The sequence below is a fragment of the Leptodactylus fuscus genome, chromosome 11 (genome assembly GCF_031893055.1).
Source record: "Leptodactylus fuscus isolate aLepFus1 chromosome 11, aLepFus1.hap2, whole genome shotgun sequence".
Taxonomy (NCBI): Eukaryota; Metazoa; Chordata; class Amphibia; order Anura; family Leptodactylidae; genus Leptodactylus; species Leptodactylus fuscus.
In genome coordinates this window covers 8,181,888-8,253,976 of record NC_134275.1, presented here as the reverse complement: position 1 = coordinate 8,253,976, position 72,089 = coordinate 8,181,888, and the positions used below count along the sequence as shown (strand labels likewise).

The 72,089-nt window shown below is 46.4% G+C and overlaps 1 protein-coding gene across 1 annotated transcript; it reads right to left on the bottom strand.

The window, feature by feature from the left end:
- Nucleotides 1–36,690: 36,690 nt before the first annotated feature.
- LOC142185127 (ubiquitin carboxyl-terminal hydrolase 12-like) lies at nt 36,691–66,683 on the bottom strand. The gene is made up of 9 exons (XM_075260382.1): nt 66,444–66,683; nt 57,004–57,084; nt 55,106–55,319; nt 47,764–47,990; nt 43,347–43,423; nt 42,984–43,067; nt 41,589–41,786; nt 39,309–39,387; nt 36,691–37,718 (listed from the first exon to the last, which is right to left on the bottom strand). Exons 1-9 carry the CDS (start codon nt 66,489–66,491, stop codon nt 37,617–37,619), a joined length of 1,110 nt encoding a protein of 369 aa, XP_075116483.1. The 5' UTR covers nt 66,492–66,683; the 3' UTR covers nt 36,691–37,616.
- Nucleotides 66,684–72,089: the final 5,406 nt, after the last annotated feature.

Genomic DNA, 72,089 nt, shown 5'->3' with positions numbered 1-72,089 from the left:
AGGGCAGCGTTGCATTGTCTTCCCCAATCTGGGTCTGTCTGCAAAAGCTGCAGGTCATAAAATGCACCTAAATATTCCATTTACACATAAAGGATACATTTATTCTATACATTTTATATTCTAAATATTGTGCAAACAATGCAATGCAACATACTTTCTGCACCTACAAGATACAATGTTGCATTATTTGTGTTTATATTATTTTTATAGCTATAGTGCTTTGGAAACGATAGAGTTAAAAATGTACAGTTGTGCAGACCGCCACATCAATTACGCAGGAAGGACTCCGCATCGAGAGGTCCGCTTAACTCTTCCCTTCCCAGAGCGCACAGGAGAGAAGCCTCAGCCTGTCTGCAAATTAATGCATTTGTAGGAACAGAAAATGGCAGCCGGTGTCAGTCAGGGATTGGGGCTCGGCCCATGTGCCTCACGCCTCACCCCCTTTCGGTGACGTTCTTTCCAGATGTTAATGATGTCATCGGTGCAGGAAAGCTCGAGCCGCTCATTAACCCCCAACCCTCCACATTCACACATCGCAGACATCTATTGTCTATAGGCAGCTTGTCAACGACAGGGTTAAAGCAACAACCTTTCCTGCGTCATTAAACAATCTTTTGTCCTTTATTTTGCTGCAGAGTACTATTTTTTTTTTTTTTATCTTGCAGTCAATACATTTCCTCTTTGACAACAGTTTCCATAGAAATAATAGGAATGAGGAATCCCTGACCCTCAGGTCTGTCTATGTAATGCCAGTATTAGATATCAAATACCAAAAGACATGCAGAGTTTACAATAATGTGGCTTCATCCAACCAGGGTCATTGAACTTGTAATACGTTTTACATAACATCAGCCATATGATTGCATTTCACAATAAAATAGTCATTAAAAGATGGGGGGAATCCTAGAAAACGGAGACTTTTGAGTGCTAGGATATAACGTAAGGGGTTGATCTACCCACATGTATCTATAGGGGGATAAGCAGATGGGATGGATGATAGCCTACGCGTCCTCCAGCAGTTTACTGGTTAATTCTATCTGTCGTCAGGGACGCTGCGGACAACACAGGGTCCTCCGTACTAGCTAATGAGGTCTATGTATCAAGCCGGCTCTGATCTATCTTGACGCAATGCACCAGTTTTGGTTCACGGTTTACAAGCTCCTTACATGTGGAGCACTTGTTAAAGGGTCAGAGATTTTGTACAATGAAAATGAGATTGTACTTATGTTCTGAAATCCAGATTCTATCAGACATCATATTACTCTCCATATCTAATAGGATAATGCAGAGAAAGGAGCTGATATTAGGATGTCATATTAATCTGCCTGTGATCAGACAACTCTCCGATATCATAGATCCTAATAGATTCCGCCTCCAATAAGATCTGTATATAATATACAGGAATGAGCTGATGTGAGAATGTAATATTAATATTCTCCCAGTGCTCAGATACAATACATGATAGATTAGATCTGATTCCATATCTAATAGGATCCGTATATATGAGCATATAATATTAATAATCTCCCTCTGCTCAGACTACAATACAATTCACAGACTACATTAGACTTCACATCCAATATGATCCATATATACTATATACAAATGTGTTGCTATAATCCTGTAATATTAATAATCTACATCCTATTACATATATTGCCATACCAGATCACAATAGTCATGCATGGACTTGGGCTTGGTTCACACCAGAGCTTCAACTACATTTGGGATTTCCATCCCCGAACCTGCTTAATACTGCAGAGAGAAAAGTCCTGCAATCAAAATCTGGCAGACCCAGTTATAGTCTATGGGGTCATTGGGTTTCCATGTGCAATCTACCATACAAAGGAAGTGTGGCGTGGGCTCCATGCCCCGGCGCTGGCTGCAGTATACAGCACATTCCCATTGCAGCTGTTTCACCACTTAGATGCCGCAGGCTACTGCAATGACATTTAGGCAATTATATCCCCATCCCAACTTTCATCCCATCTTCCTAGCAATGGACAAGCTCCTCCCATCGAGTTTGAAAGCGGCGTATCATCAACCCCTGACGTTAATAGGAAAGCCCCTCCTACAGGATAGCATTAGGGGAGGCTTCTGGGCGCCGCCATCTTGGGTGAATCCAGAACTTTTCTCGTCCTGGGTGTAGCTAGCACCACCCACCAGTAGTTATTAAGAGTAACCCCTGGAAAGTTCCAGAGAGAGATAGAACCATAGAAGTTTGCAGATTGTATACTCTAAGAAGATGCTAACTATTGTACTGCTGTGCAACATGTCACGGCCCTCCCCCCAGTAAAGGGCATCAACCAAGACCCTAAAACCTGGTTGAGGGGAGAAGATGAAGTTGAGAAGATAGACGCTGCTTAGTGTTGAAGCCCAAGCCATAAACATTCAGCCTCCACCATTCCTGAGCAATCACTGCTGTGAGCTTTGGTGCCTGATATACTATTTAGACTCTGCACTGTCAGGAGGGCGGGGTCAGGAAGGAGCAGACAAAGGGGTGTGATGCTGAGCTCTGACATTGGCTGCCTCTGATTGGAGCTCTGAATCACGCCCCCTGCCTGACACCGCCCACATGACAGTACAGAGCTTATATAGCACATCAGGCACCAAAACTGCGCTTATTACTTGGGAATGGTGGCGGCTGGAGAGAATATTCTAACTGTGTTGGAATTATTGGAGATCTATTGCCGCCAGGGACTGGTGTAGATTTCAGCTATAATTCACAATAGTTTGCTGTAAATATACTCGACCTATAGTAAATCTGTTGAGCCGAGACGTTTCCTCCCTGGCCAGCCTTGATCCTTGACCTGGTCCCACATAATGGACAAAATGGCAATATCTTCGGAACAAATTGTGGCTAAAATGCTCCACTTGTACACCAGTTATATGAAGTGGACAGATGAATAAGCCCGCGATATTGTGTTTTATGTGACAGTATTTGTTACAATGTAGTGTTGTCTTAATATAAGAGGCTTCTATGTGAAACCTGATGAGCCAGAATGAACCTTTGAGAGTAAAGGGCAAGTAATCTCCAGTCCTATCAGACAATGCACGGGCTCATCATCTTTCCCATTAATTTATGCAAATATCCAGAACTTCTCCGTCAGTCGCTGTTACATTGTATCAGTTCTTCACTCTCCTTTACTGTGCGGTTCCTGAGTGGTCCATGATGTCATCTAAGAGTCGGGTGACATCACTGACACTTATAAAGTGGCGCCATCACTTTTTAATAACACTACTCTCTCTCATCAGACCAGGACTTGTACCTTTATTTTGCAGAGATGAATCTATAGATCAATGTTCTTTTATTGCAGTGAGATGACAGAACACTTCTCTGCCGCCTCCAGAAAGGTTTCCAGGTCCGAGTAATGGCTTTAGAAGAATACAAACACTAGCCACGGCCAAGACACGTCTTCTGCATCTCCGGACACGGTGTCATGACTGGGGTATATGGCGTGCGGCTTATCTGGGTTATTCTTCAGCCCTTCTATGTTGTTTAGACTTGGGATATTAACATTTCTATAGCAGAAGACATTATTATTAACAAGTCTAATGTATCTCTGCAATTCTTCCTTTACAATTAAATAATTCTGCCGTTAGTCTCCGCCCTGACAAAGGGGGAATTAATGGATTATAGGGTCTATTAAAAGATGTTATTATGATGAAGAGATTGAATAATATCCCGGCATAATAAGGAGCTGCACTAGTCTAATATCTCCAATGGGAATCTATAACTGTCAGAAAACAAAACATCATCCAAGAACCAAATTGAATCTGATTCCAGAGGTGAAACGTGCGACCCCGCCAAAACCTGACACCGGAATCCCAACCTACCCTGTGTCGTATATAGCGCCGATGCCTTGATATGGCTCCTTTATATTGCAAGTCGCCTACAATATATTATATAGGCAGCTCCTATGTAGTAGTGGTGGAAATGTGAAAATCTAATCAGCATATAAGGGGAAGGAGAAATGTAAAGGTCTCTGCTGTTACCCTATAGGGACCCATCATAATGGAAAACCTTTTGGGATAGTTACATAGTTGATGAGGTTGGATGGAGACGTCAGTCCATCAAGTCCAACCTAGAACCCTACAATCCCCTACAGTGTTGATCCAGGGGAAGGCAAAAAAAAACCCACGAGGCTCCTGCCAATTGCTCCAGTTCAGGGGACATCATGGTGGTAGTATATTGAGACAATACAAGATGGAAACATGTGATAACTCTATACAGACAGGAGCCCTTCTTAAAAGTAAAGGAGCCTGGTGCTTATAGATACATAAGCAATAGCCAAGACATTCATAGGTTTTATTGCATTGACTCTCCCTTATATATCCCATAAGCATGCAGGTATAGTTTCCGTATATCCGGGTGCATTTCATTTAAAGTATTCGGTATATTGTAAATTCACAATTATCTTTGCAGTTGATGTTGCCGGAGGTTTTCAGACGGCGATTACAGAATTTAGCAGCTACTTAGAGCTGTAAATTGGATATTACAGGTAACAACAATACAGATTCCAGCGAGAGGTGGGAAGAGAACCTCAGCGGGCACAAAGCAAATTAACATATCCAGGGCTGACATCAAGGAGAACCTGAACCCAATGCTGTCATCCTGAGCATTTGGTGCTTTATCGAAATCCGTTCAGCTATTCCAAAGATATAAGCCTTGCTAGTGTAGATTAGCCAAGTGAGCAGTGACTGCAGGATATATAGACCCTGCCCCCGAGAAAGCTCAAGTCTATGTGTGATGTATATTGCCCTTGCTATTTGGGTCTGCATCTCTTTAATTCTGCAAACATAAAACTGGTTATTATTTAGTGACACAAGAAGACAAGGATAGGGACACGTATTCCAGGACCCCATCACTAAACCTTCATTACCCATTCTTCTTCATTGTCCATGCCTTGAATCCATGTGGCCGTGTCTTAAGACATTCTCACTAGTTTGGCTTTAGAGACTTCAGAGCCCTGAACAGTAACTTGTTCTCTACCACAAACATAATAATATTTCTAACCAGTGTCATTGGGTAACAGATTTCCTTTCCATTCCTTTCCATTCTCGCACTTTCAGGAATTGATATAAGTTTGGATTATTGAGCGAAGCTAAAATTAGGGAGAATTCTGAGTAATCCAGATAAACAGTAATGCGGCAGCTCCTGTAGATACGGCGGTGACTCACCCGGGGAAGAGGGCGAAGAAGCTCTATCCAATTTCATATTTTCAAAGAACTTCCAAACTTATTCCAGGGACTAAAAATACACAAAGTAAGCGAGATCAGCAAATACTGCCAGAGAATGACTGAACTGTGCTTAACATATTGATAATAAATAACATCTCTCTCCTATCTATCTATCTATCTATCTATCTATCTATCTATCTATCTATCTATCTCCTATCTATTTATCTATCTATCTATCTACAGTATCTATGGCTTCAGAAATCTGTTTTTCATACATCTAGAGATGAATTATCAGGATATCCTTTAATAGTCACTAAATGGAAGCTGTTTTCTTAAGGTTACAGATACAGTAGAGCTGCAGTCCGGTCACAGACACTGTGGAAAGTGGAGCCCCGCTATTCACATATATCAGACAAGCACAGCACGGACATTGCACAAGTACATCAAACACATCCCGCAGGGTGCAAAAAGAGCCTCACACTGTAAAAACTTCAACCAAAGACATTCCTCACCTACATATTTTGGCATTCACTTTCCGCAGCCTGACATTTGCAGATACAAGACCCCACCCCATCTAAGATGTCCCACCCTCTAATAACGGTGACCTCTGCCCCTTCATGAAAATCAGCCTCAAATTCCTCCATGTGAACCTAACCCAATGAGCCCTGACGTAGCCATCATGCTTGTTTCCTAGATACAATCCTCTACTTACTTTCTTGGAGCTGCTGTGACGGCTGCGTCATCGGACCCTCCATCAGTCCATGTATAGATATTAATAGATGCGAATAATAAAGTGTAAGCAACGTCTAGTTCTTAGATTTTTAATGTCATAAAATGAAGATTGAAGATAAAAGCAATGTTTGGCAGATTTAGGGAAATGAATGCGTCTCCACATAAAAAGGAAATGAGAACATTCCATCTGTAAGAGGAAACTATTCCTGTGTCTTATAGTCAGAGCGGTAATCTCGGCTCCATCTCATAAGGAATTACAATATGTGTGTAGTCAGACTGGCTCTAGAAAGGGCAAACACCTTATACCTATACAGAAATCTTATATCCTACGACCATCTTATACCTATACCATACGTCCCAACCGTCCCAATTTTCGCGGGACAGTCACGATTCCGGTGACATGTCCCGCGGTCCCGGTTGGAGGGAGGTATGTCCCGATTTCAACTCAGATCTGCGTCGAACACTTACGTGGCTGAAGCAAGGAGCTGACACAGGTCAATTCCTTGTTTCGCCGCTGAACACCGCCTACTGGCTTGTAGACGCGATGTGATGACGTCACATCGTGTCTACAACTGTGCGCCAGTGAAAGAGAGAGGCACGCAGAGAGCAGCGGGGGAACGAGGAGAAGGTAAGTGTAATGTGGAACGTGAAACTGGGGGCAGATGAAGGAGAGGACGGCATGACACTGGGGGAAGAGATGGAGGGACATGAATCTGGGGGCAGAGATGGGGGGACATGCAGCTGGGGGCAGAGATGTGGGGACATGAATCTGGGGGCAGAGATGTGGAGACATGAGTCTGGGGGCAGAGATGGAGGGACATGAATCTGGGGGCAGAGATGTGGGGACATGAATCTGGGGGCAGAGATGTGGGGACATGAATCTGGGGGCAGAGATGGAGGGACATGAATCTGGGGGCAGAGATGGAGGGGACATGAATCTGGGGGCAGAGATGGAGGGGACATGAATCTGGGGGCCGAGATGGAGAGGACATGAATCTGGGGGCAGAGATGGAGGGGACATGAATCTGGGGGCAGAGATGTGGGGACATGAATATGGGGGCAGAGATGGAGGGGACATGAATCTGGGGGCAGAGATGGGGGGCATTAATCTGGGGGCAGTGATGGGGGGACATGAATTTGGGGGCAGAGATCGAGGGGACATCAATCTGGGGGCAGAGATGGAGAGGACATGAATCTGGGGCAGAGATGTGGGGACATGAATCTGGGGGCAGATGAAGGGGGGGACATGAAACTGGGGGAGAGATGGAGGGGACATGAATCTGGGGGCGGAGATGGAGGGAACATGAATCTGGGGGCAGAGATGGAGGGGACATGAATCTGGGGGCAGAGATGGAGGGGACATGAATCTGGGGGCAGAGATGGAGAGGACATGAATCTGGGGGCAGAGATGGAGGGACATGAATCTGGGGGCAGAGATGTGGGGACATGAATCTGGGGGCAGAGATGGAGGGGACATGAAACTGGGGGCAGAGATGGGGGACATGAATCTGGGGCAGAGATGGAAGGGACATGAATCTTGGGCAGAGATGGAAGGGACATCAATCTGGGGGCAGAGATAGAGGGGACATGAATCTGGGGACAGAGATCGAGGGGGAACATATAATTTACGGGTGACTGTAGGAGGATTATACTGTGTGCGGGTACATGAAAAATTAATGAGAATGGGCGGAGTCAACACAAAAGTGGGCAGGGCTAAATTTGCCGCGGCACGCTACATGCGCCACACATTTTGTCCCTCTTTTGGTTCTTCAAAAGTTGGGAGGTATACTTATACCATGACACAGAAATCTTATAAACTACGACCATCTTATACCTAGGAAGAATATGCAAATCTTTCTCCCAAGATGTAAACAGGGAGACAGTGCCTCTGTTATGCTGCCCTCTATAGCAAGCAACCCTGAACAACATGCCTGACTTCCCAGAAGCCTTAGCTGCATGATGCGAGGTTATAACCAAATCAGTTTCTCAGCTACGGACGGCACTGTTTCTGTCTCTTTGGATGTCATCAGCACAGCCTAGAGAGAACTGATTTGGTTTAAGTGAGAGGCTGAGAGAACAGATTGTGGGGATAACATCTATCCTTAGGGAGAGACCACCTTCTCAGGTGTGTGGAGACTTATACAGCCATAGTTGCTCCACTGCAAGGGAACATGGGAAGAATATGCAAATCTGTCTCCCAAGATGTAAATAGGGAGACAGTGCCTCTGTTATGCTGCCCTCTATAGCAAGACAGATTTGCATATTCTTCCCATGTTCCCTTGCAGTGGAGCAACTATGGCTGTATAAGTCTCCACACACCTGAGAAGGTGGTCTCTCCCTAAGGATAGACGTTATCCCCACAATCTTATCTTATACCTAGACGGTCACAGAAATCTTATATCCTGGGGACCACACGGTGGCTCAGTGGTTAGCACTGCAGCCTTGCAGCGCTGGAGTCCTGGTGTTCAAATCCCACCAAGGGCAAAAAAAACACATCTGCAAGGAGTTTGTATGTTCTCCCCATGTTTGCATGGATTTCCATCCCATAGTCCAAAAAAAGACATACTGATAGGGAAAAAATGTACATTGTGAGCTCTATATGGGGCTCACAATCTACATAAAAGAAAAAAAAAAAAGAAATCTTATATCCTATGACCACCTTATACTTAGACCATGGCACAGAAATCTTATATATCCTACAACCACCATACAAATATACAGCATATCTATTGTATATACCATAAGCATGTTTGTTCCTGTAATAACCAATCCAACTATGATCCTGCTGCCCCAGTCTGCACTGACTGGTTGTGTAGTGTCGCCATGTCATGCCAGAGAGAACCACCAGAGGCTCCGAAATCCTGGACCCATACTTTACTGTTCATGACTGAGGATACTCATGGCAGGGATAATCCGATACAATGTTACAATGTTTCAATAAGTAACTTTAGGCACCAGGAACATACACACAGGAGTTGATGGATATCACTCTTGTTCTTATGGACTGGGCTTCCAGTTATTGGGATGCGGTAGATGGTTTGGTGCAGTATTTCGGGTGTAAGGGAGCTGAGTCCCTATAAGAAAATATAGGATGAGCAGATTCTCCTCTACTGTCTGTGTGCTTTGTATGGCAGACGTCATACCAGCTAGTCTCCACCTACCAGCTCAGAGAAAACTGCAGAGGGGAAAACTGCCAAAACTGCTATATAGGTCATATAGCCAATACTATCTTATTTCTCATGTACAGTCCTATGAAAAGTTTGGGCACCCCTATTAATCTTAATCATTTTTAGTTCTAAATATTTTGGTGTTTATAACAGCAATTTCAGTTTGATATATCTAATAACTGATGGACACAGTAATATTTCAGGATTGAAATGAGGTTTATTGTACTAACAGAAAATGTGCAATATGCATTAAACCAAAATTTGACCGGTGCAAATGTATGGGCACCTCAACAGAAAAGTGACATTAATATTTAGTAGATCCTCCTTTTGCAGAGATAACAGCCTCTAGTCGCTTCCTGTAGCTTTTAATCAGTTCCTGGATCCTGGATAAAGGTATTTTGGACAAACAATTCAAGTTCAGTTAAGTTAGATGGTCGCCGAGCATGGACAGCCCGCTTCAAATCATCCCACAGATGTTCAATGATATTCAGGTCTGGGGACTGGGATGGCCATTCCAGAACATTGTAATTGTTCCTCTGCATGAATGCCTGAGGATTTGGAGCGGTGTTTTGGATCATTGTCTTGCTGAAATATCCATCCCCGGCGTAACTTCAACTTCGTCACTGATTCTTGAACATTATTCTCAAGAATCTGCTGATACTGAGTGGAATCCATGCGACTCTCAACTTTACCAAGATTCCCGATGCCGGCATTGGCCACACAGCCCCAAAGCATGATGGAACCTCCACCAAATTTTACAGTGGGTAGCATGTGTTTTTCTTGGAATCCTGTTTCTTTTTGGACGCCATGCATAACGCCTTTTTTTTATAACCAAACAACTCAATTTTTGTTTCCAAAATGAAGCTGCCTTGTCCAAATGTGCTTTTTCATACCTCAGGCAACTCTATTTGTGGCGTACGTGCAGAAACGGCTTCTTTCTCATCACTCTCCCATACAGCTTCTCCTTGTGCAAAGTGCGCTGTATAGTTGACCGATGCACAGTGACACCATCTGCAGCAAGATGATGCTGCAGCTCTTTGGAGGTGGTCTGTGGATTGTCCTTGACTGTTCTCACCATTCTTCTTCTCTGCCTTTCTGATATTTTTCTTGGCCTGCCACTTCTGGGCTTAACAAGAACTGTCCCTGTGGTCTTCCATTTCCTTACTATGTTCCTCACAGTGGAAACTGACAGGTTAAATCTCTGAGACAACTTTTTGTATCCTTCCCCTGAACAACTATGTTGAACAATCTTTGTTTTCAGATCATTTGAGAGTTGTTTTGAGTAGCCCATGATGCCACTCTTCAGAGGAGATTCAAATAGGAGATCAACTTGCAATTGGCCACCTTAAATACCTTTTCTTATGATTGGATACATCTGGCTATGAAGTTCAAAGCTCACTGAGGTTACAAAACCAATTTTGTGCTTCAGTAAGTCAGTAAAAAGTAGTTAGGGGAATTCAAATCAATAAAATGATAAGGGTGCCCATACTTTTGCACCGGTCAAATTTTGGTTTAATGCATATTGCACATTTTCTGTTAGTACAATAAACCTCATTTCAATCCTGAAATATTACTGTGTCCATCAGTTATTAGATATATCAAACTGAAATGGCTGTTGCAAACACCAAAATATTTAGAACTAAAAATGATTAAGATTAATAGGGGTGCCCAAACTTTTTCATAGGACTGTATATGTAATTAGATAAGCTTTAACTTGCATCCATCTGATAGTGCTTAGCAGTCTAAGAAAAGTCCAACCTATACAACCCACAAAACACAGCGCATAGAACGTGATATAACTAAATAGAAATCGTGACGAACCTCAGGTGTCCGCCTCATAACAGTGGAGCTACAAGTGTGTCCTCTATAATACCAGGGCTCGGCGTACGAGATAACACTCCCATTGTGAATGGTTTCTTTTTATAATTCACTATTGATTCAGCCATTGAATTGCTCCATTTTTACAGAGATTTGGGCCAAATTGTTCAGCATATTTGGCAAACCGATTACTTAGCAATTATGAATTGAGGGCTCGGCGCTCGGCAGGATACCGCTGACTCTTTCCAACCACTTCAGCAATGTATTTTGGATTGAGTCACGTCAGTCACAGTTTTTACAAAGAGTCTCCCAACGTAACCCTTGTTGTCCTAGTACTTGGGTGTCTGCTCTCCATCGCTACGCCAATGGATATGTAAGGGGGCGCTCGGACATTGACCTTTATCTTGTTGACAGCTAAGAAAAGGAAGTAACCTTGACGAGAACGTCTCACTTTATTATATTGATACAAATTTGCCACATACATAGATTGGAACCCTGATTAAAACATTGGCTACTTTTTATCCCGGTATATTACGCAACTTCACGACCGCTATGAACGAATTTAGTTTCAGAGTACACTAAAGGACCCATGATGACATCGTCACAGGTCCTTGAGCCGTTCTCTGATAGGATCAGGCTATTGGGTGGGCGGAGCTATATAGGAGGAAAGCTGTGTGAAAGCTGTAGGAAATGGAATCTCATGGAAGATCAGGAGATTACAGAACATGCAGGCTGTGTGTGGGCAAGAGGAGTATATTGGGTGTAAAATTTCTGTGAGTACGACGGGGAATGTGCTGTTCAGTCTCTGATGGGGAAGGTTGGAGAACTGTGGCAAATTACAGCAACATCTGTTCAGCCGTTTCTGAAGCTCACACCCTCACATAACCAAACCCCTGTAATCACAATTGCCAGATGTAGCAGAGCTTAGGCTGATTGGGATCCGATCTTTCCCGATCCCGATCGCTCAACCGCAGATATTAGTGAGCGTTATGTTTTCTGCAAAATCTGCATGGAAAAACGTGAATGTGAACTGACTCCACTGAATTACAGTCACGCTACTTATTGCACACCGGCAGCTCCTCTATGGCCGGCTACGGTCAACCTGAGCTTCCTGCCAAACGACCAAAGATCTTCTTGTAAAATAAAAGTTGGATTTAATCCCGGCGCTATAAAAATTGGATGTTATCTGAAGTGAGGAGTCAGAGGTCTATTTTTACTTTCTAAACATGATTATTCCTTCTGCTAAAACGCCGACTTTCTAAGTCCATCTCTCTATAAATGGAACAGGCGGGTGTAGATATGGATTTGACATTAGACGTGATGGGGACATAAGTAATAGTCGCTCAACCGAGAACACTCATCAATAATTTCTGAAATGATTTTTAAATAAATGACAAGGATACAAAATAGAAATTCAAGTCGTCAAATGTGTCCCGAGAAGGGTTCATAGAAGGGGTGTTATTGTATGGACAAATATTAGAGGGTACCGGATTCACCGCATTGCTATATAAGAGGGTCGTCTCGAGAAAATAACCCTTGTCCATATGACCTATAAGTGGATGTCATAGAGGGGGTCACAGTCCAGGGGGTCTCATGGGGCCCCCTCACCAGACTAGAGCTGCTACATTTTGTTTTTGTAGATTTTCCCTATCAGTATGTCTTTGGAGTGTGGAAGGAAATCAACACAAACACGGGGAGAACATGCAAACTCCTTGTAGATGTTTTGTCCTTGGCAGGATTCGAACCTATGACTCCAGTGCTGCAAAGTTATCCCCTGAGCCACCGTGTTGCCCCTAGAGCTGATACATTTCTTGGAGACTTATGTGACCAGGCATCCAGTCCCTTCATGAACTTGTACAAGTTATCCACCATCAGAACATGTTGTGGCAGGGCGTTCTATAGCTCTTATTGTAAATTGTGCTGACTTTACGGGGCAATTGTCCCGGACCCTCGTCTCCAAGGGGGACCCCAAATCCAGACCACTAGACTTTGTTGGATGACATAGATCGGGGAGCTCCATTTATAGCATGCCTATGGCAGAGCAAGGAGCCATAGAAGACATATAGATCGTCCCGACAAAGGTGACGAAGCAAAAGAAGAAAAATCAGACTGTATAGGTGGGCAGAGAAGGGCTGGTGTAGAATGAAGGACCTAAGAGTCCATAGGAGAATAGTCCAAGCCCTTCTATAGGGGGGCTGGGGTTGTATAGGATTTGTGAAGGTTGGCTAAGGGAGGCAAAAGATGTCAAGAGGTCCACAGATGTCAAAGGGTGTATAGCAATGCCTTCACTAATATTAGGCTATGGCACCAGATCCGGTCTCATCGGGGGAGGGAGTAGGAGCCATGATGGCCGCCAAGACTTGCAACAAGGACATGGGTAAAAAGACCTATTAACTTGCGGGGGAGAAGTGTCCACAGTGGTGTGCCATGAGGAGCTAGGCTGGGCTCTGGTGTGCTCCGGCACCATCTTGGAACAGGCCCAGTGCGGAGGATTCGTATAACGGGTGATTTTGGCTTCTGCCGGCTGTGGAGTAGTCCCTGTCTGCTAGCCCGCCTGCCCCTCATTATATGAAATCTCACTTTGCTGGTGCTGTAAAACGCAACGTTTTTCTTTGTTGCGTTTCCATGATGCACTTACATAATATGCAAAAAAGAAATTGCACAACTGCGGCTACTGGTCCTGCAAACAATAATCCTTCATGGAGTGATTGTATCCAACAGTAGTGACACGTAAACCTATACACTGTACGTCTAATATGGCTGCGGAGTTCATAGGTCATCAATACTGAATAGCGATACTATAAATAATATGTTACAATAATATTATTAAATATTCTATGAGAACAATGCCGATCTGTCCAGGGATCACAGTGGCGAAAACGAAAAAACCGCACTGCGTCTGTAAAGCGGCATCTATGGCGTGGGATGTGCTCTATATGTCTTATAGGTGCAGAATTGGAGTCTCCGACCCTCACGGTCCCGGGCGTTGCGGCCGCTGGGAACGGATAGGCAGCCACATGCTATACTGCAACACATGCCATGCAATATATTTCGTTACGACTGAGCGGAGACGCTTGACCATACTGAATAGGTTAAATTAAAAGGCTTTCTCTGTCCATCAACGGAACGGGAAAAACTTTGTGGTCGTCATAGCAACAGGCGTGTTGGTTATTGTGAGTCACGGGGAGCGGAGTATTAACGGGAGAAGATTATCCGCGACAAATCTCTATAGACGGCTTAATATCTGCAGCGGACGGAGACATAGACGGACCAAACCTCTCGGACCCACAAAACATGGCGGCTATGAGGAGGAGTATATAAGAGGATAGACCACCATGAATTATCTCGACAAGGCGCTCCTAATGTCTTAGAATATAGAAGACAACATATAAGATGTCTCCAGCCCCACCTAGTACACGGAAGGACACAGGAATCCATATACAGTATATGCAAGAGCAAATTATACAGTGTGAATATTATCGAAATAGTAGAAAACTTATCTATTGTGCCTATGGAGATGTTATACCTACAACATAAGGCAAGATAAGATAAGATAAGAAACGACAAAGATAAGATAAGATTTATCAAAATGATTGCATATAACAAAGCAGCAGCTGCTTGTACTGAGCAAAGCTTCAGACTCTAATGTAAAAGTTTTACATGGCGACTCGGCACGCCGGGGTATTCGATATTAAAGGGATTCTACCACTAATACACTTTTTTTTCTAGTTACCACGTTGGAATAGCCTTTAAAAAGGCTATTCGTCTCTTACCTGTGGAAGTGCTCTCCGCCGCGCCGTTCGTTCAAAATACCGGTTTGTACCGGTATGCTAATTAGTTCTCTCGCAGCGATGGGGGCGTCCCCATTGCAGCTCGAAAACCGACCTCAGCGCCGCCTCTCTGGTCTTCGGTGTCCTCCCCTTGCCTCTTCAGCGTACTGTCGGACGCCTGCGCAGTACGCTCTGTTCGGCGAAGATTGCCGAACGTACTGCGCATGCGCGAAATTGCGGTCCCAGCCATAGTGCGGGCACCGCACTTTCGCGCATGCGCAGTACGTTCGGCAAGCTTCGCCGAACAGAGAGCATACTGCGCAGGCGTCCGACAGACGCTGAAGAGGCAAGGGGAGGACACCGAAGACCAGAGAGGCGGCGCTGAGGTCGGTTTTCGAGCTGCAATGGGGACGCCCCCATCGCTGCGAGAGAACTAATTAGCATACCGGTACAAACCGGTATTTTGAACGAACGGCGCGGCGGAGAGCACTTCCACAGGTAAGAGACGAATAGCCTTTTTAAAGGCTATTCCAACGTGGTAACTAGAAAAAAAAGTGTTTTAGTGGTAGAATCCCTTTAAATCTGTCTGTTTACCAACCATCGGAGCCAGTAATCCGTACAGTAAGTCACATTTCGGTCATCACAACGGGACCTTCTTCAGACACTACAGAGATATACACTCACCGGCCACTTTATTAGGTACACCATGCTAGTAACGGGTTGGACCCCCTTTTGCCTTCAGAACTGCCTCAATTCTTCGTGGCATAGATACAACAAGGTGCTGGAAGCATTCCTCAGAGATTTTGGTCCATATTGACATGATGGCATCACACAGTTGCAGTCGCAGATTTGTCGGCTGCACATCCATGATGCGAATCTCCCGTTCCACCACATCCCAAAGATGCTCCTCTATTGGATTGAGATCTGGTGACTGTGGAGGCCATTGGAGTACAGTGAACTCATTGTCATGTTCAAGAAACCAGTCTGAGATGATTCCAGCTTTATGACATGGCATTGCATTATCCTGCTGAAAGTAGCCATCAGATGTTGGGTACATTGTGGTCATAAAGGGATGGACATGGTCAGCAACAATACTCAGGTAGGCTTTGGCGTTGCAACGATGCTCAATTGGTACCAAGGGGCCCAAAGAGTGCCAAGAAAATATTCCCCACACCATGACACCACCACCACCAGCCTGAACCGTTACCGATACAAGGCAGGATGGATCCATGCTTTCATGTTGTTGACGCCAAATTCTGACCCTACCATCCGAATGTCGCAGCAGAAATCGAGACTCATCAGACCAGGCAACGTTTTTCCAATCTTCAATTGTCCAATTTCGATGAGCTTGTGCAAATTGTAGCCTCAGTTTCCTGTTCTTAGCTGAAAGGAGTGGCACCCGGTGTGGTCTTCTGCTGCTGTAGCCCATCTGTAGCCTCAAAGTTCCACGTACTGTGCGGCGTTCAGAGATGCTCTTCTGGCTACCTTGGTTGTAACGGGTGGCTATTTGAGTCACTGTTGCCTTTCTATCAGCTCGAACCAGTCTGGCCATTCTCCTCTGACCTCTGGCATCAACAACGCATTTCCGCCCACAGAACTGCCGCTCACTGGATGTTTTTTCTTTTTCGGACCATTCTCTGTAAACCCTAGAGATGGTTGTGCGTGAAAATCCCAGTAGATCAGCAGTTTCTGAAATACTCAGACCAGCCCTTCTGGCACCAACAACCATGCCACGTTCAAAGGCACTCAAATCACCTTTCTTCCCCATACTGATGCTCGGGTTGAACTGCAGGAGATTGTCTTGACCATGTCTACATGCCTAAATGCACTGAGTTGCCGCCATGTGATTGGCTGATTAGAAATTAAGTGTTAAGGAGCAGTTGGACAGGTGTACCTAATAAAGTGGCCGGTGAGTGTACAAAATACCCATCTCCTCCTGCAAATCTGGGGAGTTGATTTTCATGGAGAGAGGGACGGCACTAAAGGTTCAGGGGCCCCGGTGCAAATGGTCAACTTTGGCCCCTTGTGCAACTTCTTATCATTACCCATCAGCCACTTCCATCTGGACATTTACCAGTTTGGCTGCTTTTCCTCATCTTCTACAAGTAAAATCACAGGTCACTGTTTTCTACAACATAGTCTTATTAGGGCCCGTTCACACGGAGTAAACGCGTGTGTATTTTGGCAAAATACAAGTGTAAAAATAAGACTTACACGTGTAAAAAAAACACATCAAAATACTCGTGTAAAATGTCATTGAAGTCAATGGGAGTCTTATTTTTACACGTGTATTTTGCCAAAATACACGCGCGTTTACTTCGTGTGAACGGGCCCTTTAATCCTTCACCCACCACCAAGGGCACTCCAATAACCATCAGCCTGGGGGAGATACCACTAGGACAGGTGAGTGGTACAGGTAGGAGATACAGGTGAGTGATACAGCTGGGTGATACAGGTAGGTAATACAGGTGGGTGATACAGGTAGGGAATACAGATGGGTGATACAGGTAGGTGATACAGGTGAGTAATACAGGTGGGTGATACAGGTGGGTGATACAGGTGGGTGATACAGGTGAGTAATACAGGTGGGTGATACAGGTAGGTGATACAGGTGGGTGATACAGGTAGGGAATACAGGTAGGTGATACAGGTAGGTGATACAGGTGGGTGATACAGGTGGGTGATACAGGTGGGTGATACAGGTAGGTGATACAGGTGGGTGATACAGGTGGGTGATACAGGTAGGTGATACAGGTAGGTGATACAGGTGGGTGATACAGGTAGGTGATACAGGTAGGTGATACAGGTGGGTGATACAGGTGGGTGATACAGGTAGGTGATACAGGTAGGTGATACAGGTGGGTGATACAGGTAGGTGATACAGGTAGGTGATACAGGTGGGTGATACAGGTAGGTGATACAGGTAGGTGATACAGGTGGGTGATACAGGTAGGTAATACAGGTGGGTGATACAGGTAGGTGATACAGGTGGGTGATACAGGTAGGTGATACAGGTAGGTGATACAGGTGGGTGATACAGGTAGGTGATACAGGTGGGTGATACAGGTAGGTGATACAGGTAGGTGATACAGGTGGGTGATACAGGTAGGTGATACAGGTAGGTGATACAGGTGGGTGATACAGGTAGGTGATACAGGTAGGTGATACAGGTAGGTGATACAGGTGGGTGATACAGGTAGGTGATACAGGTGGGTGATACAGGTGGGTGATACCTCCCGTCCTATGTTCACGCTCTGCGCCTACCCCTCCCCCCCTCCACACTCTTTTGTCATCGCTCACTGCAAAAATAATTCACCAATTTATTCTGAATATCATAAGAGAATGTAAAATCCCTTGGCAGCTCGGGGAATAATATAAGCTGGTCTCAGATGTCAGTGGCACTGGCACTGCCTGCAGGAGCCGCTATAAATACTCCGAGCAGGGCGGCTGGCTGGTCAAGGGATTTCACGGCTGTCAGTCTGATGCTTGTCATGCAGCTTTCCATCAGACAGGGAAAAACACGGGGGCTCAGGAGAGCGAGCCTTGTCTCATAGAGTGACGTCACGAGACAGCTCTGCAGCAAACATTGTGCCATCCTGCAAATAAACACACACACCTCATATCTGCCCAGTATGGAGAACAACCACTAGATGCTCAGACCACGAAGAAATCTACGTATATCATCAGGATTACTGTGCAAGTGCTGAGGCTCAGGTCTAACTTCTCTTCATTCTGAAACCTACTGTCATATAATACTGCAGAGCTGGGACAGGATGACTTAGGCTGGTCTTACACGACCGGAATGCTTTTACCATCCGCAAGTTGCTGATCATCAACATAGACTCCGCAGACGCCTGTAAACTGCTGCACTCGCCCATAGAGTTCTGGGGTTCTGCCATATGATGCCAGTGGGGCTCCGATTAATCTCAGATGTCTCCTTACTGGCCGTGTGCTCAGTAATTCAATAGAAACCCAGCCATGATTTCCTTATGTGGACAGGTTAGGGTATGTTCACACAGCGGAATTTGTATTCTGCATGTGAGCAATCCGTGTGGCTAGCGGCGACAGGATGCCAGTCGATAGGCTGATATGTACAAGGCTCCCATCTGCTATAGAAACGGGACGGCGGCAAAATGGCAGCGCCCACGGGCCACTAGTAGAATGGCACCTCGGTCAGCTTTGACTGAGGTGTCCGAAGGGTTAATACCTGTGATCAGTGCGGGCACCAATCGTGGGTATTAGCGCCAGGTGTCTATTGCATAAAACAGCAGACACCCAGCGTGTGGTGGCCACCCAACTCCCAAACGGGCGCCATTTTAAAAAAAAATGTGGATTGTGATCCCCGTATAGGGATCATAATGTACATTTTTTCCCCTATCAGTATGTCTTTGTAGTATGGGAGGAAATCTGTGCAAAAGTGGGGAGAATATACAAACTCCTTGCAAATGTTGTTCCTGGCAGGGCTCAAACCCAGGACTCCAGCGCTGCAAGGCTGCATTGTTAACCACTCAGCCACTATGTTGCCCCGTGAATGGCTGCCATCTTTATAGACCCGGCATCCGACTTACTAGGTAAGGGTTAAAGGGTACCTGAGTTTTCATGAAAAGTTAAAATATGTGCATGTCTGTCTGTTCTATGACAGTATAAGCCTTCATACATGGTGACCTAGCAGTGTTTCTACTGATAATAAACACATTATAGCTGAAACACGTTTTACAGTTGTACAATAGGATGCAGTCCATTGTCCCCCCCTCCCCCCTCTGCTTCTAATGTTCTGAAAATCTGCCAGGAGTTACTGTACAAGAGCAAACAAATAGCTGAGAAAAGCCCAAGCGACCATAATATAGGAGATCCAGGAACACTGGACTACAAATACAGGGCAAATACAAACCACCAAGCAGATAAAGCACAAGAAAAAACACAATCTATGAGCACAGACAGGAAAGCTGCCTGCTGTCTGCAACCACACAAGAAGTCAGAAGGTTCAAGCACATCTGACATTGTAACCTGTGAAATGTGCACAATGCTCAGTCTTTTACACACAGCAACACATTGCAAACATGTCTGTGCGGGTTATGAGGAGAATCAAGCCCTCCCCTCTGCATTCAGATTGGCCTTTATATTATACCAGTTTCAATAAACTTTATTCAAAATGAAAACCTTAAAAATTCTTTGGCAGACATTTTTATTTTTCTCCTATCCCTATGTCTTTGTAGAATGGGAGGAAACCCACGCAAACACGGGAAGAACCTACAAACTCCTTGCAGATGTTGTTCTGGTGGGATTTGAACTCAGGACTCCAGTGCTAACCACTGAGCCACCGTGTTGTCCCGCTCAATGTGAATCTTTTTGACCATTTTGCACTTCAATCAAAATCCCCACAAAGCAGCAAAACAATCTTCAGGATTCACTAAAAGTAAAATCATACTAAGAATAATTACTGTACAATTACAGGTTATTTTTATCGCCGCCGCCTACACATTGTTATGACAAATATCCCATTACCTGAAGCAAAAAGAAAAAGTCATCTATGTAAGAGAATCTTACTGACAATGCAATCTAGTGAGTAAGGGTTTAGGGATTGGTGCAGAGGCCCAAAGATGAGAACGTTACAATGTAGGGATCTGGTAACACTTCAATTTATCCAAAACACTCATTTGGTGAACAAAGAGATGAAAGACGTCTAAAAGTTTTTGGAATATTTAGCTTAATATTGCCGAAAGTGAGCTGAATTCAGTGCATTGTTGGCTTTCTTGCGGTATATAAAACCGCATGTGGATGACATCGTTACATAGTTACATGGTTACATGGTTACATAGTAGTTACATAGTTACATAGTAGATGAGGTTGGATAAAGACATTAGTCCATCAAGTCCAACCTATAACCCTACAATCCCCTGGATCAACAGTGTAGGGGATTGTAGGGTTATACGTTGGACTTGATGGACTGATGTCATCCGCATGCGGTTTTATATACCGCTAGAAATCCAACAGTGCACTGAATTCAGCTCACTTTCAGCTTTCCTTGTACGTGCCCCGGTGGTGGAGATATCCATGCCGTTAATTTTGTCACCAATACCTCCCCACTGTCAGAAGGACATTCCTCTACCATACCTTGTATTGTCAGAGGGGGGCGTTCCTCAAAATCCAGAGATGATACTGAACTATGAGGAACACCCTTCTGACAGTGGGGAGGTATCGGCACCGATATCTCCACCACCGGGGCATGTGTTGGCTCTCTAGTGGTATATAAAACCGCACATTCCTGAAGACATGAAAGGTCATCTTTAAGATGACCACTGCCAAGGCTGATAAGTTCCTACTTCTTGGAATAATCTGCTATTATGGTAACAAATTCAAAGGGGTTATCCAGGGGTTTTCCTAAACTATCTTCTTCAGAACCTTCACATGATCAGAACCAATACTCAAGTCCCTGTGTTCACTAATATAGATCATTATGGCAGTAAAGTCAACCCCCATAGTACACGTAATACCCCCATAGTGCACCAGTGAACACCTCCGGGGGTAAAGTGACTTGGGTGCCTTGCACCAATTCTGATCCCATGACCCAGAGTTGTAACCAGTTAGCAAATCCAAGGTTCTAAAGAAAGGTCAAAGGTGACGCAACACCATTACTCATAGACATGTTGTATGTTAAAGGTGTTGCGCCAGAGTCAAAAATACCCTCAGAGCCCCTCAGATACTGCGATCAATATCCATGTTGGCCAAAAACACATAACCAGTATTGTACAATATACTGCAATACAGATACACTGCAGTATACTGTACAGGGGGTCAATTGATCCCAGATTTGAGTTTCCTTGTAGTAAAGTGGAACACGCTGCCACTCTATAAATAAGCCATACCACGATGACATAATAGAACGTCATGTCGTTAAGGGGTTAAAGATGTGGCTTCTCTATAGGTGAAGCCTTAATGGGTTAAACACGTTACATTTCATCACATACATGTTTATACTTTATGCAAAAGCAAATGTAACGTCTTCACGTGAGTCAAGGAATGTAAATGTGCGCCATTCTCCAGTGTTTCCTTATTATCCTGTCAGTCCCTGATGAGATGAGATTCACTTACTTGAGTAATTACACTTCGCTTCTATTCTTTCTTACAAGACATTTTAGTAACATTTTAAGTACAAATGTTATTATGACTAATGCAGTATTGGCTATTATTAAGTGCCAGATATGGGAATAAAGGGCGCGCGGTGTAAGGTATGATCGCTTCTTACTGACTGCACTGAATAGGAGAGATCAGCGAATATTTAAAGCGCCCCCTACCAATCTGCACATGGACAGTGTATTGCACGAGGTTTGGATTGTGTATGGAAATTGCTTTTGTATGTATACGGCCCTGGGATTAATGGAGCTCGAAACAAGGCTGTGACGTCAGAAAGGAGATGGCAGGTCATGTTTTGGGGAGAGAGATGGTAAGCCCCTTTAAGATCCCTGAATGTGTATATAGAGTTCCTTCCATAGTACAAGAAAAAAAGAACCCTGCCCCGGAGCAAAACCATCTTCTTCAATGACAACATATCATCTCATGCAGCAAAGAAGACCTCCGAGCCATTGGTTCCCATTGGTTCCCAGTGGTTCATGGCCATGACCTCAACCCTATTGAGGACCTTTGGAGTATCCTCAAGCAAAAGATTGGAGGCAGGTCACTTCAACAGAGGGCCCGGAAGGCTAATCTGATATCCTGCAAAGAAATTCAAGCTGAGACTATCCCAAAACTCACAAATTCAATGGTTGCAAGAATTACGAAGGTGATATCAAAGAGGAAGAGGTCCTAGGTGATCACGGAACTTGGCCCGTTAAGATGTTTTTGGATTGCAATGGATTTTTGTTTCTGCAAATGTAACTTCTTAATGTTGCAAATTCAACAAATAACAATTTTCAGTTCTTTACGACCTATAACATGTCTAGAAATTCTGTTGCGCAGAATAATTTGGAAGAGTGGATTTTGTTTTTCAATTTCTCCAATAATGTGATTGTGAATAATCTACTGACTGGCATTTGCATTGGTCATTTAGTAAAATCTGAAAATCACTTGCATAATAACTTGGAAGGCGGTGATGACTTTAGGCAGGGGTGTCCACAGGATTATCTTAAGAGGGGTCTACCCGACTGCAGGTGACCTGCCACCAAACCACCCCCTCCCCACTGGTTACATACAAGCCCCTGCTCTGCTGGATTCTGAACATTATCATCATTATGAAAGTCCTGGAAAAAACAAGGGCCCCACGTGGCATAAATGCCCCTGAAAAAACAGCTGCATTTTGCAGTCACTGCAAGGTGGATGGGATTGTAGCGAATCCCATCAACACCCTGTGAAAAAAATATGTGCTGTAGACTCGCTTTGATTTCCAAAATGTTGCAGTTTTGGAAATTGCAGCATACCTACGGAAATGTTGGCGGTTTCCCTATAGCAGGGGTTGTGTTCTATAGCAATATGTGTTCTAGGGAAAGGGGAGTGATTTCAATTTTTAAAACTTTTAAAAAATTTTTTTAACTTTTTAAAATTTCTTTTTGCATTTATTACACCCCCTATGGGTCTTGAACCCCAGGGAGTCTGATCACTAATGCAATGCATTGCAATGCATTGCAATACATTGCAAAAATTTGTCATTTCTTTTGCAGGCTGCATAGAGCAGCCTGCAAAAGAAAATCACTGCAGACCGGCCAGGGAACCTTCACAAGGCTCCCGGCTGTCATGCCAATGTGATGTCGGCCCTGGAGCATGCTCCAGGCGCCGGCGATCACCGACAAAATGGCCTAGGTGCCTGAGGAGTTAATGCCTCCGATTGGTGCGGGCACCGACCAGAGGCGTTAGCGCTGGGTGTCTACTGTGACAGTAGACACCCGGCAGCTATGGCGGCCGCCTGACTCCTGGGTGGCCGCCATAGTCAAACACCCGGCGCCCACCGGGGGCCACAAACTATCGTCCTGAGGGCCACAGTTGGTCCGCGGGCCGCGAGTTTGAGATCCCTGCCCTATAGGAATACAATGCATCCTAAATGCAATGCATTGCCACCGCGTTTTTTTCTGCACCACTTTTTACTGGAACCTGTTACGTGGGGCCTTGGGGGGTCGGTGCTTGTAGATGGTCACTTAGTGTTCACCAATTGTCTTCCTGCCCCACTATCCTTCTAGGCAGGACTTTGTTGGAGATCTGTGGCTAGTGACTGCAAAGCAGAAGCTTTAATCATATACATTTTGTACACCCTTAATTGTAGGGTTCGTAGTCTTGTTTTGTACCTATTTCTGTGACCGTAGACCATTGCAGAGTTATTACAAATTTCTCCCCTAGCCATAGATTTTGGTGACATTGATCAGTTCCCCATCTGTCTATAAAACCTCTAGATTGCTAATATCAGTCAGAGGGAAGACGCGGTTTGTTTCCAGCAATGTCTTTAGCCGGGGTCTCGGGATCTGCTGCTTTGATGTTCTAGTCTTGCAGTTCCTACTCCACATCTCTGAATGCTTTGGACAGTCATGAAGCCCAGACGTTTGGCTGTATCTTTTCTCATTTTACTGTTTGGGGGTCCGTAGAACACTATAGCGCCCCCCGATCACAGGCAAGCTGCCGATTCAGGTCTAAGTTTGGAAACAAATAAGCTATACATTCCGGATAAAGCAATGTGATTGTGACACGAGGTTCCTGCAATTCCGCAGAAAATGGAAAGAGTTAACTGGATAAAGCGGCGAACGCGAGGGAATTCCCAGGGCTATAATTGGGGAACATCACTGGCGCAGAGTCAAAGAAGAGGAGAAATAAACTCCCACTCGTTCTGAGTCTTCGAGTCCTCTATGCCGAGTTCTGTGTAGGATAAGAAGAGGTTCCTTTGCTGGCTCGCCGCCAACGCCGCCACAGAGAAGCATCTTTAGGAGGTCAGAATAAGAGAAGCATCAGCAATTATGGGAGACAGGATTCCGAGCGATCTCTCTGTGAAGTGCGAGCAGGCACATCGAACGTGTCACTCAAACTGCAGGCACCCAAAACCCCGCACCATTAACCCATTTCTATAGTGCTGAAGAGACTGGAATATATTACTATGGGGGAAGTAGAAGAATCGCGGGGTCGGGTTTATAGGTTATCTCATTTCTTTCCAGTAGTTTATAGAGTGCCAACGTATTCCGCAGCGTTGCGAGGATATGGTCACCACAGACCCTTAGACCTTGTCACAAATAGGCTCATGCAAATGTGGCCCAATTCTCTTAAGAATTTGAAGGACTTTGGATCTGTTGTGTTCCGATGACATGGAGTTGGATAGGACCTGTTCTATAATCATCAAAACGGAACATCAGACACCCCCTCGGACAGCACTCTCCATTGTGTGCATGGGACCTCAGGGTGCTATCACTTGTGCAGTAACTTGTGAGGATTTCTGCTCATTGCTTGCTGCAGCTTGAGACAATAGCAAGTATAGATGAAAGATGGCATCCACGTAAGGTATCAGCACCTCTTCTGGTCCTGACACATCTCCTCTTTGCTGCAACAGCAGCTGCCAAGTGCCTCTTTGGAACTGAAATCCCGCGCATGCGCAGACAGTTCTGCTACTTCAGGTTGGACAGAGCTGACTGCACATGTTGCATTGCCCATTTTGCGGTGGTCTCGTGTAAGAGATGGCCGACGGAACATGCAGTCTACCAAAGAGGAGGAGAGGGGCCAGGAACAGAAGACAGAGGCGTTGCTGGGATTGATGACGAAGCTGTGCTCTGAGCACAATTAGCATAATGAAGAACAGAAGACCTGCCAAATAAAGAAAGAGATGAATAACCTTTCTAAAGACTATTCCTGGACCTCACAAACAGAAACCTAGGTGTGAACCTAGCATTAGTGAAACAGGAGTGGTATTTTCCCTGCATGTTCTAGGTCAGGGATAAGGAACCTTGGATCTCCAGCTGCTGTGAAACTACAACTCCCAGCATGCTCCATTCACTTCCATGGGAGTTCCAAGAACAGCAGAGCAAGTATGCATGCTGACTTGGACTTCATAGGGTCATCATATTTGCCCCAAAATAAAGGATTAACAGAATGGAGGAGGGACTGAGGAGCAAACGCCGCTCCCGTGTATTGAAGAGTCCTTTAAGTGTAACTGTTCCTCCATGTTATGTGTCTCACCTGTCAAATTGCAACACATTGATGTTAGGTTGTATGGGGCAGTATAATTGGGGGTGTCATGATTCGGACCACCCCGAATCTAATATCGATGACCTATCCTATCACAGCATATGCAGTAGCTTCCTGATGCTCATGTTGGGGACACTCACCTTTGAAGATGATGAGGGTTTTCTTGAGCTCATCCTACAACTCGTAGAGTGGACACATGCTTGGACACCTCCCGATTAAATTCAATGGGTACAATGACTGGTGTAAACCGGCAAAGACGGGGTCACAAGACACCCCTCCAATTACATGATGCCATTCACATCTATGTCATAAATATTAAAGAGGACCCTCTATCACCTCCATCAGCTCTTTCATTCTGTAATAGCGGCCGCTCCACTGATTCCATTGCACTTGGAATTTTTCTCTAGCCCTCGCCATTCCTGAGCAATCAATGCTGTTATTTTTGTTGCCTCGTATGCAGGCACGGGGTGTGATTCTGGGCTGCGACACTACCTGCCTCTGATTGGACAGTGTCAGAGAACTCTGAATCCCGCCCCCTTGCCTGCTCTTACCTGACTCCACCCACTTGACAGTAGAGAGTCTAATGAATGATTGCTCAGCCATGATGGGAGCTAGAGAAAAAATTCCAGCCGCGCTGAAATAAGTGGCACGGCGCCTATGAAATGACGCGAAGAACTGGATAGGATGGAGGTGGCGAAAAAGTCCTCCTTAAGACTGGAACCTGCCATCTGTTCTCACAAGTCACAAGCCAAATATAGACGTCCTGCAGTTTTTGTCTTCTGCTAGAGCTCCTATAAATTAATGATAAGGACATGTCTGGAAGAAGATCGCTTTGCCTGCAAGAAATTGGAACAAGGGACAAAAATCCGTTCCAGGAGAATTTAATATATAATGCATCACCGTTGGGCAGAATTGTGCCAAACTAGTTACCCCGGGGTGTTAAATACCCCAAAAACTTATCAGATACAATGTATCGGAAGGGGATGGGAAATATCTTGCAAGACCTCGAGCGATCAGGTAGGACAGCAATGGGGGGTGAAGGAACGTTAGTCACTTTCCATAGAATCACCTGTAGGGCTGAATGCACAGTCTCAATCCTACATGTAAACAGTCTGTAGCATCGGCAGCTCGTCACGTGAACAAGGCGCGTGTATAATAGTATCTCATCTCAATAGTATTTCATGACGTATAGAGCAACCCTTGGAGGATGCATAGACTGATCTACTGTAGTCATGTCATCTTCTTGGCTTTGTTCTTCCACCTCCAGCACTTTAGTCTTGTTGTATACCTCCCTACACAGCCTTGGACATTGCACCTATTCTCTCCTAGCCCATCAGTTCCTCCCACCAAATTACTTCTTCCTGTCACAATAGAATGACATCATTCACATCAGCCGAGAAAGAGATGGAACTAGGACCACCGCTTCCTGAGATAATTCACTATCTGCAGACAAGCAATCCTACTCGATGACTATTACTATCAGCCTACAGCCCATAGTGCGTCAACCTGTGTAATATTCATAAGTCTGCAGCAACCAATAGGATATATGCAGCGGTGCTGGGAATGTTAACCCTTTTTTGCAACTGTATGAGAGTCACTGCTGCGCCTTGTTCATTGCAGTCTTATTTGTATATGGCTATATTGTATCCATTGCACGTCTCAACATTAAATGAAATCTTGATAATCTCACTATAAAATATTCAGTTTTCACACGATTTTGCACTGATGACGGGCAGACCCTCCACCCCAGGGCTGTATTGAGTCTAATAGGTGGGGAATCTTTACCCCTAGCCCCTTCATGGAGGTGAGCGCTTTGTTACAGGGCTCTCATCCAGTCTTTGACCTGAAACAGTATCAAATTGTAACATGAAGGTGAGGAACATAGAAGTGATGAGCAGTTTGGGAGTTTCACCTGGTTTACTGGTGGTTGAGAATGAAGAACAATTCAGAAATGACAAGAACCAAATGGATCTTGTTAATATCTTGCATTGTGGTCTTCACCAATCCATCACCTTGCTGCCTTCTTTCATCACGGTCACAGCTATACACCTGCCAAATTCCACTGCTCAGTCTCCATTCAGTTTCCCCGTCTTGCTCTGAGATCAACGGTGTGCCAACTGACCAAAATTTGGGCCAGGACTATTTTTCCATGAGTCCGATCCTCCTGAGCTTAGTGAACCAGCTGACTGTGTAAGACCATCCTCACCGGTCTCCTCTACTCACTACGGAATATGCACTACAGAAACCAACAAGGGAAGGCAAGTTTGGTAAAACCCGGAGGTTACAGCAAAGGTCAGATTTGTAGCATTACTAATGGCACAGAAATCTAGGGATGAAGCAATAAATCAGAGAAAAAAAGATTTGGGGTCAAGCTGTCATAATGCCGCTGACACATGTACATATTCAGAGATTACAAGAGAAATAAAAGGGTCTCATGCACACTACAGTGGGGTGACGGTGGTGCATTCAGCGCATGTGCTGGGGTGGCAACGGTGCATTCAGTGTGTGTGTTGCGGTGGCGATGGTGCATTCAGCACGTGTGTTGGGGTGATGGTGGTGCATTCAGCGCAAGTGTTGGGGTGACGGTGGTACATTCAGAGCGTGTGCTGGGATGACGGTGGTGCATTCAGCGCGTGTGCTGGGGTGACGGTGGTACATTCAGAGCGTGTGCTGCGGTGGCAATGGTGCATTCAGAGCGTGTGCTGGGGTGACGGTGGTGCATTCAGCGCGTGTGCTGGGGTGACGGTGGTGCATTCAGCGCGTGTGCTGCGGTGGCAATGGTGCATTCAGAGCGTGTGCTGGGGTGACGGTGGTGCATTCAGCGCGTGTGCTGGGGTGACAGTGGTACATTCAGAGCGTGTGCTGCGGTGGCAATGGTGCATTCAGAGCGTGTGCTGGGGTGACGGTGGTGCATTCAGCGCGTGTGCTGGGGTGACGGTGGTGCATTCAGCGCGTGTGCTGGGGTGACGGCGGTGCATTCAGCGCATGTTCTGTGGTGACGGCGGTGCATTCAGCGCGTGTTCTGTGGTGACGGCGGTGCATTCAGCGCGTGTTCTGTGGTGACGGCGGTGCATTCAGCACGTGTGCTGGGAAGCCCTGAACCTGGGGATGTACTCATGGCTTTAATACGCTTGCGTTGAGTTCAACCAGGAGGAGGCGCCAGACAGATCAGCTGATCAGTATGGGGTCCGGGCATCAGACCCCCACAGATCTGCCTCTCCGTTAGACCATTCATATGAAAAATGCCGAGAGGTTCTGGAAAATCCCTTTAACAGACCCACAAGAGACGATCAAGTTCATTAGAATGACATTTTGCTATTAAGACTGATCTATGGACATTTACATTCTCCTAAACAGGAATCTATAATAGTCGCCCCAAAATATCTTCACCCAAATGACAGCGGAAACCTGGTCCAGTCCTGAATCTTTCTCTGCAGGAGACGGAGTGCTGAGCTGTCTCTTCTGCAGCTGAATGATTTAAGAGGTTGCCGATATCAGCAGCTCAGACCTGAAAAACCACAAAAATACTAAATTATGAAATACGGCGTCCGCACCCTGGCGAACCGCTGCGTCCTGCCCTACATAAAGATGTCTCAGGAGCCAAGGTGCAGAATATCAGAGGTATATACACAGCCCTATTGTCAGTGCATCTGTGGAAACGCCGCCGTTCAGGGCCACATTAACCCTTAACTGACCATAGGCAGACCCGGGCGAAGGGGTCACATATGTATGTATATGGTATATACTGTATATCTGATGAGGACAGACAGGGGAGATGGAGGTAGTGAGGGCCGTGCTAGAAGCATCACTTTATGTTGTGAGAACAGACATATATATAGTTGCAACTTTGCTGAATTTGTTACATTTTTTTGCAGATTTTTTTTCGAAACAACCCCTGCAAAATCGTGAAGGTCCTGACTCAAAAAGAGAGAGTGGCTTGCACCTGATTTTGGTGCTGATTTTTAAGGATAACATTGTTGGTAAGTATCCAAGCCTGATTTATAGCCTGGTCGAAACGTAACATAGTGACGTCGTCTAAAAAGACTAAAGCCCCCCTGGTGTGGCAGACACTAAACTGCAATAGGGCAGTATATTGGCCATGCTGTATGTCCGTGGGACGGCTCCGTAGATGTCAGAACGTGACCCCTTAACCTTCCTCCCAGGTTTTGTATTGTCATTTTTGTGTTATGGTCCAATAGTAACAATATTCGTCCAACTTGATTCTTATTAAGCAGCTTTATGTGGTTAGACAATCAGGATGTACATGGGGCAACACGGTGGCTCGGTGGTTAGTACTGCAGCCTTGCAGCACTGGAGTCCTGGGTTCGAATCCTGCCAGGAACAACATCTGCAAGGAGTTTGTGTGTTTGCATGGATTTCCTCCCATTCTACAAAGACATACTGATAGGAAAAAAAATGTACATTGTGATTCCTAGACTATAAGAAGAAAAGGGTGACCGTGCCCCAACATGCACTTTATTTAGGTGACAGTCGCGTTTAAGGTTTTGTATGTTCCTTTATCTGTTCCTTAAGCTTACATTCAATCTATTTACTATCAGGGAACCCTGGATAATCTAAGAATGCAAAAAACACCCCAAAATGAAGCGGATAATGCAGGAGGAAGATAAGATCGACAAATAAGGTCTTTTCTGCTGTCAAATAGGATTTACCTGCTCCCCATTAACTAGTGCGTGGTGCGCCAGCTGCGCCCTGTCCTTATATGTTTAGTTCCTGACAGCGACAACCGCGGCTCGTCTCTACGTGCGCCATCAGATGTGCTTTGTGACTCATCCTCAGCACCATAGGTAGCCTTATCGGGAGCTCTGCACACCTCTCACCTTGACATTTCGGAGGATTCAGGCCAATATAATGACATGTTAACAGCCAATGTCCTCCGCCTACACACAGACAGCAGCGAGAGGGGCTGCCGGGGAATCTCCTGCTATTGTTAACCCTTAACGTACTCGCACAGACAGACTCTTATGTTTTTCCGCTCCATCTACGTATTTTGGAAATAACAGGATGAAATATTCCTGATAACGGGAGAGGGAATCTAAAGGGGGATCAGGTCTCCCCATCCGAATAATCCGCAGTAAACATTACAGCAGTGGTTTTTGTGTTCACCTCCCTGGATATTCGGTAGGGACACATATGTTACTCTCACATCCCCGTTGCGGCATCGCCGCCCACGTTGCACATAACCCTATTACTTCTCCCTGCCACTAATCTAAGCTTGATAAATACACTAATGGTCACCGCAGGCGTAGAAGGTTAGACACAGGCGATACTCGTACGCACCCACACACACGCGTTACAAAACAATAAGATGGAATCAATGATCTCTTCATTAGCGCGGAATCTCCCAGCGCTGCAAATGACTTATATCATGGAAACCAATAAGAACTACTTAAGGTGCGGCCGCAGCGGAGACGTCTCCAGACGCGGCGTTTAGTCACCATTGACATTCACGTAACAGATATTAGGCGATATTAGGATTCGGAGCTAATAGAAGGAATTCCCTCATTTGAGATCTCAAAACGGATGACGGCTACAAAGAGTCTGCGCTGCGCTGGGGGACCCGACGTTGCATTACAGACAGTTCATGGAGTTCGATGCGACCCGTTACCATGTAACGCTTCAGTTTCCCAGTGTTGGTGCTTGAAGGGGGAGTAAACACTTACTGGGGGATTTCCTCGATTTAGGGTAAGTGGGTACCCTTATAGGGTAAAAAATATACTTGCCTCTTCCCAATGCTTCGTCCAAAGGAAGTCCTCACCTCGTGTGGCGCCAACAGGACTAAGGAAAGGACAAGGGACATCCCAATTCCTTTCCATAGGGTTACTTTGTATTTCAATAAACAACATGCACCCCAAAATTATAACATTGGAACATACTTGTCCCGAAAAAATGAAGCCCTCATACATGTACAAGGTTGGGTATGCATTTGCATTTGTCTCCCATTGACTTCAATGTAGAAAAACCAAATGTATCCGACGCTAAGTGCCTATATTTGCAATCCGTTGTTCCTGGATCCCCTATATTACACTCACTTGTGCTATTCTAAGCTATTTGTTTGCTATTGTACAGTTACTCCTAGCAGAATGACATATACCTAAACCAGTAGTAGTGATAAGGGATAGGGGGCAGACTGCTCCTTATTGTATATGACCATAGTCTCAAAGACAAATGCAATAGGTTCTTATACAGTCATGGAGCCGACGGCCCAGGAAGACCTTGCCCATATTCCATACTAGGGACCGTAGTCTACTGTGTGGACATAAGCTCGCTGGTCTGATTTCTGACGTGCTTCAGGAATTATCTCCTCCATGATGTGAAATAAGCAGCTTGAACAGCACATTACACATTACTGACCACTTAAGATGCAGATGTTTAGCATACGATTGGTCTGTAAGATCTTCAAATACAAAAAAAACACTTGAGTGTTGGATGAAGTGACTGATCCTTGTATATGAAGATGCTCTAATAGATGAAACGCTGGAAGACTCAATGAGAAGGTTTTGATCATTATCCATTTACAGAACGACAAGGGCTCAAGTGGTTTATTTCTGCTTGTGTTCCAATGGACGGCCATATAATTGGAGTAACCTATCAAGTATGGATCAAAACCTACAGACAGAAAACAACGCAAAACCACGGACTCAGGTGGGGCCGTAGCCTTGCATCGGTTTTGCACTTTAGTGGCATCACATCCTTGGAAGACGATGTCGGCTGCCAATAGAAGTTAGGAATGATTGGGCAGCGTCAAGGCTCCTTGCACTGTATAGCGGACAGGACAGAGGACTGGAACTTAGCTCCAGAGCCGCACTACAGTGGACCGAGCTTTCTGCTTTGGGGTCGTATGCGTGTATAGCTTTACAAGAGGACCAGCTTAGACCTTCTAGCACAGGGGTAGGGAACCTTCGGCTCTCCAGCTGTTACAAAACTACAACTCCCAGCATGCATACTCGCTCTGCTGTTCTTGGAAGTCCGATGGAAGTGAATGGAGCATGCTGGGAGTTGTAGTTTCACAGCAGCTGGAGCGCCAAGGTTCCCTACCCCTGCTCTAGGTGGTGTTGAGACGTTGGGGCATGGTAGTAGGGTCCCAAGTGAGCAGCACAGGGTCTACATCCAATGATCGGGGAACGGTTCCAGGTAAGAGTAATCAGGTCCTTTCAAGAGATGTCACGTTTGGTTGACTTCGCTGTCGGAAGCCGCTGCTCAGATGTTGGTGTAACCGCTAAGCTCCGCTGGTGTCTACAGATCAAAAGGACTTTCATCACAAGCGAAAACCTTCACAGCTCCACAATCTCCTTCATCTGTTCACTGCTTTATAAGACTTTATGGCTTTATTCCTTTTACACAACGTATAGTGAAAAAGAAAACCATATGCACGTGCTATATATATATATATATATATTAGCAAATCATCTACCACTTGCGCCTTGGCGAAGTCAAGAGTCTTGCAACTTAGTCACCTGCCCATTTGCACCCGGACAGAAACCTTCACCTCTGCAGAGCTCCTTCCAGTTTGTGAAGGGGAAACGAGCAGAAGACTTCTATATGGAGCCTTGACATTCCCGATGATGGGCCTGGCTGGGTAATACTGATGTTACAGTCACATTGCTTAGCATCGCAGGGCTGAATAGTTATAGTTTTTCCTCAATAGGATTGCATCAGTGGAAGTATTTGCATTGCTTCAAGTTTACTACAACTCCTTTTATCCTATAGTGTGCGGCAGAGGTCTCTGACATTTGCACAACTGTCTTTGCCAGCGCAAGGGTTAACTGGAGGCTCCTGTCTGCAGAAATGAAAGCTTTGTGTGGGATGGAAGTTCAATAGGAGAAGACGAGTAATGAATTCCTATTGTAAGGAGAAGTGGGAAGGTTAAGTGTTTGTGCTGCTGAAGATAAAGCTTTAGAGCATCTTTCGCTTTTGCTGAACCGTAGACAGATCTGCAGGATTCAGAGGACGCGGCCAAACACAAACATACGTCACGTAGGACGTGCAGCAAAGGCCGTCATCTGTCGCACGTCCACAACGCCAAGCAATGACGACCTATACAAATAATGAGACGACTTGTTGTGAAGCCGAGGCACATGGCTGGTCCTGACCGAAGGACGCACTAACAGGGTGAAGGGGAACACGAATGCAGGAGCCAAAATATCCATTGTCAATGGAGCAGACATATGCATAGGAACGGTTTATGCAAGTCCCACTATGTCTAAACCCCATCGTCTAAATAATACATTCACCAATGATCCTTGTTTGCTTGTAAGGTGCCTGTGTGGTTAGCAAAGTGTTAAACCAGTCATAGCAACGAACCGGTTATTGGCAATGTCTCCCACCGGCGTATTGACTGTCTGGGGTATAACACAAGCAGTAGGAGGCCGAAATCTCAGAGATTTGTCAATTATATTATAGATCATTAATACTATATAGGCCTTAGTCACACGCTCAGCCCCTGGGGCAAAGCACCGTCCGCCAAACCCAGGAGCAGAGACCACACACATAGATAATAATGTGTATATAATATAACAAAGATCTGCTCGGCGTTCTCTAGCCACACTTGGCTTTGGCACACCATCAGTCTCACTTTCTCAGGGTCTTTAACGGCCCCATATACACTCCCAGGTCATTGTATATATATCCCATGGGCTGGTGGAAAACTTACTGCAGGTCCTATATATGTCCATTTTGCAGCATGGGCTCATTGAAGGAAATGTAAGGGTCCAGGGGGGTGTACATATCATCCATGCACCGTCCGTGCGCTTGTACCATAGACCCAGCACATGCACTTGTAGACTAAAGCCTAATACATGAATATACAGCAGGTTCTATCCTGCATCAGGTCATTGGGATAGAACAGATTGGAAGCCCCAAAGAAAGGAGTCACCAGAGTGCATTCTCCTGCAAAATCTAACCCCTTGTCCCCTTGGATGGCGCACACGGTCATATGCAGGGGCCTCTGACCAGAGCATGTAAACCTTTGCACCATCAGCATTCACTGACTGGTTTTACCTTTTGTTTTGCTGCCTCACAAAACCCTTTAGTGCTCGTCCTATAGCCTACGATTACATGTTAAGGTCTAGAGTGGAAGCATTTCCCGAAAGGTGTGAAAAGCGACCTATATGGGTTCTGCTGGATCAAGGCCATATACATTATAACGTACACATTTTGGCCGTCTATCAGACACTATAGATTAGACATCACGCCTACATGTGGGTTATACCTTTATTTCCATACATATAGACTCTCTCCTATTCTAGAACTTGCAGATCTTTTAGCCTGAACACCAAGTAGCTTTTCTATTTAGTTTATTTTTACATACAAATGGACTGATTTCCACATCTAGGAAGGAATCGGATTTCTTTTAGGAATGTTCTCCTATATTGTAGTTATTCATCTATATTCGCCACTGTATTGCTTTATTGCATCTCTTATATATTAGTAGGTGATACCAGCGTCACATCAGCAAGACATTGTCAAACTTTATTTTAATATTAAAGAGGGTTGCACCAAGATTTTATCTCATAGCTAGGGTTTCACGACTGGAATTCCGAACACAATCTTTTTAGGTGGGATCGAGATCGGTGATTATTTCCCACAATGCTTTGCTACTGGCCAAGCATTGTGGGAAAAGCTAACAATGTTAGCCTTCACACTGAGTATATGCTCATTCTGAGCGGAGTGTATACTCAGTGTCAAGGCTCTGCTGTGGTTCCATAGGAATGAATGGAAGCAGCTGGCACACAGCCTTAACGTCCTGCACGCCGGCTGCATCCATTCATTTTAATGGGAGACTAAACTAACATCTCTAGTAGCTACTTACCTGCAGAGATGGCTGCTCCGGTGCCCGGTGTTCTTCTTCTTCGCCTCACTGCCCCTGCCTCCCAGGTTAGTGTTAAAGAGCTAGGAAGAAGGCGGGTCTTGTGGCTTAGGAGAGTATGGGAGGGTACAGGGCGGGGAGATGTGACGTCTCTCTTCCCAGTACCCGCCCACACTCTCCTAACCTGGGAGGCAGGGGGCAGAAAGGTGAAGAAGAACAAGAACACCAGGCACCGGAGCAGCCATCTCTGCAGGTAAGTGGACACCAGGGGGGACTAAGTAGCCAGAGGATTAAAAAAAAATCCCTACACAGCGTGGATTCTAACAATTAAAGCGTTCACTTGTTAGATTCCATGCTGTATAGTGAATAGGATTGCTTTTAAAATCCGATCTCTGATTAGTAAAAAAATCCCATTGACTTGCATTGGGATCGGAATTGGGATCGAATGAAAAATGATCAGAAATCGGATTTCAAAATCGATCCTGAAAAGTCAAGATGGGCTCAACCCTAGTCATCTCTTATCCACAAGAGGTGGTCAGTATGTGATCCATGGTGGTCCGGCCACAAGGAAACCTGCACGTCTGTCAACCCTGGGACCCAGATTTAGAAAAAGTGTTAGTCAAGCAGGTGCGGGGACACTCCCTTTAACTGTATGGGCCTGCCAAGGATGCCTGAGCACAGCAGTGTGAGAGGTGAATGGAGTGACATTGCACATGCTTGACCACTGCTCATTGAATCTATGGGACACAGGACCCCATTTTCATGCTCAGTGGGGGTTGCACCCAGTAATTGACCTAGTAGATAAGTTTAGATCCTGGGAAATGCCCCTTTGAGGGTAACAAGCTGTAGATAAGTATCCTAATATGCAATTTGTTCTGTGACTGTCCTGGGCATCCATGTACTATCCATGTACCAAAACAACCCCACTGAGATGGAAGGAACAGAATTGCAGCTGCAGAAATGTCTGCAACCAATATGGCGGCGTGTATGACTATAATGTAATAGGAATAAACTGCACGAGTAGTGTGAACTTTATGTTCCCGATCTCATCTTATAGTATCACAGGAGCAGCAAAGACAAACTGATGCCAAGGTTAAACCCTACTCCAAGTAAGGATAAATGGGTTACTTTATTTATGGGATTTTACACTATAAACCTTCATCACCTGTCTCTTACCATTGAGATCTTTGTAACAGCAATTGCAAAAAGCCTAAAGAGCGAGGACTCTGGAATCCAGCAGGAAACATTTTTTTCAGGACCGAATGACATGACTCCATATTGGTTGGTCGCCCATGTGACCGGGTCCTGAAAAAGAGTTTGTGATTGCAGACAGAAGCTCTCGCCCGTCTCTGTCCATCTCTGCAGTAGTATCTTCAGAGGACGACTTGAACAATTAAAAAAAAAAAAAAAGGTGCTAAAATTCCAAAATAGATTGAAAGAAAAATTAAATAACAAAATAATAAAAAAAATAAGTAACAAGTGATCCCATTATTTAGTGTGCAGAACAGCAGCCTCTTAACACTCGCTACAAGGAGCGTTACAGCAAAAAAATACAAAATGGAAGGTAGGAATCGATAAAGACGGTGCAGGAACGGTCGCGGGTATATGTGATATGGAGACATGAATCTGTGTTAGGAATATCACTTTTCTCTGATTCGGAATGAACTGAGGCCCCCAAAGCACTGCCGTCCTGGGGCTTAGCTTGGGTGGACCTCGCTCTTCCATAGGTCCCTTGGTTTAGACTTTTCAGGGTGTGCCCGGTTAGGAGACGACAGCCCGAGGGGCTTCTTGGAGAAGATCTGCTGTACATGGCAGAACGTGACACAGTCCATCCAGGATCTGAAAGCGGTGGCAGCGGCGGTGGCAGCTAGGAGCGTCTCCTCTGTACGTAATATTAGGATCTGATCCCTCATTCACTGTCCAATAGTTCGGCCTTCTTCATGAATAGGAATTTACTTACCCCGATGGTGGGGTTCAGTCTCTCGATTGGTAGAACAGGATATATCCTGACTCTGAGTTTTTGGAAATGTCTGATGTTAAACCGTAGAACTCTTCAATGGCTTGGGCGTCAATTTTCTGTAGTCAAAAAGGAATGGGGGGAAAAAAAAAAGGGCATTACATACAGTGTAGATTATATGGACCCAAAGAAAACCACAGGAAATCCTGGACTATCCCCAAAAAAGCACAAAGTGAAAAGACTGAAACATGCGGATAGGAAAGGACTTTGCATGATTCGTGCATTATAGTCTATGGGGTCCGTGTGCTTTCACTGCACACCGCTTGGCAGTGCATTCGGTAGTCCGTTCAGGGTAAGGGTCCCCATGCGGACTCCCCAAATGGATTACCAAACACAGATGTGAACTAGGCATACGCTACACTGAACCTAGCTTGCAGAGACGGTCCTGTGATCACCCCCAGAAAGGGAACGTCACCTATATTGACCCCCACCCCTTCTGTGTTACCTGTGTTCCGGTCTGGATCTTCAGGCCACGGGGTGGCACTTCTTCTGGGCAGGCGTGGGCCAAAGTAGGTACTGGCCGCCCGCTCAGGAGGTGCCAACCACTCAGAAGAAGTGATGTCTTATGCTTAGAAGATCCAGATCGGAAGACAGGTAAGTATGATTGGGGGTAATGGTATTTCGTTTTTGTCCAGAAAGCCCCTTTAAGGTGGAGCGTGTCCTCCCTAAGTGGCAGATAGGAGGCATGCAATATATTAGGCGCATCCCCCTACAGACTAGTGTTGGTATTCACCGTCTTGATAAATCTCCTCCAATATTTCTCTATGTAAAACGACCACAACAGTCAGGGCTTTATTGAGACGGTCTCAGGAAACGCCGGTCTTAATAAACTTCCCCATTGTGTAATGTGGAACGGACCTATAATGTCCAAAGGCAGACACAGCATATGGTAGGTTATAGAATGTTACTATGGAGCTTTTTATTTAGATTTTATTCTCAAATTTTATTTTATTTTTTTTCAATTTATTTTATTTTTTTTAATTTATTTTATTTTTTTCAATTTATTTTATTTATTTTTTTTCAATTTACCACGTATATTTAATCTATTTTGGTCGCGATCCGTGCGTCCCCAGCTGTCTCCGTCTACAGATCAATAATAACAGTGATCGAATGCTAAGAGCCCGGTTATCTGTAGACACAAACCTGCAGAGAAAACATCCCCGGGCCTGCGTCTTCTCGGCGGTAAGTTTCCTAGCAGCGGCGGCTCCTCCTGCATTCAGGAACATGGCGCTCAGAGGGGTTTTAGCGACAGGGAATTGATTATTTCGGAGTCGAGTATCAAGCTGTCAGTGTGACAACCTCACCCTGCCGACGGCGCTCTATGGAGGCGAGTGTAATGCCGTCAGACCGCGCACACGGACCTGCTCAATTATGGCCAGAAAGGAGTTAATTTGGGATGCTCGAAACCTGGCGGCGCTTTTATGTGTCGTGCAATATAGATTGTGCCGCACAGTATTGCCCTATCCCCGGGATAGAATCCATCCCCGCCATAGGAATGCATGTAAGCGGCCGAACACCAAGGGGTTAAGTGCAGTAAATATTCGATGCAATTAACCCCTTGGTTACACAAATACCTCGCTCATCTCTAGCAGAGACCAATGAGACTGGCGAATGGTTTGTAAGGAAAGTGTCAAGAAAATCCGACCCACCTCTACGATGTCGTCGTCGAACAGCAGCCAGAATCCATGACTCTTTACAATGGTGATGTAGTGTCCACGGTTCGGGCCACTGTGTGGGATGGAAATCACAAGACGTTATTCACATGGCACAGTAAAGAGGTCAGGAAAATAAAAGGGGATCCTGTGTAGAATAAAGGAGAACCTTTCTCACCGTTTGCAGTCTCTTCTTACAGAAATGGATCTGGATTTTTAAGGCTTTAACCAAAGTGAACACAAACCTGTTCCAGATATAATGGACGTCCAGGTGCTCGGGATTTACATGGAATACAGGGGACTAGATGGAGGAGTTGGTTCAGTCTTCTATATTGGGTTTCCTGGGACAGTGGATCTGTGGACAAACTACATTTCCCAGGATGCATCTGCCTGCTCTCCCCTCCAATGAAATCACAGGTAATAGACCACGCCCACATCTGAGGTCACATGACGCTGTGATGTTTCGTCTTGTTTAAGCTCATTCCCTTCCAGCAAACACAGAGTGAGAGCAGGCAGAGGCATCCTGGGAAATGTAGTTTGTCCACAGAGTCAGTGCATGTAAATAACAGAGATACAAGGAGTCTCAAGTGGGAGAAGGGAGGATATATATACAGCAAGTATATAGCACTACAGTGGATGTGTGTATATATATGTGTATGTAGATAATTTTTGGACCCTGGCTACACCTTACCGACCACTGCATTCAGCCTGAAAAGACAAACACCCCTATACTCAGAACTCACCAATCTGCACCTTATCCTCTATCCTATAGATGGGCTTGAGTTGATGAAGTGAGAAAGTCCCTTTAAGGTCGCCTGAATGCTGCATCGGCCACAGCCAGTTCTCCGTATCCCTCTAGGCCCATATGCATCTTACGTCAATGTGGGGTCCCAGACTACAGTATACTGTATCTTGGGAAGACACTTCTTTTTCAGAAATGGGGTATTAGCACCAAAGGCCCCAACCTTAATTTTTGTATACTTTCACCATACAAAAACGGAGTTAGATTTGTGGATTTGACCTGTAAAATATTTGCCCATGGGTCTTCGGTAGGGACGATCCGCCTGCGCCCACGTGTCGGTCGTGGTACATATTCGGATATCCGTGCGCACCCCTTTACCCCCTCCCAAATTCCTTTCTTGTGTCACCCCCGGTGACGCTGCTCCCCGCACCCTTCTCCCCTCCCAAATTCCTCTCTTGTGTCACACCCAGTGACGCTGGTCCCTGCGCCCCCCTCCCCAATTCCTGTTCCAAGGACAACTCTCCCGTGCGCCCCGTGACTCATGGCTCCTGGCCCACGTGGCTCCAGCTCACCCAAACACCTGTAGCGTGGCCCCCTCCTCCCATGCGCACCCTCAAACTCCACCCACGCAGCATCTCTGCTAAGGGGGCCCTGGGCCCCCTCTGGCTCCCCAAATCCCTCTTTTGCGAACCCCTGGGCCCCCAAAATCCTCTACCGCGCCCCCCCCCCCCCGGCACCGAACACTACAGTCCCCTGCGGTTACTCACACAACCGATCCACTTGTCCTACCACAGTGAGTGAGGCCGCGTGTCCGCTTCGCTCCGGAGCTGTGTGTATGCACCGTTATGTCCAGAGCGCAGACTGTGCACACCCACTCGCCTCGTCCTGCACCGCCAGCCCGCATGTGAGCGTTGCGCCGCCGCCATTTTCTCCGGCTCGCACTTCATCCGTCGGGCCGCCCATAGGATACAGCAGACCTATCGGAGCCCTGCTGAAGGGCCTGGGATGACATCATCTCAGGTCCTGCAGCGTAGCCGGAGCATACGTTCGCCAGTAGCGGTCATGATGTCGGGGGATGGAGCGGCCTAAAAAGTAACCTATGTTTCCTTCCCGGTCGCCATCCAGGTAGATATGCAATCTCAGCCTAATTGCTTCAGCGGTTTTGCCGTGATTGAGGAACAAACATCCAAACATAATATTAGTAGGATAGGATAGGATAGGATTGCATTAGTAGGATAGGATAGGACTATACAGTGACTAGCGGAGGTGTAAGGTGAAGCCCCAGGGGCCCGATGCAAAATTTGTAAATGGTGCCCCCTACCTACCCAGTGCCATTAGGAATATTGCTATATTTTGTGTTTCAGGAACCTTTGGGGGCCCCCTTACAGTCCGGAGCCCGATAGAAACTTCTACCTCTGCAGCCGCACCCCTTATTGTCTAGGATCCAGTACTACAATTGCACCCCAGTCCAGTCTTTAGGCCATAAAACCCTGTCCTAGAATACTATTATTAATCACAACCTGCCATCTACTCACCTGCCACAGTGAACCACCACCGCTACGAGGTCATACATTCGGTCAGGGTTAGTGGCGTCCCCGGAAGTGTTGAAGAGCCGCAGTTCTAGTGGAAACACCACGCGGTAGGAGAGTTTGGTATATCGGTGCAGCTGGTCCATGTATTTAAACCTTTTCAAGTGCAGGGCTAATATCATAGGCAACTTCTTCACTCGCATCCTGCCGGCAGATAGGAGACGCACTTAGCGAGCACTCGATGGGATTACTCAGTAATAGTTTTTGGCGAGAGGGAAGGTCAAGGACACGTAAAACTTGAATCGAAATTAAGAGAAACTGCATTTAATCCTCGTCAAGCAGCGAGTACAAGGACAGTGCGGTAATACTGTAATAGTGGAGACGCAACGTGCGCCTTGTCTGAAGAATATCTAGTGGCTGCCAATGAAGACGTCGGCCCTGACTTCAGACTAATGAGCAACCTAAATATGTTTCACAGGTGAAGAGCCAGAATTACCTCTCAGTGCCGGGCTGTTGTTCTCGCCATTGACTCAAGTCTAGGTGTGGCCCAGAAATAGCTGCATATGGATTAGTGATATATAGAACCTGTTCTTAGCCATATAACTACATATACCTGCATTGGTGGTGTGGCGTAGATTACCGTGAAGCCGACGCATCTTATAGGAGCCCGGTGGCAGATTCTACCGTGTGAACATAAGCCGTCAGCTGAGTATAACACAGGGGTTAATCTACGGTTTAGTGTCCCTTTAACAAAGTCTATCTGGTACCTGCAGGTCCAACCTCTAACATTAGTCATTTAATGTCAGGAACAGGTTACAGCTCCTGATCCCTCGTTCACATCAGCATTTGGATTCTGGCATGGAGATACCCCCAGATGGAATACCAAATGCAAGGGCAAAGCGCTGTGCTGTAAAAGCGCAAGGACCCCCATAGACTAGAATGGGGTCCGTGTGCTTACCGGCAGGAAAGTAGTTCCCAGTGATTTGTGCTGACAGTGCGCGGCCGGCACGCGGACCCTGTTATAGTCTATGGGGTCCGTGTGTTTACCGGCAGGAAAGTAGTTCCTAATGATTCGTGCTGACAGCGCGCGGCCGACACATGGACCCCATTCTAGTCTATGGGGTCCGTGTGCTTACCAGCAGGAAAGTAGTTCCCAATGATTCGTACTGACAACACGCGGCCAGCACACGGATCCCATTCTAGTCTATGGGGTCCGTGTGCTTTTATAGCACATCGCTTGCAATTGCGTTTGGTATTCAGTTTGGATGGAATACAAAAGGAGATGTGAACCAAGTGAGTGTTTTACAAGGCACGGCCTTACATAAGGAGATATATCACAGTAAGACGTCTCAGTTTTAGGATAGACCGTGGCGTGTCATTGCCCCATGGCTCCTCACTCACCTCTTCTGTCCTTCCTGTTTGCTTCGACACTGCTCACAGTAATATTTGTATTCACTGCATAGTGTTTCTGTATTACTGAACCCCCTGCAAGAGACAAAAAGTCATATAATAATATCTACAACAAACTCAGTCTCTCAGATCAGGGTTTACTAGTGAATGGTCACCAGTCCCCCCCCAAAAAAAAAAACTGGTAAGAGCCCCATTGAGATTCCCCTCTGCCCCTAATTCAGGGAATATAATCCTAGTGCCAGGTTCCCTTTAAAGGAATACAATGCTATAGAAGAATGAAAGCCGCGCTGCGATTGGCTGAACATTTGCAGATATCTGTCTCATACTTCCGTCTGGCTTGTGACTCGGACTCACCTTAAGCAATGTGTAATGGAAGTGTTCTGCTCCACGTCTACCGAGAGGTCCAAGAAATCTTCATCTTTGCTACTAACCTTGAAAAGTGCAGAAAAACAGAAGACGTCACGGTGCAGAAGCGGAAGGCGAATGTCCTTTACATTCCTAGAAATCGTTTCTATGTGAGGTCAGAGCTGGATGTCTCTGTCTATAAGTGCTTGGTAGTAATAGTAGTGGTGGTGGGCGTCTAGTGCAGGAAATAGCTGGACCGTAATACATCGTATATGGCGGATAATGAGGCCAGAGAGAACCGGACAATCAGCCGAGAACAAATACATAGACACAGATTACTGCCATCTCCTCTATAGTACAGTGTTGGCCAAAAGTATTGGCACCCCACAATTCTGTCAGATAATACTCGTGTTCTTCCAGAAAATGATTGCAATCACAAATTCTTTGGTATTATCTTCATTTCATTTGTCTTCAATGGAAAACCACAAAAAGAATTGTCAAAAAGCCAAATTGGATATAATTCCACAACAAACATAAAAAGGGGGTGGACAAAAGTATTGGCACTGTTTGAAAAATCATGTGATGCTTCTGTAATTTGTGTAATTAACAGCACCTGTTACTTACCTGAGGCACCTAACAGGTGGTGGAAATAACTAAATCACACTTGCAGCCAGTTGAAATGGATTAAAGTTGACTCCACCTCTGTCCTGTGTCCTTGTGTGACCACATTGAGCATGGAGAAAAGAAAGAAGACCAAAGAACTGTCTGAGGACTTGAGAAGCAAAATTGTGAGGAAGCCTGAGCAATCTCAAGGCTACAAGTCCATCTCCAAAGCCCTGAATGTTCCTGTGTCTACCGTGTGCAGTGTCATCAAGAAGTGTAAAGCCCATGGCCCTGTGGCTAACCTCCCGAGATGTGGACGGAAAAGAAAAATTGACGAGAGATTTCACCGCAAGATTGCGCGGATGGCGGATAAAGAACCGCGACTAACATCCAAACAAGTCCAAGCTGCCCTGCAGTCCGAGGGTACAACAGTGTCACCCCGTACTATCCAGTGTCAGCGTCTGAATGAGAAGGGACTGTATGGTAGGAGACCCCGGAAGACCCCACTTCTTACCCACAGACAGAAGCCAGGCTGGAGTTTGCCAAAACTTACCTGAGAAAGCCAAAACCGTTCTGGAAGAATGTTCTCTGGTAAGATGAGACAAAAGTAGGAAAAGGCATCAACATAGAGATTACAGGAAAAAAGAGGCCAAGAGAAGAAGACGCCCCCTACAGTCAGACATGGCGGAGGGGCCCTGATGGTTTGGGGTTGCTTTGCTGCCTCTGGCACTGGACTGCTTGACCGTGTGCATGGCATTATGAAGTCTGAAGACGACCAACACATTGTGCAGCATCATGTAGGGCCCAGTGTGAGAAAGCGGGGTCTCCCTCAGAGGTCAGGGCTCTTCCAGCAGGACAAGGACCCAAAACACACTTCAGGTCAGCACTAGAAAATGGTGGTGAGAGAAAGCCCTGGAGACTTGTAAAGTGGCAGCAATGAGTCCAGCCCTGAATCCCATAGAACACCTGTGGGGGAGGGGGAGAGATCTCTTGGTGGCAGTTTGGAGAAGGCCCCCTTCACATCTCAGGGGGGACCGCGAGCAGGAGCCAAAGAAGAAGGGTCTAAGATTCCAGCAGAGCCTTGTAAGAAACTCATTGCTGGTTAGCGGAAGCGGTTGTGCGCAGTTATTGTGTCTAAAGGTTGTGCTACCAAGTATTAGGCTGAGGGCGCCAATACTTCTGTCCGCACCAGTTTTGGAGTTTTGTGTAAAATGATCAATGATGGGACTTTTTTTTTTTTTTCATTCTCTTTTGTGTTTTTTCATTGCAAGCAAAATAACTGAAGATATTACCAAAGAGTTTGTGCTTGTAATCATTATCTGGGGGACACCGAGGATTATCTGACAGGACTGCAGGGGGCCAATACTTATACTGTATATACCCTGTGTCACTTATATACTATATAAGAGTCTGTGCTTGTAATCATTTTCTGGGGGACAGCGAGGATTATCTGACAGGACTGCAGGGGGGGCAAGACTTTTGGCCAACACTGTATATACATATCCAATATTCCGTATCAGACCGCAGACTATTGACAGAACAAGGCGCAGTAACCGTCGCTGATCACGGTAATAAAGATGGCGCACTAATCCTCCATGAGCCCAAATCTCGGCGACTCTCTGACATAAACAAGTCCACCTGGAAAGTTGTGAAGTGCCCAAGAAACGGCTAACGGTAAGTTGCGACACAAGCTGTGAATGCGCGGCACTCGTTGGAAGCTTTCTGACTAATATTGCAGTTTGGACAGATGGTGACTACAAGTTACTGTGACCTGAGAGAACCAAAAATAAAATGCAATTTACTCCTCCGTACTATGTGGGGGGGAGGGGGGGGTTTCATAAGCGACTGTCATAGCCGATCAGAGCAAGGCATAAAAAGGCCGGTGCTGTATAAAGCAGACGTTATGTAATCAGTAGCTTTAGGGTTATTTATGTAGAGATTTTTTTTTTTTTTAATTTAAAGAGTCACTCCAGCAAAAACTTTATTTCTACCATCCCTGCGCCCATCCCCTGACCATGGGTCACCCCCCCGAGGCTTCGTACATGTATAATGCCCATATCCATACAATCTAACGTCTCAGATCCTGATCAGATTGGATTGTATATTTGTCTTCTGTCTGCTATCAATCCTATGATACATCAATACAGCATTACATCGACAGCTAGAGCCTGTACTATATCTACCTGCTGTGGGGCAGTACTATACCTACCTGCTGTGTGGCAGTACTATATCTACCTGCTGTGGGACAGTACTATATCTACCTGCTGTGGGACAGTACTATATCTACCTGCTGTGGGACAGTACTATATCTACCTGCTGTGGGACAGTACTATATCTACCTGCTGTGGGACAGTACTATATCTACCTGCTGTGGGGCAGTACTATATCTACCTGCTGTGGGGCAGTACTATATCTACCTGCTGTGGGACAGTACTATATCTACCTGCTGTGGGACAGTACTATATCTACCTGCTGTGGGACAGTACTATATCTACCTGCTGTGTGGCAGTACTATATCTACCTGCTGTGGGGCAGTACTATATCTACCTGCTGTGTGGCAGTACTATATCTACCTGCTGTGTGGCAGTACTATATCTACCTGCTGTGGGACAGTACTATATCTACCTGCTGTGGGACAGTACTATATCTACCTGCTGTGGGACAGTACTATATCTACCTGCTGTGTGGCAGTACTATATCTACCTGCTGTGGGACAGTACTATATCTACCTGCTGTGGGGCAGTACTATACCTACCTGCTGTGGGGCAGTACTATACCTACCTGCTGTGGGGCAGTACTATATCTACCTGCTGTGGGGCAGTACTATATCTACCTGCTGTGGGACAGTACTATACCTACCTGCTGTGGGGCAGTACTATATCTACCTGCTGTGGGGCAGTACTATATCTACCTGCTGTGGGGCAGTACTATACCTACCTGCTGTGTGGCAGTACTATATCTACCTGCTGTGGGGCAGTACTATATCTACCTGCTGTGGGGCAGTACTATATCTACCTGCTGTGGGGCAGTACTATATCTACATGCTGTGCAATTATCCTTCTATTTTTTGCACGAGAAAAAAAACCTGCACGTGTGAACCTAAAGTCAGTGATGTCACAAGGTCCATTCCTGCCGATGACTAGCCTCAGTGGTACAGGACTTCCAATGGCATGTACAACAGCGGTAGACAACGGGGCGCCAGATACAATGTGTGTGTGTGTGTGGAGATTTATATATATATATATATATATATATATATATATATATATATATATATATATATATATATATATATTATATTTATATATATATATATTTATATTTATATAACTGGCCTCCTCTGTGATTTGTCCCTTTAAGCGTACAAGCTTCCTTCCAAGACATGTGCAAAGCCAAACAGATGGGTAACCATTCTAGAGAGACGCCATTCACAAGATACTTGACTGTAGTTTGCTTCTATGGTAAGACTATTGGTGCTGTAGGTTTACGTTACTGGCCACAGGTATTGCCATAGTTTACAACTAGTTGTCGGACTGCACCACGGGTAACAATGGCAAGTCCAGGTGCAGCCCAACAATGGGTAAAGCCCAAAATATTTGTGTATATTTGTGTATGACATAGACATAGGTTTCGTATGCTCTAATCCAGGGGTAGGGAACGTACGGCTCTCCAGCTGTAGCAAAACTACAACTCCCAGCATGCACACTTGCTCCGCTGTTCTTGGAACTCCCATGGAAGTGAATGGAGCATGCTGGGAGTTGTAGTTTCACAGCAGCCAGAGAGCTGAAGGTTCCCTACCCCTGCTCTAATACATGGAACTCACAGTTTCACAGTTAAGACATCTGGTTTCATTGGTTAAAGTCCCCTGGAAGATCTCGTGCACCCAGGTGAGGTCGGGCTTATCTGGTTCCTGAAGCTCGAGGCTCCCGTTCTGTAGTTTGCCGTTCTGGTTCTCCTGTTTCTTTTCTTCTTGCAGCAGGTCGGCGATAGTGTTGAGAAGATAGTTTAAGAACTCGTGGGCATCTTGTTGCATGTAGTTGTCAAACAGTTCTGTAAGAGACGAGGAAACTGAATTACTTGTGTGCCGAGTGCTCGGTTTCTGACGGTGCAGGTTAAAGCAGTCCACTCCAACCCTACAAATTCCTATGAAATATATAACAAACGATGCACTGGATTAATTCTGCATTTAGCTTTTATTTTAGTCTTCCTTTATTCCATTCCCAATGCTTCTTTCTATTCCTATACATTCTCCTATTTACTAAATGCAGCGCTGACCCTCCATGGCACCGGGCACTGGCCAAATATAAATGAACAAATCGCTGGGCAAGTGCAATGTTGTATATTGGGTGCAAATCATCCATTACACACGTCTCATCGCTTCCCCTGCATTGGTGGATAATGCACCTGATGACCTGAGACATCCCTCGCGGGGTCCGTGCGCCTTGGCAGAAATCTACACTAAGTTTAAAGCGTAAATTTATTTGTATGTTCATTGATCCCAGATGAGCAAAGATTATTATATTCCCAGATTATTAGGCAGTGAGAGATAACATTAGGTAATCTCCGCTTCCAGGTTGTACGGTGAAGATAAAGGGATTAGACCGGACAGAACAGAAGTTCAGCTTTAATCCACAAGATGGCGGTGTCCTCGTGTTCCTGGTCCTGTGAATCTTACCCGAAACGGGGTTTGGACAGGTCGCCCCGTGGATTTTAAGAATGAAGAGGTTGTGAGCACCAATTCGATGTGAGGAGGATGTGCTGAAGACACGGGAGGGCTGCAGCGGTCACTCCACACGGTTAACCCTTTCTTACATACGCTGATGATCTATCCTAGTAATACACCGCCACATTCTGTAATGGGAATTACCCTTTAATATACATAACTATTGCCCCAGTCTATGGCAGTCGCCCCTTTATATTCTGTCTCCCTTGGCCAGACCATTAAAGGGATTTTCTAGGCTTAAAGATTAATGGACTATCCTTAGGCTAGGTTATCAATCCACATCGGGGACCCCCGATCAGTTTTGGTGCTGCAACTCAAACCAAAGGGGAAAACACTGTATAGAGGCCGTGCTTGGATTATACAGCTCAGCCGCATTCATTGGAATGGGACTGAGCTACTCACAAGCCATGTGACGAATGGATATAACAATCACCTGACCTGTGAAGCATAAGTAGGTTTAACCCCTTAGTGACCAGCCTGTTTTGGACCTTAATGACCAAGCCACATTTTGGAAATTTGCCCTGTGTGACTTTATCAGTGAATAATTCTGTAACAGTATAGCGCATCCAAGCGATTCTGATATTGTTTTTTCGTGACATGTTGTACTTTACTGAGAAGGTACAATTAGACTGATATAACTTGCGTAAATTTATTAAAAAACTCGCAAATGCGGAAAATTTTTAAAATTTTTCAATGTTTTCCATTTTCAGCTGCGATATCTCACATATGCACAATAATACAGGGCAAAAAAAGTTAGTAGTTATATATTTCTAAATATTCCTTTTGTGTTTCAAGCATATTTGAAATAATTTTAACATATTTGAGTAATTTAGACAATTTAGCAGTTTATCAAGTTTATAAGCAAAATTTGGAAATTTTGAGTTTGTGATTTTTTCCTGTACCAAGCGATGTTTGCAGACAGGAATAGGTGGCATAATGACAGAAACCCCCATTAAATGACCCAATTTGTAAAACTAGACCCCTTCAGGTATTTTTTGAGGGGTATAGTGAGCATTTTGATCAAACAAATATTGTTTTGCAAGAATTATTACAAATGATGAAAAAAATAAAATTTTCATTTTCTTCAAATATGTGTCATTTTAAAGCCAGTTTTTTTGCACACAACACATCAAAAAGAAGAAACACACCACAAAATATATCACCCCACTTCTCCCGTGTTAAAAAATGTACACTTTGTGGCCTTCGTCCTATGTACACACATACAGCAGGGCCCAAGAGGTAGAGAGGGCCAAATGGATTTCCAAACACAAATTTTGCTTGCAGATATTTTAGGCCCATTGCACATTTCAATAAGATTTGAGTTACCAAAGCAATTGAAACCCCCATAAATGACCCCATTTTATAAACTAGACCCCTTAAGGTATTCATTGAGGGGTATAGTGAGTACTTTGGCCCCATAAGTTTTGAGAAAATTTGCATCAAACAAAAAAATTTCATATTTTTTTTTTACACAAAAGTGTCATTTTATAGGCAGTTTTTTTGCACATATCACATGAAAATGAAGAAAAACACCCCAAAATAGATGACCCCATTTCTCCTGTGTTCAAAAATGTACACTTTGTGGCCTTAATCCTATGTACGGACGCACGGTAGGGCCCAAAAAGAAGGGAGCACCAACTGGATTTTAAGACACAAATTTTGTTTGCAGATATTTTAGGCCCATTGCGCATTCAAGCAAGATTTGAGTTACCAAAACAATTGAAAACCCCAATAAATGACCCCATTTTATAAACTAGACCCCTTGAGGTATTCATTGAGGGATATAGTGAGTATTTTTACCCCATAGATTTTAAAAGAATTTGTGTCAAACAAAAAATTCTCATATTTTTTACACAAAAGAGTCATTTTAAAGGCAGTTTTTTTTACACAACAACGCATAAAAATGAAGAAAAACACCCCAAAATAGATGGCCCCATTTCTCCCGTGTTCAAAAATGTACACTTTGTAGCCTTAATCCTATGTACGGATGCACGGTAGGCCCCACAAAAAAAAGGAGGGAGAACCAACTGTATTTCAGAACACAAATTTTGCTTCCAAATGTTTCAGGCCCATTGCACATTCAAACAAGATTTGCGTTACCAAAATAATTTAAAACCCCAATAAATGACCCTATTTTATAAACTAGACCCCTTAAGGTATTAATTGAGGGGTATAGTGAGTATTTTGACCCTATAGCCGTTTCACAGATTTTACTAACCTTGGGATGTGTAGGTTAAAAATTACTAAAATGTCCCTTTATCCCCAAAGTTTTCATTTTCACAAGGGGTTAAAAGAGAAAAAGCCCCCCACAGTTTGTTACACAATTTCTCCTGAACACGGCAATACCCCATATGTGGCCATAATCTGCTGTATGGGGACATGGCGGGGCTCAGAATGGGAAGAGCGCTATTTGGGTTTTGGAGGGCAGATGTTTTCAGGTGCCATGTCGCATTTGCTGAGCCCCTAAAGTATCAATACAATGGAAACCCCTCAAAGGTGACCCCATTTTAAAAACTACACCCGTCAAGGAATGTATCAAGGCGTATTATCATTCTGAGCCTAAAAATACTTCCCAAAAATTAATGTACAAAATGAAAATTGAAATCTTGAAAGAAATCTGCTATTTCGGTGCCCAATACGTTGCCCCCACTTTGTGTTGTCAGAGACCTGCACTCCTAAAACTATTAAGTGGGCCATCCCGGGTAGAAAAAAGTTATATATGTGGGTGTAAACTGCTGCTTGTGCATACAGCAGGGCTCAGAAGGGAAGGTGCATTGCACTTTTTAGATTTTGGGGTACAGAGATAGAGGGACCCTCTGGGCGCCATGATGTTTTTGCAGAGCCCTGGAGGTGCCAGTAAACTGGAATTCCCCAAGAAGTGACCCCATTTTGTAGGGGCAATTTTAGGGTCTTCCCAAATGTGACATGGTGTCCAAAAACGAAGAATCTAAATCTGAACTCCAAAAGCACATAGCGCTCCTTCACATCTGCTCCCTGCTGGGTACCCAAATGGCAGTGTATGCCCACATGTATGACACTGGTGTACCCCAGATAACGGACTTATTGCCATATGTGGGTAGAAATGGCTATTTGGGTACAGCCGCGCACAGAAGGGAAGGAGCGCTATTTTGGTTTATGGAGCACAGTTTGGTTTGGACGTCACTTTTGCAAAGCCCCTGAATTACTAATAAAGTTGTAACCGCAGACATGTCACCCCATTTTGGACACTACCCCACTGATGGGATTTATCAAGTGGCGTAGCGAGCGTTTTTAACCCTTGAGTGTTGCATTTATTTAGTTTCCAGAAATGAAATCACAACTGATAATAAGTTAAAAATGAAAAATTTCCAGAGATTCGCCATTTCAGTGCCCGATATGTTGTGCCCAACTTATGTCAGCAGAGATACACACTCCAAAAACTGGTAAGCGGGTATCCCGGGCACAACAGCTTTTAGAGCGTTCATCTCTGATACAAGGCGGGCACAACATATTACGCACTGAAAGGACGGATTCCTGGAAAAATTGTCATTTTCACCTCTCACAATCAGCTGCGTATTCATTTATGGATAATAAGTTATAGCAACACTTGGGGGTTAAAAATGCTCTCTGTACCCCTGGATAAATCCTTCAGGGGTGTAGTTTCCAAAATAAGGTCACATATCAGGGGATTCCACTTTACTGGCGCTTCAGCTCTGCAAAAGTGTCATGGCATCCAAAAGCCAAACCGTCTGCGCTCCAAAAACCCAATAACCCTTCTTCCCTTCTGTGTCCGGCTGTGCCCTAATATCAGTTTATTCCCACATATGACATTACGTCCGTTATCCCGGATACACCAGTGTCATACATGTGTCATAAATGTGGCATAAACTCCAGTTTGGGCGCACAGCAGGGCGCAGAAGGGAAGGAGCGCGATGCGGTTTTTGGAGCAGATTTGGATGTTTCGTATCTGAACCGAATGTTATGTTTGTAGAGCCTGTAAGGTACCAGAAAAGTGGATTTCCCAAAGGAGTGACCCCATTGTGAATACTGCACCCCCCAAAGAATTTCTCAGGGGGTGTAGTGAGTATTAGTATCCCGGACATGACCGCACAGCGGATGGCGAAGAGGGAATATATAAGCTGTGCGGAGGACATTGGGAACACCACATTCCCTACTATGTCCCAGTAGCTCCTATGATTGGTGGAGTCACTCTGGGGGTCACTTTGGGGGTCACTTCTGGTGTCTTTTCGCTCATAAGCTGTAAATCTGGGGTGTCCCCTGATATTCGCTCGCACAGCTTATATATTCCCTTCCTGATGCAGCCAGTCGTGTTCTAATAATTTGGCGATTTTGGTTTTTTTTTGCCTTGACATTGCTAGATGCTATATTTTCTTTATTTTTATGGTGACATGGCCATATAAGGGCTTGCTGTTTGCGGGATGTGATATATTTTGTAATGACACCATTTTTGGGTGCCTACAACTTATTGAATACATTTTATTAACCCTTTTTTGCTGGATTTAAAAAAGAAAAAAATCAATTCTGGCATTGCATTTTACCTTTTTAATTTTTCGCCATGCAGCGTACAGTATAAGTAACATGTGACCTTTATTCTGCGGGTCGGTACGGTTATGGCGATACCTCATTTGTATTATTTTTTTATGTGATACTAATTCTGTAGAATAAAAACACATTTGGGGACATAAATCAGTGATTTTTGCATCGCCATCTTCTGAGAGGCGTAACATTTTTATTTTTCAGTTGACAGTGTTGTTTGGGGGTTTATTTTTTGCGGGACAACCTGCGCTTTTTATTGGTACTGTTGTGGGGTGCATATGACTTTTTGATCACTTTTTATAGCATATTTTGTAAGGTAAGATTCGAAAAATCACTACTTTCGGCGGGTTTTTTCCTTTTTTTTTTTCCGACGTGCACCGTGTACATTAAATGTTGCTTCAGTTTTATTGTACAGATTGTTACGGACGCGGTGATACCAAATATGCATTGTTTTTATTAATTTTTAGGGTTTTTTTTAAATATAATTCATTTTCTATAAAAAAAAGGGCATTTTTGGGGCTTTATAACTTTATTCACTTTTATTATAAACTTTATTTATTTATTTTTCACTTTTTTTCTCTTACTTTTTCATGTGTCCCTTTAGGACACTTGGATTAGTGATGCTTTGATAAAAGCATCACTAATTCTCTATTAGACGCTGCAGGACACAGCTGTCAGTGTCTTGCAGCGTCTAGAGGAAGTCAGTCGCAGGGGCTGCCTGCGTCTGACTTCCTCTTACCCCGGGCAGGATCAACCAGGTATTGGGGGTCTTTAGCAGTCTGGGGTCACTGGCCAGACCCCAGACTGCATGTTTTTCATATCGGCACCCCCCGATCTCGCCCCGGGGGGGTGCCGATCATACCGGCAGCATCACGGAACCGCTTCAGTTCCGTGATCATGTTTGATCATGGAACTGAAGGGGTTAAAACCCCCCGATCAGAGACCCCTCCGATGGGGGGTAATGGAGCAGGGTCTTAGCTGTCAGGTACAGCTAAGATCCGCTCCATTTACGTCGGCACTGACAGGGAATCCTTCCCTGACTGCCCGACGTAATTTTACTATAGGGCAGTCAGGAAGGACCTGTCAGTGCCGACGTAATTTTACTATGGGCCAGTCGTTAAGGGGTTAAAGGGATCCTATCATTCAGACATGATTTTTTCTAAGTACAACGTCGGAATAGCCTTAAGAAAGGCTATTCATCTCCTACCTTTCGCCATCTTCTCCGCGCCGCCGTTCGCCTACAATCCCGGTTCTTGCCGGTATGCAAATGAGCTCTCTCACAGCAATGGGGGCGTCCCCAATGCTGCAAGAGAAATCTCTCCAGCGCCGCTGCCTCTTCTTCTTCAGCAGCGTCATCTTCCTCCTATTCTTCCGGCAGTGGGTTGTAACTTCTAAGGCCTTGGCGGAGCAGTCTGCGCATGCCCATAGGCCACGAGAAAATGGCCGCTTCCAATACTGTGCAAGTGGCAGACTACTCCGCCTAAGGTCCGAGGCCTTAGAAGTTACAACCCACCAAGATAACGCTGCTGAAGAAGAGGCGGCGGCGCTGGAGAGAGCTCTCTTGCAGCATTGGGGACGCCCCCAGTGCTGTCTGAGCGCTGGGGCCCGCCTCCAATGCTGCGAGAGAGCTCATTAGCATACCGACAAGAACCGGGATTGTAGGTGAATGGCGGCGCAGAGAAGACGACGAAAGGTAGGAGACTAATAGCCTTTCTTAAGGCTATTCGTGGTATTTAGAAAAAATCATGTCTGAATGATAGGATCCCTTTAAACAGCTGATCAGCGGGGGTCCTGGGTGTCGGACCACCATTGATCTTCAATTGATGTGGTATATTTAGGATAGGTCATCAATCAAAAACGCCACGGGAGAGACCATCGACCTTAACATTTGGATTTATCAGCATACCATTTTCTTTCCTCAGTCTGGAGATGAATTTCTTGGGCGGTATGACCCCCACTTTCTTCTTTTGCGTGGCGATGCTATTAAACAAGTCCGCCAAGCAGGTGAGTAAGCTTTCCTTCTTCCGCGGCTGGACCTTGTATGCCAGAACTTTTTCCCGAAACGGACGACAAAAATAAAGTGCTTGTAGAACAGAGTTGCAGTAGCAGGTGTTGCCGAACTAGAAGGTGAAGGAACAGAAAAACAGGGAATAAGGAAATCGTAAGGAGACCGATCACAGATATACTATGGGTATCAATGTGGAGGAGGTTAGGCTGCGACACCAAAACTTCTAGTGATCACGTTATCTAATCCTGAACCTTCCCCTTAAAGGGATTCTACCAGTAAAACCTTTTTTTTGTAGATAAGACGTCGGAGTAGCCTTTAGAAAGGCTGTTCGTCTCTTACCTTTAGACGTGGTCTCCGCTGCGCCGTTCCTTAGAAATACCTGTCTTTACCGGTATGCAAATGAGTTCTCTTGCAGCGATGGGGGCGGGCCCCAGCGCTCAAAAAGCAATGGGGGCGTCCCCACCGCTGCCAGAAGTGTCTCCAGCACCGCCTCCTTCTTCGTCCGCAGCGTCATCTTCAATGTCTTCTTCCGGCGCAGGCTCGTAACTTCTAGGTGTCGAGCCTTGAGCAGAGACGACTGTGCAGGCGCACAGGCCACGGGAAAATGGCCGCTTGCACAGTATTGTTGGCGGCCATTTTCCCGTGGCCTGCGCAGTCTGCTCTGCTAGAAGTTACGAGCCTGCGCCGGAAGACATTGAAGATGACACTGCGGACGAAGAAGGAGGCGACACTGGAGACTCTTCTCTGGCAGCGGTGGGGACACCCCCATCGCTGTTTGAGCGCTGGCGCCCGCCCCCATCGCTGCGAGAGAACTCATTTGCATACCGGTAAAAACCGGTATTTCTAAGGAACGGCGCAGCGGAGACCACGTCTAAAGGTAAGAGACGAATGGTAGAATTTAGAGATGAGCGAACACTGTTCGGATCAGCCGATCCGAACAGCTCGCTCCCATAGAAATGAATGGAAGACTTTGCTGGCGGTCGGCCGGTGTCACAGGTGCTTCCATTCATTTCTATGGGAGCGTGCTGTTCGGATCGGCTGATCCGAACAGTGTTCGCTCATCTCTAGTAGAATCCCTTTAAGGGCCCATGCACGTGATGGAATACGGTGCTGAATTGTTCTTATAGGGAGATCGGCATGAAAATGGAGGAAAATCTCATATAGAAGAAAGTAGGATAAGCCTATAAGTCGTATAGAGTCAATATTTCTATGGCCACTGGTACGGAACGCGATCGTGACGGGGATAATCACAAGCACCGCCTCCAATACGCCGCCGGGCATTGAAAGCTTCAGCAAAGTGTTTCTAAAAATAAACGGCCATCTATTAAACACACAATACACATCAGGCCGGGAGAAGCGAATACGTCCTGGCACGGCGCCTAAATACACGCGTCCTGATTCGATCATTTGGAACTATGCTGCAAATGGCATGAAAGTGTCCCCTCCGTAATACGTGGCGGAAATAGAAGGCGGGCGGCGATATTTTTAGCTTTTCTATTCATAGCCCGGTGAGAACGTTTACTCCCCATTTGCCGTCTCTCACCCGGTCGCCACTCAAGCAGAGGAAAGCTGTGTATAAAGTGTATAGGCCGCGATATGTCATTTAGGAGGACGCTCGCTATGTTGTCAGGTCAGTGGCCGGGGGAGGGGCGGATGTGACGCAATGATCCGTCCTAGAACGTCATGACACTTTGTGCCTGTGGTTTACGACATCCCCTTTAACTGTCCCAATCTGCTACGGACTCAGAGACTCTTTTTCGAGGCGGGAAATGATGCAAAAAAGAAACACGACTTACATTGACCAATCCAAAATAATGTTCATTTACGGGAAATTGCTCCGGGCCGATTTCTTTTTCCAATGTTGAGGCATTGGTGCCCTATGGGAACAAAAAGAAACAAAGTTACCGCAAACAATGTGACGATGACAAATGTGAAGACGCCGCTAACGTGGTCGGGGAGGGAATGTCAAAATGAGACATGGTAACAATGTTGCACAAAATACAGAATGTTAATGAGAATTCTGGAAACTTTCCTTTTCTACAATAGTTAAATCCCATTTCCTAACCACAGACGATGTTCTGACACGAGGACGCTTCACATCGCCATGTTTGGAAATATCGCAGCAAAACTGGAAACACATGAAAACCAACAAGATCCAAATATCATCCGTGTAACCACAAAAACTCTGCATAGTAATATTGCATTTGTAGCATTCCTTTATCTTTGATCTTCTTCTATTTCTCCCCTACACTGGGGCTTACGTATTAGGCCTCGTTCACACTTGCGCTTGTTGTCCGTCCGTCGTGAATCCGGCAAAATTGCAGAAAGCCCTATTGGGAACGCCCTGTAAAGAGCCCATTTAAAAACCTGTTCGCTACAATCCAAACTTTGCAAGATGTTGTGTGCGAGCACGAGCGCCTCTACAATGAAGGGTATGGAGAAGGCAACGGCCAAGGAGACAGTGAACGCCGTCAGTCCACCCTACAGGCAACTAGAAGGCATTATCCTTTACATATAGGATACACTAGCATTTGCCCGCGGGTCTTCGGTAGGGACGATCCGCCTGCGCCCGCGTGTCGGCAGTGGTACATATCCGGATATCCGTGCGCACCCAACTTCCAGGCGACCCCTTTTACCCCCTCCCAAATTCCTCACTTTATAATAATAATAATAATAAATTTTATTTCTATAGCGCCAACATATTCTGCAGCGCTGTACAATTTGTAGGGTTCAAATACAGACAGAAAGATACATTACAAAGAAAGTAATTGCACACAATGGGACTGAGGGCCCTGCTCACAAGAGCTTACAATCTATGAATCTACAATCTCACTTTTGTGACCCCCAGTGATGCTGCTCTCCACACCCTTCCCCCCCCCCTCACAAATTCCTCTCGTGTCACCCCCAGTGACGCTGGTCCCTGCCCCCCCCCCAATTCCTGTACCAAGGGCAACTCTGCCATGTGCCCTGTGACTCGTGGCTCCAGCCCACCCAAACACCTGTAGCGTGGCCCCCTCCTCCCGTGCGCACCCTCAAAGCCCACCCACGCGGCATCCCCTCCCTGAGCGCCCCTCTGGCTCCCCAAACCCCTCTTGCGCGAACCCCTGGACCCCCAAAGTCCTCTACCGTGCCCCCCGGCACCGAACACTACAGTCCCCCGTGGTTACTCCCACAGCCGACCCACTTGTCCTACCACAGTGAGTGAGGCCACGTGTCCGCTTCGGGTATGCACCGTTATGTCCGGAGCGCAGACTGTGCACACCCGATCGCCTCGTCCTGCACCGCACTGCCAGCCCTCATGTGAGCATCACGCCGCCGCCATTTTCTCCGGGTCGCACTTCGTCCATCGGGCCGCCCACCGGATACAGCGGACCTATCGGAGCCCTGCTGAAGGACCTGGGATGATGTCATCTCAGTTCCTGTAGCGTAGCCGGAGCATACGTTCGCCGGTAGCAGTCGTGATGCCGGGGGATGGAGCGGCCTATGAAGTAGCCTATGTTTCCTTCCCAGTCGCCATCCAGGTAGATATGCAATCTCAGCCAAATCCCTTCAGCAGTTTTGGCGTGATTGAGGAACAAACATCCATAGTAGGATTGCTTACGATGAGTCTATCCCTTTAAGGAGGACCGCTTACACATCATTATGATCCCACTCCTTGAATGGAGACAGGAGTCAAAGGAAAGTTGGGTGATCTACATTGGCGTAATAATAGATCTTTCCGGATCTGCTCTTTGCCGCTGAGGGTTCACATTTTATGTTCCTAAAGGGATATAAACAGAGACATATCTCGCAGACGGGGCCGACACCAACGTATACAAGACTGGTGTGTGTTACGTTATAGGTGACCTTCACAGACGGAACGTCACCTCAAACCATCGCAGCGTCACCGCTACACAATAAGACAAAGCTTACGTATGGCAAAGGGCGTTATAGGGGATCGCTCACTTATACGACCCCAGAGATACATTTAACCCCTGAACGACCAGACGCCTGCCCTAAGGCCGTATTCTCATCTTCATCCTTCATTCGTTTATTTCAAGCAAATATCCAGCAGCAAGTTCCGACCTAGTGCAGGTAATATAATGGTGATAATACAGAACCCCGCACACTATGTGACACCCCGCAGACGTACAGCAGACCGCGCCGGCTCGTCCCAGGATCCTCCAGAGGTGTTTTTTCCACATTAACATTGTGATCTTAAACAGGTTATATACTCAATGGAACGGACGCTCAATAAAACCTTATTAGCAAATCTAAACCGAGAGACCTCACGTCGTGGAACGGATATGGAGAAAGGAAGACGAACACAAGCGAGTGGAATCTAAATGACGCACGAGAGACAGAGCGAGAGGGCCGGACTGAGAGACATCATTACAGCTCACAATAAAGGTTATATACAGCAGTAATGCAAGCTGATCAGCAAGGGGACAGGCATCGGACCCCTAAAGATCAGATATTAAAGGGATCCTATCATTGGATTCCCTTTATTTTCTCCCCAACACATAGGAAACGCCTTAAGAAAGTCTATTCTTCTCCTACCTTTAGATGTCTTCTCGGTGCCACCGTTCTGTAGAAATCCGGGTTTTCGTCATTATGCAAATAATTTGTCTCGCAGCACTGGGGGCGGTCCTCAGCGCTCAAACAGCACTGGGGGCGTCCCCAATGCTGAGAGAGAACTCTCCAGCACCGCTTCCATCTTCTTCTGGAACGCCCTCTCCCTGTGTCTTCTTCTGTCATGGGTTTCCATTTTCTAGGCCTCGGGCAGAGCCGACTGCACATGCCCGGTCTACAAGAAAATGGCCGCTTACACCAGCTTACTGTGTAAGCAGCCATTTTCTTGTGTCCCGGGCATGCGCGGTCCTAGAAGAGTGCAACCCAGAACGGAAGACGACGCAGGGAGAGGGCGTTCCAGAAGAAGATGGAGGCGGCGCTGGAGAGTTCTCTGGCAGCATTGGGGACGCCCCCAGTGCTGTTTGAGTGCTGAGGACTGCCCCCAGTGCTGCGAGAGAACTCATTTGCATACTGGTGGAAAACGGGATTTCTACAGAACGGCGGCGCAGAGAAGACATCTAAAGGTAGGAGAAGGATAGCCTTTCTTAAGGCTATTCCTACGTGTTAGGGAGAAAAAAAAGGAAATCCAATGAAAGGATCCCTTTAACTGCCTAACCTGTGGCTAGTACATCAGTATACAAAAACGGGTTGGGACCAAAACACTCCTCCAATGCTGCAGCGTGCAAAGTCACTTTCGACAACTGCATGCTTCCAGCAATACGGGAAGAGTTTGTACAAGGGGCATTTGGGCCAGTTCGTAGGATTTTTTCAGACGCCGAAATAAAATCTGCTTCAGGAATCGGGAATCAGTTTTTGGACATGTTTTTTTTTTTTTTTTTTTTTATCTCCTGCACTGTTTGGTGGATTATGATGCAATTTTTGCAAAAACCCCATCACATTTTTCCCGCCTCCCTCTCATTCCTATGGGGTTTGCAAAGCGAAATCGGCCTGAAGATCGATCACGACGTTTCTTTTTTCCTTCTAGCTGAAAAAACAGAGGAGAAAAAAATCTGACGTAGAAATAAATGAAAGATGTTTTTTAAAATTTATGTGAACTTCCCCTTTCTGTTCCCCGGCACGTAGATCAAGGTCCATAAAGACAGGGCTGAGCGAGCTTGGGGTGGAGCTTGACTGGTTTGTGCGGAGCCCGGTGACCGTGCGGGTGAGACAACTCTAGTAAGAAGTGAGATTATTGGCTGCACCGGCGACACGGCCATAGACCGGACTATTGGTGATACAGAGCACCGGACAGATGACGTCAGTGACCAAAGGGGAGAACCAACGTTAACTTTAACCCCTCGCAGTCCATGGCCCTTGCAGCGCTCCGGACGCAGACAGCAGCCAAAGCAAACACACCGAAAGCAAAGCCTGCCAAAGAGAGGGAAGAGGACGAGCCGCTGACAAGTCCCTGGCCTGACAACACAACCCCGGTGGGCACGTCCATATCTGCAGGCCGATGATAGCGGACACACGGCGCTGACTGATTTCACCCATTACCAATTCATTACGCCCGGCCGTCAGGCCACAAGCGACATCACTCAGCCATTAACGGTGACAGCCGGCAACATCTTGTTTACACAAACTCAATAGGCGACGCTTGCCAGGCCGGCGCTTGCTTCTATCGGAGCCAGGCTAGTCGAGGATTTGCAGGTTTCATTGGGACTGGGATATTACTGTAATGCAGGAAAGTAATTGCTTTAATACCGGTACAGTGTGCCAGTCTCGGAGGACGCAAGTGAGACGTAAAACGTAATCGCTCCGCCATATAGAGTATCATTTACAGGGGAACATCTGCCAGTAAGCAGTGCAGATTCCCTCATTTACTGGGATTATTAGATTGGTCATGAATGGGGAAAACCGCGATGAACGGCAGTGTTTACATCCCGCAGCATCTGGGCAGGAAAGCGACCACTGCTGCAAAATACTAAACGGGATCAAAGACGGAAAATAGAAAAAAAGAAAATCTCTTATTGCAAAATCCCAATATAAATTGTATCTAAAGCGGTCGTGTGAAGGCCAAAAGCTGCAGCAGTCAGTGAAGGACAATACCTGGGACCTCGCAGATCAGCCGTTTGCACCGTCACATAGCCTGTTTGCCACTTTGGCCCCTTGCCTATGACCGAAGTAAAAATGAATCCTAAAGAGGCGATTTCATCGAGACAACCCCTTCCCCCTCCCTCCTGGGGCCCCTGCTGATCAGCTACTATCCATAAAGGGCCTTGTCCATTGCACGGCATCGGCTCAAAATGTTCTAAAATGCAACAAAATCTGTGTCCGTCCGAGCCTAGACAGCGCGAGGGTACTACGTTACCAGGAAAGACTAGGCGGGTACCTGCCAAACACTCCACAGTCCTTCTCGCCATGTCAGCAAATCATTTGCTAAACAAGCGAATTGCATCGGGGATTAAGGATGATGTGTAAAACAGCGCGGCTTACACAAGTGCCCTTAACACAACTCTCCGAGGTTAATGCACAGCGATTTAACTCCTAAACGCAGGTACTAAGAGGCCACGGTGAGTCGTAGACGCCGTCCGGCTCCATCTCCCACATTACTGCAGCGTCAGCCTCGGTATTGATCTGTTTCACTTTGTGACTGTGCTAAACAGAGTCCTATCAGCAAAATGAGGAGAGAACACCCTGCCGACATGGAAAAGCTGCACAAACACCCCCCGCTGCAGCAGAACACACCGGCATTAACATCACACATCATATAGGCACGGAACGATCGCTCACAGAAGAGACAACGGCCATAGATTGTAATGCAGCCTATAGGTCAAACTTCACCTTTCCCAGAGTCTGTGGGACACGACAAAATAAGTGCACAGCGCAGTAGGGAAAGCCAATAGGATGCTCGGCTGTATAGTCAGAGATATAACCAGTCTGGAATCTGGAATAATAGCGCAGGGTTACTGAAAGTGGAGATTCTTACACCCATCAAAGGCCTGGCAGGTGCAAAATTTGAATGATTCCTGAAGCACCCTGTGCCAAAATGGAGATCCACACCGGTTAGGGGGCATTCACACGGGGCAAAATGGCTGGGATTCGCATGAAGTCGCGCCAGAATCTGCCCCGTGCGAATGCCCCCTTAGGAACAGACGTAAAGAAAAATGCATTTTAATAAATACGTCAGGCCAAAGTGTCCAGGCCCCGGCATGTCTGCACTCATGGAAGGTGACGAGAGAGGCGCAGGGGAGGGGGATTACAACAAGATATAGAGAACATACAAGGGTTGTAATAATGGTGATGGAAACTTTTACATACGTTAAAGGTCTATAAGGTTTAGGAGACAAAACCAAAAAAAAAATAAACGTAAGAAAAAGAGGAAGACAATGTGAGAATGGCTGGGAGGGATCAGAAGCGATATCAGGATATATTATAGCATCGTTTAGTGCTTGGAGCAGATAAAGTTGGGAAAACTACAGCAAGTGAATGCAAGAATGACCGGGATCACCTCGTATCTATCCTACAATATAATGGGAATAAGATGAGGGCGGACTACATGGACCAGGACGGCTTCTGCATATTGTGGTGCACAACTTTGCCAGGATCCATTATAGCATATTCAGTACAAAGACCACAGACATCCCTGTCCCTGCAATGATTGGTGAGCTTTGTCTTTGGACTGAATGAGAGGCCTGGTCATTGCTTCCCACCAGATCTGCCCACACACTGCTCTCGTATATCTCACAATGGGACCAAATCGCCATTCTATGTAATAAACGGATCCAGGAAAAGAGCGGTAACTCCATGGAAATGAGAATCTCCTCGCAGACGTCGCACGCTGGCAAAGATTCTGAAAAGACAAGAATCAGTCTAGACGTAGAATAACAAAGCGGAAATGAGAGCGGATCGGATTTCTACATCAGAGCTGGGAAAATGCAAAATGTTAGAATTCAGAAGTCAAGTCACGGCAACGTCCGAGGCAGCGGGATACCTAACGGGGGACGCAAGTCTGCCGAAAACTGGAGAATTTATTACAACAAAGCAGGAAAAATTCTGGCCCAATGGAAACTGCTCTGTACAACAGGCATTGGGTAACGGGGGGGGGCTGCCAAATCTGAGCTCACACCGACAGCGGTCGGGGTCATCCAACACTTGGGACCCCATATAGCCACTGTACAAAGTTAAACGTTAAATAATTTCGTCACATGAACCGGTTTTCAACTCAGTCCCATGTCAGCGAGCAGAGCCGAGCTGCAGTAACATACACGGCCTCTGCACAATGTGTGGCGCTGTGCTTGCTATTCAGTGCTGGGCTCACCCGAACACTGCAGACTCTTCAAAAAGCTGATCTGTAGGGGTCCTAAGTGTTGAACCCTCGCCGATCTATCACTGATGGCCTAATGGCATTAACATTATAACCAAGGGCTGGGCGATTATGACCCAAATCAGCGTCAGAATTAATAACGTCACCTCGATTAAGAATAAGGAGGACATTTCACCAATTCTGGGGTACAGTCTGGAGAGCCCCTTTATCACTTGTTCAGCAAGTCTCTGTCACTCCCAAGTCCACCAAAGACGTGCAGGCCCAACACATGTAACACTGGGCCGATGTCCATCATCACTGGAGGGAAATGAAAGCCCGAATACCATGGACATCAGTCACCGGGGCCGTGGAGTCGGCAGGAGAAGCAACCCCACCCCAAATCCTTCATAAATGGCCACAGACAAGCAGCAAAGCTCCGGTAACAGGACTGAACCCCTATGAAAGTCCAATCATCACAGCTATACAACGACCAATGGAATGTGACAATGTAACAATGTAGAATACTTAAAATAAATATTTATAGAAACCAGCATCGGTAACATTTCCTAACTCCACCCAAAACTGGTCCCAACTCCGACTCCACCGCCCTGACTATGACCACTGCTGGAACTGACCAAGCCTCTGGTGCAATCTAAGCGAAATAAAGGGGTCAGGCCCGACTACGACCTCTGAACTCACGGGGTCATCAGACCGTCACTAACGGAGAACTCGCATCTGCCACAGAACACGAAATGTCACTACAAGACCTGTGTCCTTTATAGCACCTGACAGGCGGCACACGGATGATATCAGAGCGCCCCCTGTGTCTCACACAGCCTGGCTGCAAAATAGACAGGTGGCTCAGTGGTTAGCACTGCAGCCTTGCAGCGCTGGAGTCCTGGGTTCGATTCCCATCAGGAACAACATCTGCAAGGAGTTTGTATGTTCTCCCCATGTTTGTGTGGATTTCCTCTCATTCTACAAAAACATACTGATAGGAAAAATGTACATTTTGATCCTGATATGAGGGCTCACAATTTACATTAAAAAAAGGAACATGTGAAATCGATGCCAAAAAGTTACGCACCAAAATTAACATCAACCTCACGCCAGCATAGAAAACGGTTCCTACTGTTGTACTACATGCCAGTCTTAAAGGGGTTGTCCAGACATACTCTCCTGTCCCCGATGCTCCGGTGTCCCCCTGTTCCTGTTCTTCCAGAGTTCCGCTGAAGCTGCTGGTCACATGACCATTGAGACCAATCAGCGGCCTCAGCAAGAGGACCCCTGGTGTGACAGGTAGTGGCATCGCGACCCCTTCGCAGATTGGTCATGTGACCGCTATCAGCAGAACTCCAGAAGAGACCTGTTCAGCAACAGAACCAGAACACACCAGGATGACACTGCAGCATCAGGGACAGGAGAGTATGTTTTTTTTTTTTTTTCAATGCTCCAGGCTGATTTTTGCCTGGACATCCCCTTTAACTAGAAGTCTGGACTGACTTGGGCTGGAGAAGAATCTAGGGAAAAAAATTACTGATTCTGACTTCAAAATAAAGTGGCTTTTCCCATGATGGACACTTAGCCCCTGATCACTGGGGGCCCAAAAATCCCCCCTAGGACCTCCTTGTGAATGGAACGTCAGAGTGTTTGTACGACCGCCGCTCTGGTCACATCTATGGGGCGGTCATCTCTGGACCAGGACACTGGCGCTCCATCACAAGGAGACCTTAAAGGGCCTTTCATCCCCCCGTCCTCCTGATCAGGGACAATCATCGCCTGTCCTGGAGATGGGGACTAAATGTCCAGCACAGGGCGACCTCGTTCATTAGACTGTGCAATTAATATCGTAGAATGATGTAGTTTGTCACATTGTTACTTTCAGAGGATTGTAACTTCTCGCTTTATACTGAATTATTGGATCTTTACTGCTGGCGACTCAGTGTGGTGGGTCCATCGTTTAGGAAGGAGTCGGAGTCAGGGTTTTGGGCCAGGTCACTCCACAGCCCGACCTCAGGAGACACAAATATCATAAGACGCAACAAAACGCACAACCGGACGCAACACCAGCTGATAAAGGACGAGGCACAGGCAGCGATGGAGGCAGGGGCGCGGGGTAAATATAGGATCGCCCTCCTGCCCCACCCTGCACATACGGCCCCACTAGGTGACAGGTGCGGGGGAGTTATTTAGGTGTAAGGGATGGGTGTGTATACTTGTCACATGGGAAGATCTGACAACCAGGGAGACACTAACACACTGCCAGACCTGTCATAGTCACTGACTAATGTGGCTCCCCCTGCTGGCCCGGGCATACAGGGACCTGTGGTGGGGTGTGTGGCGCCCCCTGTGGTGCTCCAGTGTCCTCCCCGTGCCCGGGCCTCGCCCCCACTCCCCGGAGCCGCATCCCCGTCACCTCGGCCGGGCCCCGGCACTCACCATCGTACAGATCGAGGCGATCTTACGGACGGTCATCAGTACGTCCATCCGCCCTCCTCCAGCGTCGCCATGATGAACCGGAGCTCGGCCCTTGACAGCCGCAGCAGGGTCACCGGGAAAGCGCTCCGCCCGCTGCTGTGCTACAGCGAAACTGCGCCGACCGGAAACATGGAGAAAGCAGCGCAGGTTCCTGTACACACGATCCGTATAAGCGGTGCGGCAATCGCACGGCGGCCGCAGTATAATGTGTATTAGGGCAATAAGTCACTTGTGTGAAGAAGCGGCTTCTGGAGTCTGTGCCCGGGGCCGCTGCGGGCTACAGGGGGGGCAGCAGGGGGCGCCATGACGTGGAGGTCATGTGGTACAGGCCTGTCACGTGATCGGAGGCCCAGGCTTTACTTCAGGAAGTGACTGGACAGCGCCCGCGGAATGGGCAGAGGGAATATAGGGATATGGGGAGGGATATAGGGGGGATATAGGGAGGGATATAGGGGGGGATCCTCAGTATTGGTGGGCTGCTACATATAGAAGGAAAGCAAGAAATTACACAATGACCAAAAAGTGGGGTTTTTTTGTAGTAATTCCATATATTATATTATACAGTCACCCCCCCCCCCCATATATTATATTATACCCATACCTCACAACTTTTGAAGAACTGAAAGAGGGACAAAATGTGCGGCACAGGTAGCGCGCCACAGCAAATTTAGCTCCGCCCACTTTTATGTTGACTCCACCCATTCTCATTCATTTTTCATGTGCCCCCCACACAGTATAATCCTCCGAAAGTCACCTGTAAATTATATGTTCCCCTCTATCTCTCCCCAAGTTTCATATACACCCTCCATCTCTGCCCCCAGATTCATGTCCCTCCATCTCTGCCCCCAGATTCATGTCCCTCCATCTCTGCCCCCAGATTCATGTCCCTCCATCTCTGCCCCCAGATTCATGTCCTCTCCATCTCTGCCCTCAGATTCATGCCCCCCCCATCTCTTCCCCCAGATTCATGTCCTCTCCATCTCTGCCCCCAGATTCATGTCCCTCCATCTCTGCCCCCAGATTCATGTCCTCTCCATCTCTGCCCCCAGATTCATGTCCCTCCATCTCTGCCCCCAGATTCATGTCCCTCCATCTCTGCCCCCAGATTCATGTCCCTCCATCTCTGCCCCAGATTCATGTCCCTCCATCTCTGCCCCCAGATTCATATCCCTCCATCTCTGCCCCCAGATTCATGTCCCTCCATCTCTGCCCCCAGATTCATATCCCTCCATCTCTGCCCCCAGATTCATGTCCCTCCATCTCTGCCCCCAGATTCATGTCCCTCCATCTCTGCCCCCAGATTCATGTCCCTCCATCTCTGCCCCCAGATTCATGTCCTCTCCATCTCTGCCCTCAGATTCATGCCCCCCCATCTCTTCCCCCAGATTCATGTCCTCTCCATCTCTGCCCCCAGATTCATGTCCCTCCATCTCTGCCCCCAGATTCATGTCCCTCCATCTCTGCCCCCAGATTCATGTCCCTCCATCTCTGCCCCAGATTCATGTCCCTCCATCTCTGCCCCCAGATTCATGTCCCTCCATCTCTGCCCCCAGATTCATGTCCCTCCATCTCTGCCCCCAGATTCATGTCCCTCCATCTCTGCCCCCAGATTCATGTCCCTCCATCTCTGCCCCCAGATTCATGTCCCTCCATCTCTGCCCCCAGATTCATGTCCCTCCATCTCTGCCCCCAGATTCATGTCCCCCCATCTCTGCCCTCAGATTCATGTCCCCTCCATCTCTGCCCCCAGATTCATGTCCCCCATCTCTTCCTCCAGTTTCTGCCCCCCATCTCTGCCCCCAGATTCATGTCCCCTCCATCTCTGCCCCCAGATTCATGTCCCCTCCATCTCTGCCCCAGATTCATGTCCCCCATCTCTGCCCCCAGATTCATGTCCCTCCATCTCTGCCCCCAGATTCATGTCCCTCCATCTCTGCCCCCAGATTCATGTCCCCTCCATCTCTGCCCCCAGATTCATGTCCCCCCATCTCTGCCCCCAGATTATATTATACAGTGACCCCCCCCCCCATATATTATATTATACCCATACCTCCCAACTTTTGAAGAACTGAAAGAGGGGCAAAATGTGCGGCACATGTAGCGCGCCGCGGCAAATTTAGCTCCACCCACTTTTATGTTGACTCCGCCCATTCTCATGAATTTTTCATGTGCCCGCACACAGTATAATCCTCCTACAGTCCTCGTAAATTATATGTTCCCCCCATCTCTCCCCCAGATCTATTTCCACTCCATTTCTGCCAGATTCATGTCCCTCCATCTCTGCCCCCAGATTCATGTCCTCTCCACTTCTGCCCCCAAATTCAAGTCCCTCCATCTCTGCCCCCAGATTCATGTCCCTCATCTCTGCCCCCAGATTCATGTCCCTCCATCTCTGCCCCCAGATTCATGTCCTCTCCATCTCTGCCCCCAAATTCATGTCCCCTCCATCTCTGCCCCCAGATTCATGTCTCCACATCTCTGCCCCCAGATTCATGTCCTCTCCATCTCTGCTCCCAGTTTCATGTCCCCCATCTCTGCCCCCAGTTTCATGTCCCCCATCTCTGCCCCAGATTCATGTCCCTCCATCTCTGCCCCCAGATTCATGTCCTCTCCATCTCTGCTCCCAGTTTCATGTCCCCCATCTCTGCCCCCAGTTTCATGTCCCCCATCTCTGCCCCAGATTCATGTCCCTCCATCTCTGCCCCCAGATTCATGTCCCTCCATCTCTGCCCCCAGATTCATGTCCTCTCCATCTCTGCTCCCAGTTTCATGTCCCCCATCTCTGCCCCCAGTTTCATGTCCCCCATCTCTGCCCCAGATTCATGTCCCTCCATCTCTGCCCCCAGATTCATGTCCCTCCATCTCTGCCCCCAGATTCATGTCCCCCATCTCTGCCCCCAGTTTCATGTCCCCCATCTCTGCCCCAGATTCATGTCCCCCATCTCTGCCCCCAGATTCATGTCCTCTCCATCTCTGCCCCAGATTCATGTCCCCCATCTCTGCCCCCAGATTCATGTCCCTCCATCTCTGCCCCCAGATTCATGTCCCTCCATCTCTGCCCCCAGATTCATGTCCCCACATCTCTGCCCCCAGATTCATGTCCCCCCGTTTGGGAGGTATGTTATACAGAGACCCCCATATATTATATTATACAGTGACCGCCATATATTATATTATACAGTATTATGGCCGACAGCCAAGGAAAACCCAAAAGTCATTATCTCAGAAAATTAGAATAAGTAACCCAAAACAGCTGCAAATGCTTCCTAAACATTTAAAAAGGTTCCCACGATGTAACACGGCGCTCATTCTGACACATAAACAGGTGTCAGCGCTTCAAAACAGAATCCCATTGACTTCGATGGGTTCCGTTTAATGCGCGTAACACATTGATATCAATGGGTTAAAAAGCCTCCCCTCGATTTCAATGTGTAGCGCACGTAAGACGGAACCTATTGAAGTCAATGGGATTCTGTTTTGAAGCGCTGACTCTGACGTGTTTATGTGTCAGAATGAGCGGCGCGTTACATCGTGGGAACGGGGCCTTAGTCTGGTTCAGTAGGCGACACAATCATGGGGAAGACCTGACAGATGTCTAGAAGGCCGTCACTGACACAAGAAGGGGGAAGACCCAAAAGGTCATTGCTAAAGAAGCCGGCTGTTCACACAGCGCTGTATCAAAGCAGATTAATGGAAAGTTAAGTGGAAGGAAAAAGTGTAGTAGAAAAAGGTGCTCAAGAAAGCGGGATAACCTGAACCTAGATGGGATTGTTGTGAAAAGGCCATTCAAAGATGTGAATTATGTAACAAAAACAATAAAATCCCGCGCTCTGGAGGAAGTGTGTATGAAACTTGGCTTTTAATGATCCATTTTGGAAAAACACCAAATTCGGTATAATCCAACACGTTAACGAAGAAGGATCAGTAAAACAGTATGCTACTAATCCTATGAAGTTTGTGAGTTTGGATGTTTGTTCCTCAATCACGCAAAAACAGCTGAACGGATTTGCATGAAATTTGCCACAGACCTAGATAGGAACCCCGATTTAAACATAGGCTACTTTTTATCCCAGTAAATGACGTCACTACACGACCGCAGTGAAGGAATGTAGGTTCACACAACACTAAAGGACCTGTCATGACGTCATCAAAGGTCCTTGAGCCATTCTAGGATACGATCATGCTAGGCAGTGGGCGGAGCTACATGCTATTTTGTGGGCGTGGCTATATAGGATGAAGCTGGACAGTGTGAAAGCTGATGAAAATGGAATCTCATGGAAGATCAGGAGACTACAGAACATGCAGGCTGTGTGTGGGCAAGAGGAGTATATGGGGTGTAGAGTTTCAGTGAGTACGACGGGGAATGTGTTGTTCTGCCTCTGAGGGGGGAGAACTGGCACATTTCAACATCCGTGTAGCCCTTTGTAACACAGAAGCTGCTCAGACACTGACATAAGAACACCCCTCTAATCCAAATGGCCAGATGTAGCAGAGCTTAAGCTGCGCTGTAGAACAGCTGAGTACGCTCTCCATATGCAGAGATGTACATACAACTGAGTATGCTGCATATGCTGCGATGTAAGCGGCTCAGCGCCAATACCAATCCGTAGATGAAGTCGCGGGCAGATGCTAGTAGTCCATAAAAACAAATGTAACAAAACAAGACGCTACATATAGATACTGGAGCTTAAGCATTTTGCAGCTGACGGCTTCTTAGTCATAGCTATAAGTAGGAATTTTCATAGTGGACCAAATGTAATGCAGGATGTTGTAGTTTGGTTGTAGAGTTCAGGTTTCATTTCTGTATGTAAAAGTATCAAAACATTTTTACAGCAAATGAATTATTATAAAAACAGGTTGGAAAGGTTTTTAGGTAACAAATTTATGTTAAGACTAGCAATACCCGCGACTTCGTCCGCGGCCCCCTTCTCTCCGTTCGCAAGACACCTACCCCCCCAATCCCGGGACCCCCGCCGTGGGGCTAGTTTCCCGGTATGTCTAGGGTCTGCTGAGAGTGGGCTGCAGCAGCTAGGGACATGCATGGTGCTGGAGGGGTGTACGGTGGTTTGGTGATCTGTGCTCCACTCTCTCCCCCTGCCAGCTGCGATCCCGGCACCCCTCCTTGAAGCTGCTGTGCGCCCAGTGTCCCAGCGTGTATTGGTGCTGCAGACTGTGCTGCACAGCAGGTACGGGCAGGCATGGCACCCGGCGGGTTTGTGAACTTGGCTCCGGTGTGCCTTTCCTCTTCCCAGGCACATGGCAAACTCACCTATCCACGGTGTGGGGCGCGCTCCAACGATGCCACCGTGTCTGGCACTCCACATTCAAGCCGCCATCTTCCTTGTCCCGCGTGTCGGTCGGCCTGAGCCGCAATAGCCCTGCCCCCCACTCCAATCAGACACCAGCATGGAGGCTCTGTGGCCGGCTTGAGTATCTAGACCTCCGCCCTCTCCATCGCCTGTTCCAATTGGAGCTCAGGGCGATGACTTCCTCACAGATTCTTCAGCCTCTGCTGACCGTGTCTTCAGAGCTTGCGGTTGTGAAATTTTCCAACCTATGGGGATGGTAATATGACTGTAATCCGTGCGTCCGTTTCGGCGTTATTGA

Excerpts from the sequence above, each read along its gene's own strand:
- LOC142185127 (XM_075260382.1), bottom strand. The coding sequence starts at position 66,491 with ATGGACGTACTGATGACCGTCCGTAAGATCGCCTCGATCTGTACGATG. Across the intron at positions 57,085-66,443 it reads TCGCCTCGATCTGTACGATG|GGCACCAATGCCTCAACATT; the intron begins GTGAGTGCCGGG and ends TTGTTCCCATAG. Across the intron at positions 37,719-39,308 it reads TCGACGACGACATCGTAGAG|AAAATTGACGCCCAAGCCAT; the intron begins GTGGGTCGGATT and ends TTTTGACTACAG.